Consider the following 72,089-nt stretch of genomic DNA (forward strand, 5'->3'; position numbering starts at 1 on the left):
TCTGTGTTAGCACGGTTATAGCGCTACGCGATTGACAGTCTAAGCCCAGTTGGGGACGTGCTATAAATGGAGGCTTAGGTTGTCCTTTCCGTGTGCCCTGCGGTTTGATGGACAACTGGCGATGAGCATCGTTGCCAGATATTTGCAAGAGAGATATAAGCAACCAGGTCTAGGAAAAAAAAGTCCAAAAGGAGCGACTAGGCCACACGAGCACTTTAAACCTATATGCATCGGATATTTGAAAATAGCTGATCTACAGGCTTGTAGATCTGCGATTTTCAAAGAAATCATGAAAAAATTGCAACATTTTGAGGATTTTTTAAAAACATTTTAACCACACAAATCTGGTACCGGGTCCCTGGCACAAAATATTTCCAGATTGGGGTGGGGGGGCGGGGTCCGTGAACAAATACATATTCATTTCAGGGTCCTTGATTTGAAAATGTTTCAGAACCACTGGTTTAAACCTAAGCCAATAATTTACACGCAACTTTACAGAAAATTAAGCCCAAAGTCGCTTATAATGAGCATACATGGCAGCACTGCGCGATGAGCGAGATCTGTTCCTGGAAATCGTAGCGCCGGTGGGGGGGGGGGGGGGGGGGGGGAGCTCCCCGCACGGCCTTTCACTCATCAAACTGACAACCTCCGCGGGATCGCCAGGGACTGGGGGTTGGGTTGGGGGGGGTGGAGTGGAGTGGAGGGAGGAAGGTGTGTGTGTGTGTGTGTGTGTGTGTGTGTGTGTGTGTGTGTGTGTGTGTGTGTGTGTGTGTGTGTGTGTGTGTGTGTGTGTGTGTGTGTGTGTGTGTGTGTGCGCGCGTGGAATCTGTGAAACGGGAGAAACGAGGTGCATCATGAGTCCGTGGATAGCAGGAGAGGGAGGAGGGGGAAAGCCGAGGGGTGTGAATGTTTATGAACGTGAGTCACGGCGTTTGACAAGAATGTACAGGATGTTCTGTTGCATGACATCCTGTGGGAGGGGAGGGTGAAGCTATATGAAGAGGACCAAACACGGTAGAGGATTATTATGTTGTGTATTCAACTAACAAGCTGACTACTTAAACCCTACTATATTTGATTGACCCGGTTGCCCCCAGCGGTTTTTCCCTCTACACCAGGGGCCTTCAACATTTGACCCCCGGCCCTTAGCAGAGAGAGAGAGGTGAAGCATGGACCCACCCCCCCCCCCCTCCCCCCTACACACACACACACACACACACACACACACACACACACACACACACACACACACACACACACACACACACACACACACACACACACACACACACACTCACACTCACACTCACACTCACACTCAAACACTACATATCAGAACTATCATTGTGTAGTGTGTGTTAAACCCTCAATACTTTTCCTCTGCACCAAATCTAAAAAAATAGACGATCTACGAGCTCTCAACGCCTCGCGGCGCGAGGCGTTGAGAGCTTGTCGATCTGCTATTTTCAGCTAATGTTACCCTCAGAATGCTACAGGGTTGAAGTGGTTAATGTAAAAAAAAAAAGTTCCTATCACACAAAGATTTGGTGCCCCCCCCCTGTAGTATCTCTGAACACCCCCTAGGGGTCCCGGACCCTCTGTTGAAGACACCTGCTCTACACCAAATATCTTTGCCGAAATAGCCGATCTACAAGCTCACAACTTGTCACGTTGAGACGCATTGGCTGCGGGTACATGGACCATCATGTATTCATTCAGAATGAATTCATTCAGAATGAACTCATTCCGAATAGAGGAATCTGATCCACTCACCTGTTTACATGGGACCTGAATAAAAGTATTCCTCGTTTACATGACCAAAGCATTCATTCGGAATATAACTTTTGACATGCGCAAAGTGGTTCCCGCCTACGCCCGGGCATGGACCAGGGGCCACTACCCGGAGCAGAGCTTCCCCTGGTGGGCATGGGAGGAGGCAATGAATCAATTCATTCATTCCGAATAGAAGTGTATTCATTCCGAATGAAACTGTCCATGTACCCGCAGCCATTGTGAGCTTGAAGATCTGCTGGTTTTAGCTGATTGTTCGGCTGCCCGTGCCCAGAATAGGGACGCTACAGTTCAAATGGTTGAGAGAATAACTCAAAATGTGTGGGCTCCCTTTTGAGCCGTTTTCACTTCCATTCTATACCCTTTAACCTGGACTGTAGCAGAGCTTTAGAATGGCACAGATCGGCAACCTCATTGTGAGAGGATGACGTCATGCCAAAACCAAGCAGTTGGTACACGACATCCTTAAATGACTTTTGTGCTTTTTAAAAAAAATTGTCATTCACATTCAGATATACAGTGTGCACCAGCACACACGTACGCACGCACACAGATGCTCACACACGCACGCACGCACGCGCGCGCGCACACACACACACACGCACACACACACAGAGTAAACTAATAACACTCCTCATTCATTCTGCATTCAGCACAGGAAACGGCTTCCAGTTCCAGGAAAACTGTCACAGAAATAAGTGGAGAGAGGGGAAATAATGTATTTTCAATCATTGTCGAGATCATAATGTCACTGGGGAGCTGGAGAAATGCGCAAACACCCCACTGTGCTCTATTTTCAATAGTTTTCCATAAACTAAGCCAGTCTGCCCTTCCCCCTATGTGCTTTAAAGGGGTTTTCAGAGTGTTTGTTTGAGAAGCATGTAATGTGTTATGAATCATAATGTCACTGCCTGCACAGTATGAGCAGCTGGCGCAATGTAAACTCATAGTTCCTGCTAATCTTTACAGTCAGTTGTGAGTCAAATTGCCTCTCTTCTATTGGTTTTGAGTTAAACTCTTAACCACACGCACCCTGGCGTCTCTATGCTATGGCCAACATTCAGCGAAAAAAAATGCTGATTTACAAGCTCACAACGCATCGCAATGTAACGTGTCGTGAGCTTGTTCGGCTAGAGTTTCTTATGTCATGAGTACATTCACATATATATTACACGGCGATAGAGCAACGTCATTTTTTTAGAGCGAATGCATTTTCATTATGGTTTATTTATTCATCCTTGTGTATAAAGAAGACCTTCTGCAGGCTTGGGCAGCTCACCTAGCCTGACAGCGTGTCGCGGGTTCAAATCCCGGTCCCGACGACCTTTGCTGCATGTCACTACCCATCTCTCTCTCCCCATTTCCTGTCAGTCTATCTATCAATAAAGGCAGAAAAAGCCAAAACAATATATAAAATAAAATAAAAAAATACCTGCAAAAAAGACCTGCAACCTCCCATCATGCCTGTGTCCGCAGTTTGTGAGCCTATGCCCAGTCAGTCGACAGCAGTGGTGTAAAGTAATTAAGTACATTTACTTACTTAAGTACAAGATTGAGGTTTATTTTTTACTTTAGTGGAATATTTCCAATTTCCAATACTTTTACTTCTACTCCACTACATATCAGAGGAAAATATTGTACTTTTACTCCACTACAATTATTTGAAAACTTTAGTTACTAGTTACTTTGCATATATAAATCATTACATTATAAAACATAACATTAACCATTTCAGCCCTACTTTATACCTACAGTAGGCTATTTGAAAAAAGCCGATCTACAAGCTCACAACGCGTGCATCGCGACGCGTTGTGAGCTTGTAGATCTGCTATTTTCAAACATTTTAGTACTTTTACTTTTGGTACTTTAAGTACATTTTTATACTAATACTTTTTGTACCTTTACTCAAGTAAATTTTTAATTCCTAAATTGTACTTGTAACAGATACCTCTACATTGCAGTATTGATACTTTTACTTGAGTAAAACATTTCAGGACTTTTTCCATCACTGCCTATGCCCGGTCAGTCGACAGTAGACAGTCGGCCTACATTTCAAACTTGAGAAGACCCTGAACTCCCACTGAACTGACTGACATGCACTCCTCACCACCGACCTGGCAGTAGGGGATGTGGAGGGCAATCCTCCACATGGTGGCTGAGATGTGCTGTACTATAGAGAAGAGGTTCTCAAACCTTTTTGTCTCAAAGACCCCCAAATGGATATGTATTTGGCTGCGGACCCTCATACTGTATGAATGTGTTTTGTGCCATGGACCCCCAGAAGAGAAGATTGGTTCAAAATCTTCCAAACACTTTCGATTTTTTTTGTATAGCCAACGTATAAATGGATAAATTGGTTAAAATGATTGGTCCCGCCCAAGGATCCCCATTTGATAGGATCTAAATCTCTGGGATCCCAATCTACTCCCACATTCTCAGTGTTAATTTAACTCTGAAGAGTGTCCACATGTAATTTGGACCCGTATGGCACCCTTACGGGTCCATTTGGTTCCATTTGTACGCTCTCAAAGTGTCCAATAGGCACCTAAATATGTATCATTTAGCTGGGGACCCCCTGGAACCCCCTCAAGGACCCTTGGGGGGCCCCGGGACGCCACGTTGAGAACCAGTGCCATAGAGCCACACAGTGAAAATGTGTTTATTCTTCTCTACAGGCTGTTTGACTGCCTTACTGGGTGTGAATGTGTGGCCTTGCAGTTGTTACGAGGGACCATATGGCACAATACCACGCAATATAGGTAAGAGCTCCCCTTTGCTCCAGTTGATTTATTTTCTGGTGTTCAGTACTGAAATATTTTGACCCAGATGATGCTGTTTCTAAATCTTTTACTAAGGTTTTTATTTATTTTTTTGCCAAGGTGCGCACAAACCACCCACAGGCCTTGGCAAGCTATTCACTATATACCGGAACAATGCAATGATCCAAAGCTATATGCTAGGATAAGAAACCACAGTCAGCCTATAAGTGGAAGAGAAAATTATTATTTTTTCCATATTTCCCAGAGGACTAAGTACTGTATGCAGCAGACGCGGGGAAATAGATGTTAGATTAATGCAGTATGCGTAGGGTAAACGATCAGCCAGTTCCTAGGAAACAGTCAAATTAATGTAAAAAAAACTAGCTTTCTCACACAGCAACCTGAACAGACCAATATTATAGAACAGAATAAAGACATCAGTGGGGGTACAGGTAACATTGTGTGATATACTGCAGGTTCTACGTCCTCTTTTTGATGGCTGAGAATCAAACGTCACGGCTATGAGGTCAGTTGTTTTCAATCTGTAGGGAAAACATGTATAGTAAGATCGATTCACTTCAAAATTACATCTGCTTGTACAAACCAAATTACATCTATGTTTTCTAAAAGACATAGATGTAACAGAAACAGCAATGAGCATGAAACACAACATATCTACAAGATAGGTACAAGGGGGTAGTTAGAGAGGTCAGAATAGGATTACAAATAAGAACAAAAATAGACTTTTAAAAATAAATGACTTACAGTGTGATCCTAGTCATCTGCACTTGTCTGACTGGGTTAACACAATGTATATTCTATCAATAGACATACAAGCATACAGTAAGTATAATGTACAATCTATCCCCAGTAAATATGAACGTATCTATCACCTGTGAATATAATACAGCAGAGACTATTGACAGTGGATAAGAGGCCGATACTGTATACAGCAAATACTGTGTCAACATATAGTGGGTATATGGATAGTACAGTATGTACATTATCGTTACTGTCGGGCTAATCTGTCAAGAACAGATTCTGCTCTGCGTTTGAATCTGTCGGGGGGGTTCGTCATATCGCGTACGCACTGGCCTACAAGTGGGCGTGCCTTCAGATCAGGAATCAGGCCGCGCTTTACCCAATCAAATGTAGTGGGCGGGATTTACGTGTCTGCCGATCCTTCCCCACTAGAAACAAACCGAAACTCATTTAACAATAGCGTCCTCGGAGCAGACAAAACCACAGAAAGATATTCACATTTTAACTTGCTCTTTCATCATAGAAACAAGTGGGCTTATAACCAAAACGATCCATGTTCTCTGGGAGAAGTGGTGTTAGTGTTCCGTGTAGAAATATTGGTAGTGGGAATGAAAACATAGTGGCACCATCGGAAGTGAAAGGCTGAAGGCAGACCAAAACCCCGGTTTCCTTGCGTACGTGTGCTACGTCGACTTCCTCCCAGAGCCAAGTGAGATAGTAAAAAACAGCAGAGGGCGCTGTTTTTCCTTTTCATTTGGCGATGGGTTCCCAGATTGCTGTCGGGCAGACACCGTTAATGCCCAAGTTCATCATACAAGAGTTCATCGATTTTTTTTTTGAAAATAGCAGATCTACAAGCTTGTAGATCTGCTATTTTCACTATTTCAAAATGTTTTTAAGATAATAATAATAAAGGAACAGTTTTGGACATACAGTACAATATTTCCACCCGACAGCAACGACTATCTATCAACAGTGAATATAATTACAACAATCTAGCTACAATGAGGTGGTTACACGGCAGTTCTAACAGGCATCTGTTATGGCATGTCCTCTTTTGTGCCCATATATGGAGCTGACTGATTTGTTTGCGGCCTGATGCCATGACGACACATTGAGGCGAGACAACACACTCCATATTTGGGCGTAGCTGCATTGGGCACTCCTATGGCTGAGTCAGAGTGACATGAGCGTGACGACGCGGTCCGCCGCGTCGTCACAACAGTATTCAACAGTATCCAACAGTATTCTGAAAAACTTGTGTTTCTACAGTATGTCAGTGGTGCTCAAACTTTTTCATGTCAAGGACCCCAATAATGATATGTATTTGGCCGCCGACCCCCATCTCAAAATATGTTGTTCCAGGGACCCCCCAGAAGCAAAGATTTTAGTTAAAAATGTTCGCTTTAAAACAATATATATTCAAAGATTTGCACACATTTTCCTAATTTTTCAAAAATAGCAGATCTACAAGCTCGGCTATGAGCTAGTATATCTGCTATTTTTGAATAGCCAAAGTGTAAAATAATGCTTTTTAGCTCAAATCAAAAAATTACACAGATGCGTTCCAGGTCTTGGGTTAAGACAATTTTAATATATGGTGGTCTCATTAATGAAAAGATTTATGATAAAGCAGGGTATGCTTTCGGGGCTTGTGATTGGGTTATACTAGTGACTAGTGAAAACCCACCCCTCGCTCCGAGTCCCTACCCACCAATAGTTGCGGTTGCACTCGCGGCCGTTTTTCCCTGCATTAGTGGCTTCAAAACGGGTCTGTAAAAACCAACGGGTGACGTCACAATCGTCTTATTCCGTATTACAGTCTGGGAAAAAACACACCCACCTGTTTCTCTTTATAAATCATAGCGTAAAGGTGAGATCAGTGTGGATGTGTGAGCATGTGAAGATGCTACGGTCCACTCCCACAGTTATGGGACAACATGGAGATCTTATCTATGCATTTAGCCTAATGGTTAGAAAAATGCCCCTAATTAACCTGTTTAACATTTCCAGGTTCATCTTCATTTAGGCGAAAAGATTGGAGACAATGGCTGAGAGAAAAGGAGCATGAAAAAGAATTGCAACTTCAGCAACTGTGAAATAGAAACCGGAACCAATTAAGCCCCTATATGACGTACTTAGTCGTACGACAAATAGCGACATAGCCACTCTGTAAGCTCATACCGTGTCATGTTGCGAGGCGTTGTGAGTTGTAAGTGTCAGAAGATCACTGCTAGAGTCAACACTGCAAGATCACTGCTGTGTATATTAGAACAGTGGTTCTCACAGTGTTTTTTTTAACCACTTTAAACCTGTATGCATGGGCTATTTGAAAATATGCGAACTACTTCTGAGCTTGTAGATCGGCTATTTTCGAAAAATCTTGAAAACATCATCCTATCATCATCCTATAATTCTACAAAGCTCTATGCGTCCGTCTGCGCCCAAAATCTCTTCTGCCCGGTTCTCCTCAGTGGCTGGAGCAATTGATCCGCATTTGCACACAGCCATTGACCATTACCATGTGCACGGAACACCGAAGCCTCTTTTTCGCTTTTCCCCAAATGTCAGCTGTTTATTAGCGTTTTTGTGTTCGCTGGCTCCCGGGTTGCCAAATCATGTGCGCGAAACAAGCGCCGGTGTTGCCACATCCGTGAAACAAGCAGACCATGACGCACGCGTGGTGCTCATATCCCCCGACGGGTATGGTCTAGTTTGAATAATCTTCAATATTTTTGACAACACAAATCTTGTAGGGGGGGGGGGGGGGGGTACCCTGCCACTATATATCTTCAGATAGGTGTCCGCTTTGGGGCGTCCTTCCTTGATATGAAAAAGTTTGAGAACCCACTGCATTTAAAGACAAATAAAAAGTTGTGTGACTTTTAGAGCGAGGAGGCCATAAAGTCAGTTGGCTGGAGAATTGGTGTCAAAGCCACTGGAGGAGGAGACGGGACCCCATCGCTCTCTCTCTCCACTCAGCCAGCGCAAGGCTGGCGTCCTTGGACCAAGAGTCAGCGCGGTCTGGAAAGTCATGCTCACGTCTGATTAGATTGTTCTCAGTGTCCTGCGGTGACCCCGATAGCCAAGTGGTTAGGGTGCTGTGGCGTAAAGTAACCACAAGTACATTTACTCAAGTACTGTACTTAAGTACAATGTTGAGGTATTTTTACTTTACTGGAGTATTTCCAGTTTTCAGTACTTTTACTTCTACTCCACTACGTCTCAGAGGGAAATATTGTACTTTTACTCCACTACAATTATTTGAAATCTTTAGTTACTAGTTACTTTGTAGATTTAGATTATTATTACAAAACATACATTAACCACTTCGGCCCTATATACATTTCGGCCATTTGAAAATAGCCGATCTACAAGCTCACAATGTGAGCATTGTGAGCTTGTAGATCTGCTATTTTCAAAAGATTTTAATACATTTTATACATTTTAAAACTTGTGAAATGGGACATTCTGCATAATGAGTACTTTCTACTTTTGGTACTTTAAGTACATTTTGATACCAATGCTTTTGTACTTTTACTCAACTACATTTTGAATTATGGACTTTTACTTGTAATGGAGTATTTCTACATTGCAGTATTGATACTTTTACTTAAGTAAAATACTTTTTTCCACCACTGTTAGGGTGCAATATTGTATCACATCAGTGAGTCCCAGTGGCTCGATTCCTGGCTGGCCAGAGAATTTGCTGAATGTCAACCCACCCTTACTTTCTCTCTCTCTCTCTCTCTCTCTCTCTCTCTCTCTCTCTCTCTCTCTCTCTCTCTCTCTCTCTCTCTCTCTCTCTCTCTCTCTCTCTCTCTCTCTCTCTCTCTCTCTCTCTCTCTCTCTCTCTCTCTCTCTCTCTCTGCATTTCCTGTCTCTCACTCTCTACTATCACTGTCGAAATAAAGGCTTATTCTCAGTGTCCTCACCAAAGGAGCCATTGTGCTTGGTAATACACATCATTACACACTCAAATATAGTGTGTGACCCAATTTTGTTAGGCTTGGACACATGCGTGCTTTAGATAATTAGGGGGAGCTGATATAACATTTCTGAGAGGTGAATCAGCAGAGTAATAAATAACATCTTGCACCAGCGGGGTAATAATCCATTCAACAGGCGATATCTTGGACAGATTACACCCATTGGAAAACACTAATGGCATTTTTTATGTCATCGTCAACTTTTTATTGGATTAAACATACTGTAAACCGACTATTACACTGAGAGGGAAAACAAAAAAAAATCATAATTCTTTATGCCTAATCTTTCCTCGTCACAATACATTCTCCCCAAAAATCTGTGCCTGCCTGCTGCACCTTCTCACGTCATGTTTGCTTATCATACTGTAAATACCGATCTTTGGGTAGAAAGTCACTCATCATCATTTGAATGCTAATCTCTCAAGAACAGATTCTGCTCTGCGTTTGAATCTGTCGGGGGGGTTCGTCATATCGCGTACGCACTGGCCTACAAGTAGGCGTGCCTTCAGATCAGGAAGCAGGCCGCGCTTTACCCAATCAAATGTAGTGGGCGGGATTTACGTGTCCACCGATCCTTCCCCACTCGAAACAAACCGAAACTCATTTAACAATAGCGTCCTCGGAGCAGACAAAACCACAGAAAGATATTCACATTTTAACTTGCTCTTTCATCATAGAAACAAGTGGGCTTATAACCAAAACGATCCATGTTCTCTGGGAGAAATGGTGTTAGTGTTCCGTGTATAAATATTGTTGGTGGGAATGAAAACATAGTCGCACCACCGGAAGTGAAAGGCTGAAGGCAGACCAAAACCCCGCTTTCCTTGCGCACGGGTGCTACGTCAACTTCCTCCCAGAGCCAACTGAGATAGTAAAAAACAGCAGAGGGCGCTGTTTTTCCTTTTCATTTGGCGATGGGTTCCCAGATTGTTTGAATACATACAGAACAGTACACACCCACACCCTTTCAGGCATATGGCCCAAGGTGAGTGAGAGTGACACAGTGACATGGTGATTGACAGTGAACATAGCCATCTGCAAGCTTTTTTTGGCTATTTTGCATACTGTACAGTACATACAGTACTGTGCAGGGCTTAACCCTTTAAGACAGCAATCTGTGTGTCAATTTTAGATTTCTTTGGGCTATTCAAAAATAGCAGATACAAGCTTTATTTGATCTGCAATTTTTTGAAAAATCATGAAAATATGAGCTAATATTTAATTTTTTCTTATTTTTTTGCGGACATTAGTAACTCAAATCTTTGCTTCTGGGGGTCCCAGGAACTAAATATTTTACAAATGTTCGCTTTAAGAAATAGTCCAAGATTTGCACACATTTTCACGATTTTTCAAAAATAGCAGATCTACAAGCTCATAGCGCAGCACTCGGTGCCGCGCTATGAGCTTGTATATCTGCTATTTTTGAATAGCCAAAAAGAAATCTAAAAATGACTCACAGATGCGTTCCCGCTATTAACGGGTTTAGTGACTTTCCACTCTCCCATACAAAATGCATTGTGCACCTCCCTGCATAGTAAATATCTGCTTTGTCGTTTGCTGCTGTAAGTTAATCACTATACTGCATGTAATTGCAGCGTAACCACGCATTTTCCCAACTGCCCATGATAATGGTCAAATAAAAGGAAAATAGGCTATGCAAATGAACTCTGGCTTGGAAATTAATATTGTAAATGTATCATTTTTCATAGAGACTTTTATTTTAGCAAGGAGGTGGAAGGCCTAATGGCCTATAGTGCGCGATGATGGCGGCTAATCCAGAAGGAGTGGCAAGGAAAATCTTTTGTACAGATCCCTTATAGATGGGCCTCTGTGGAGGTATTATTAGTATGATATTTACCGATGGACATAGCGGTGGGTTTCAATAGCACCGCGTCGTGTAATTTTAACAAAGCGATCAAAGGAGCTTTCATGGTTTTGAAAGCTTTGAAGCTTCAAGTTGCTTGAAGCATATGGAGGAGCACGGCGATATCTCCAACACAAAGGGATTCGATGCATTATTTAACAATCCTTTTGTTCTTAAAACGTAAGGCTTTGTGTCTTGTTTTGCCAGATTGGCAGCAGATGCACTTCATTTCCTATAGGTGAAGTACAGCACTGTATAGGGACGTCCTCACAGATGTGAGGCTGGATCAGTGCTCATTGAATGATTACCTCTAGCTTGTGGGCTTTTTTGGTTTCCTTTGACCGCCGATCCACCGTATGTGTAGTTTACAGCATAGTTAAAAAGGAGAGGCGTGGAGATATACTGCAGAGTGGTGCATCTGGCACCATTGTCGGACCTCAGCTGCAGCGCTAAGCGGAAATGTTAATGCTAAAGAGAAGACTAATGAAGAAAACATTGATGTAACCAGTGGTGTAAAGTAACTAAGTACATCTACTCAAGTACTGTACTTTTTTTTTGGTATTTTTTACTTTACTTGAGTATTTCCAATTATCAGTACTTTTACTTCTACTCCACTACATCTCAGAGGCAAATATTGTACTTTTCCACTATAATTATTTAAAAACTTTAGTTACTAGTTACTTTGCAGATATAAATTATTACGTTATAAAACATACATTAACTACTTCAGCCATACATTAACAACTTCACCCTATTTTATACCTAGGCTATTTGAAAATATCGATCTACAAGCTCACAACGCGCCGCGAGCTTGTAGATCTGCTATTTTCAAACATTTTAGTACTTTTACTAAATGTACTTTAAGTATATTTTGATACCAATACTTTTGTACTTTTACTCAAGTAACATTTTGAGCACGGGACTTTTACTTGTCACGGAGTATTTCTACATTGCAGTATTGATACTTTTACTTAAGTAAAACATTTGAGTACTTTTTCCACCACTGTGTATAACATCCACTGCTTTATATTGCCACGTATTTGACCATGCCACTTTAACCACTTTAACCATGCACGTGATTTTATACTGCTATCGGATATGGATATGATTTTATACCCGATGCTCTGTTTTTCAATTCCATGTCACTTTAACTATGCACATAAAACTGAAAATTTAAATACCTGCTACTATTTTTATATGCTAGATATATTTTCCTCCTGCACGAGAAGCATGTCTGCCTTCCGTAATGCCGTCTATCCATTGCTATTTGTTTTTATTCATTTATATATTGATTTGACTGTGCCTTCCTGTTACGTGTGTTCCTTTCCTTTCTAATCTCTCTTATCTTCCCCACTCTAACTCTTTCTGTAATTACAATAATGTAATGTAATTTACTCAGTCGTATGATGTGTCAAACGTCAAAATAGCCAATCTAAAGCTCACAATGCGACAAAGGATAAATCAGGCTGAACCACTTAAGCTCTATTTTATACTATAAAAAATTTCGCAAATCCCTCACTCTCCTCATGAGTAATTTAGTATACTGTACCAAGCCATATCGTTACAGATAACCCTAACCCTGTTTACGTATGTAAGCATGTTTTTTATGAATGAAAGCTAACCTGTAACCCTTCCTTGTCCCTTTGGCGGTGAAGGATGGCCCTCTGTAGCCTTCCCAGTCGGTATAGAAAGCGGGGGAGTATGTGAGTTAGAGACATACTTACAGTGTGTGACAGATGTGATTAATTTGGTATAATGCCCCTGATCCCAAGGGTTACAGTCATATGGTTACAGGTTCACTTTCATTTACATACGTAAACATTTGCTTTGTCTTAATATGGACTCACGCTATACAGACAGGAGAATGTGGGTTGGGTTGATGTTCCTCGAAATCAGATTCTCCGTGGTGGGTAGTAATAGGTGAAGATGGAATAATGACGTTTTAAGAACGCACAATTGAGGCTGATGCGATGGGCTAGTCCATTCATAAACGAGGGCGTGCTGCAGAATTAATATTGAGCACATGCTTCAGTAAACAGCTGAGCTTTGGAGCTGACAAGCAGTGACTAGAAGCTCTGTAAGCTTTCATGACGCCTGAGTTGGATGAAGATACCATAAGTTTAGTCTGCTGTGAGAGGGGAGTGTGATGATTCCTTTTTGACTGAACCAGATCTGACACACTTCCATCTCAATACAGCATAGTGAAGGCCGTCGCTTCTGTTGAATTTCTTATGAAAGCCACCATGTGTGGTTTCAATTAGCGCTCTCCTTTCATCCTTTGATTGTAAAAGGATGGTACCCCAATGGCTACACTTGCTGCACGTGTTTTTTTTGTTGCCTTTTGTATGCTTTATTTCAGATACTTTAGAGAGACGGGAGACCAAGGGCAGAGAGATTGGGGTTGGATTCAAACAGGGGCGTCTAGTGTTTTAAATTCAGTTCTTTTGTGCATATTTTCTCCAACTCTGAACATAATCTTTTACCAATTAATCTGATTTCAGATCGGTGCTGAGAGCATCTCAATCCACACCGGTCCATCTTCTACAGTACATGACATGTGACACACATGTTGTAGACACCTGTTGTCTTGTCTGCGAACCATACATACATTCACGTCCCTATTGTGGGCATGTCATTATAGGCAAATATTTTCAAACATTTCTTTCGACTTTCTTTCTTTTCAAAACTAGTGACAATAGCATATCTAGATCTGCTATTTTGGAAATATGGCTTAAGTGGTAACTTTTTTTTTTTTTGCCACCCTCTACTTTTTACTGAACTGTACATCTCTGTTTCGAACCTGGGTCTTCCATAATGGTGTGTGTGTGTGTGTGTGTGTGTGTGTGTGTGTGTGTGTGTGTGTGTGTGTGTGTGTGTGTGTGTGTGTGTGTGTGTGTGTGTGTGTGTGTGTGTGTGTGTGTGTGTGTGTGTGTTTGTGTGTGCACTAACTGGCTGATCCGCCAAGCATCCTTTCATTCTCTTATCTAACCCGAAGGGTTCCCAAACTTTTTCCTCTTTTATGATTTTTTTTTGCCAATTTGGTATTAACAAGGTCTTAAAAGTCCTTAAATTGTGACTTTAGAAATGTGCAGATACCCGTATAGTATACACTTACACTGTATGTTGGTTTGTTTACTGTTGAGTGAGAAAACACTGTTGCACATTAAGCTAATCCTCTGGGGACCCCCCCAAATCATTTGGGGACTCCCCTGGGGTTCCCGACCCCCAGTTTGGGAACCATCAATCTAACCCATCCTCCCTCAGTGTTTGTGTTTTCTGGGCATGTCGCAACCACACGCGAAGAGAGGGAGGGGGAGGCAGGTGCGACGGAAAGACAGGCGGAGAGACAGGTTGATCAAAAAAAAAAAAAAAAAAAGCGCGTAGGGAAATCTAATTTATTTTTCATACGCTTTCGAAATGGAATGCCATATATCATGCTATAAAGCAATTTCGTGGCAGTCCCCGGCTCACAAAAGATGAAAGAAATGGTGATCAAAGATACAGAGGGAAAAACTCTGCTGGCAGAGTTGCAGATGGCATCCGCTTTCTCGGAGAACAATATGTGCCAATGTTGAACTCGCCCTGTTGTACCACGCTGTCATCTGCTGTGGAACAACCCGGTGCAAACATGTGAGAGAGAATGATCTCCACCATTACTGTTCACCGCACTTTGTCAAAATAAGTTGGGATTTGAGCGTGGGATATGATATGATGTGAAATGACACACTGTACAATACACAACATTATGTTGGAATGGTGATATTGTGTTTTCTAGAACAGTAAGACACTGTTGTTCATTGATTGCATTGCCGCAAGTGGAAATCTCTAGGTTGTCAAGCAATATTGTCGGAAGGGAACTATACCGTTGGGGTTCGATTGAGCATGACACGTAACCCTTAAAGTAGGAGTTTTAGTGGAGCTCAGTGGAAGACTGGTTGTGCTATCCCAAAATATGAGTGGCAGCCCAGAAGAACTCCAAACTAAATGTGAAAGGCTCACACACAGGCGATAATGCTGTGCAGTAGCTCACACAATTGAACAACATGCCAGATCTATGCCAGTGTCACATTGGGATACTTTGGAGTACTCCTAGAGGTAGCCTAGTTAAAACATTTCTAACAAAAAGTATTTTGTCTGATTGGTTATGAATTTATCACACATCTGGAAATGATCATTTACATTTGGAAACTCTGTTATTTCAATACAACCAATCACCAACATGTACAGTATTTCAACCACCAGCCAATAACGTTTTTTTTACCTGGCCTGGGAGATTTTTGAATATTTAAAGGCAAAAAGAAAATGGATAAGTGGTTGAAATGTACAACTGAAAACAAGGACAAAAACTGAAAAACGCTAACAGAAACACCACAAACAAGAAAAAGTGCTCAGAGCACAGGTCTCCGCCAGGTCAGGTAGGTTAGTATGGGCCAGCAATGTTCGGAATTCACCGGACGCTGCGTTCATGATTTGCGTAATTTTGCTCAAAACGGGCCAGTCCTGCAAACTTTAGATGTCAATCTTAGCCAATCAGGATGGAATATGGAAAATCTAACAGATCCATCTTGATCACATGACTATAGAGATCATGTGTACCGATGTGCGCAAATTCTGGATACAATCTGAAAGAATAATATCCAAAATTGTGTTTTATATAAGTCGGCCGCCTGGTGGCGCTATAAAAGGCAGATGTGAAAAATGCAGGGCAGAGGGTTTTCCGGACGGACGGACAGGGTGCAAAACATACTCTCTCGCCATGCCTTTCGGCCTGGCGGAGACAATTAATCAATATCAGGAAGAATATTAAGGGGTACTCTGCTGAAAAAATATTATCGTTTGGATAGTAGCTAAAACATGTTTTGATTCACGCCATTTCTTACTTACTACTGTATCTTCCAAGCAGAGGAAAAAATACCAAGGGTGCACACGAGGGACCTACAATGTTATCTCACTCTCAATCTAACCAGTTAGCAACTGACAGACTTCATTACATGGGTCTATCTAACAAACAGCTTCTCCTTCATGTTGGTGAAAATGACACAAAACATTGATTTCACCGAGATGAAAGTACTGCCCGAAAGCCAGTTATATATTTAACCATACACAATAAACATTATACAACAGGTAGTTCCGACCAAGCAATCTGATTGGCTGAAATAGCTCTCTAGCCGTGCTTCAAACCAGCATCATAGCACGGGCCTAATCACATTAAATAAATCACTCCGCACTGCAGTCCGCACCTGATTAGACCATATATCGCACAGCTGTGCTGTGAAGTCACGCTGTCCCACGGTAGGAAAACAAACAGACAGTACCCACCGCCGCCACCGGAGAACAAACAGCTACGCAAAATGGACTATGTTGTTAATTTTGACTTATTTGGTGGACTTACGGTTGATCAATGGTTAGAAGAGAGCACACTAAATCGCCTAAAATCCTATAATAAAAGGAATAACTGGAAAAAAGTGTGCTTTATTTCAATGGTAACATCCATACTGTATAAATATCCTCCTGTGTTAAAGTAAAATTACTCCCATTTCGTTAACAGTCCAGTGTATGTTATACTCTATCGTACGAAGGTATCGCACGGCAAAAATAGCCGATCTACAAGTTCACAACGCATCGCCATCTTGACGCGTTGTGAGCTTGTAGATCAGTTATTTTGGCCACGTAACACGATCGTACGACGGAGCATATAGCCTACTGGAATCAGCTGTGTTGATGAGACGATGACTCGGAGTGCTGCGCTGTTACAGGGACTATTTTGTCTCAGTCAAACAAACTCTTCTCTTTACAGGGAAACGGATAAGCGAAATGTTTTTTATTATGAATTGCCCCACAATATGAATACATTTGGATGTGTTTTGTTGGTAACTGTTGTATAATCGCAATATTACACTCGAGGGTGTGCTTTACCTTACATTATTAGCACTTCTGTGATCGCGGCGGAACTCGGCTGACGCCTCGTTCCTGACCGCATCACAGGCGTGCTAATAATGACGGTAAAGCACACCCTCTCGTGTAATATTGCTTAATTATATACTGTTCCAAAAAAAAAACTGCGTTTTGCTGTATTACCGTAGATTTGTGTTGCTGTTGTTGTTGCTACTTTCATTGCTTTTACAATAGCCATTAAACCATGGAAGCTTTTGAGATGTATCAGAAGGTTTCCAATGCTTACTACTGTAGATGTATGAAGACATTATGAAGTTGGCCATGGATGCAAATAGGCTGCCTTCATTATCATTAACCCTTTCAGACCGAGAACGCATCGGTGTCATTTTAAGATTTCTTTGGGCTATTCAAAAATGGCAGATCTACAAGCTCGTAGATCTGCATTTTTTTTTTTTTTAATCGTGAAAATGTGTACAAATCTTTGAATGTCTCTTTTTTCTGTAGCGCACATTTTTAACTCTGTTGCAACTTCTGGGGGCTTCCTGGAACAAGATATTTTGAGATGGGGGTCCACGGCCAAAATTCATTCCATTTTTGGGGTCCTTGACATGAAAAGGTTTGAGAACCACTTATTATTATTTTTTAAACAAGGATTTAGAAGACATTTGTAGAACCCCCCCAGAAGCAAAGATTTGAGTTTAAAAAAAAAGCAGATCTACAATTGTATATCTGCTATTTTTGAATAGCCAAAGAAATCTAAAAAATACACATATTTTTTCCCGGTCTTAATGGGTCAAAGATGCCTTAAGTGATTTTTTGATACAAAAAGTTAAAGCTCTGTTCTGACAGTAATCATTGCGGTATGAGTGTTTGTTCAATGACACAGGTCTCCCCATCTCTCCAGCTCTTTAATAAACATGAAATACATTTTCAGCTGGGTCTTTGATGTCATCCAATCAGGAGAGAGAAACCCACAAAGATCATTCCTAGTTTCTCTGCTCGTTTTTTTGTTGTTTTGTTGCATCACTTCCAATTTCACTTGTTCATCCTGCATCCTGAGTTCTCTTTCCTGATTGAAGGAAATTGTATTTTCCGTTCACTAAAGAGATGGGGAGACCCTGTTTCTGAGCAATCACTATAGCAATGACTACTATGGGGATATAGAGCTGAGCTGTTTAACACTTGTTTTAACAAAGAAAATATCAAAGCACCTTTTTGAGCCTCTCTAGAAGCCTACAATCCAATTGTTCCACTGTGTGGGATTTTGAAATTATTGTAAGGTTTCTTTTTTGGTTTGTTTTCCTCCTGCTCCCTTTTAAGTATAGTGTCTCTAAAAGGCTCATATCAGTTCTCATTTGCATGCAGTATATCGACCCCCCCCCCCCCCCGCCACCCCCACCCTGCACTTTCACACATCCTGCAAAAATATCATGCAAGTTGCATAATACCGTTGGATCAAACATGAGCTGGAGCAATGCTCGAGAAGCCAGTCCTTGGTGCGGGAAAGTCCATTGATCACGCAAATAATGGCAGAGAACAAGCCTGGGCTTTTCCTTTCAATTACCACCAGATTTATTTCCTCATTGACGCGAGCTGGCATTGCTTGTCTACATCAATATGGCCCACTTCCAACTCACAGTTTTCTTTTTCTTTTATTACCCTGAGGTTTGTGCATGCCGGCTGTCTTCATTATAAACCCATAGGTCAAGCAATTATCTGCATCAGACACAGAATGTACGTATAACTCCACTCTCCTCTTAGCTACAGTTAAAATGATCCCTAGGAGGTAAAGTAATTGACAATGTTCTAACTCAGAGGTCGTCAGGGCAGGAGATTTGAAATATACGAGATGTAATCGTACATTATTTAATACAATTATAGATCCCATTATGAGAAGACATGACAAATAAACATTATCTACAGATTATTAGTCGTAACACTTGAATTGTTTTACCTTGCAGCTCTTTAGTATGGGATAATTGAGCTTAAGAGTTCAAGATTACAGTATATGTCTGTTCAACTTTTGGTAGAATGATTCGCTCAACGCTGTCACTTTTTACCCAGCCGTCCAATCACAGTGGAGGAGGGGTGGGACAAACACCACAAAAGACCAGCTACTGCTTCTTCCTGAAATGTTGCTTGAAATGCTTTGTATTTCACTATTTTCAGCACAACAAAAACAGTACTGTATGTAGTATAATAAAACATAATGTTACCTAATATAACTACATTGTATTTGCTATGTATACAGTACATAGTTAATGCGGGCCGCATGTTAAAGGGATACTTCACTTTCGGCGGGGGGAAACATTTAAAAAATATATTAAAAATAAATGAAAAAAGTAATGGAAAATTCATGGCCCCCTCACGCATTAGAGTGTCCTACTAATGTGTGAGGGGGCCTTTATTTTGCCATAACTTCTTTCATTTTTTTTTAATATTTTTTTTTAATGTTTATTAATTAATTAATATGTGAAAGTGAAGTATCCCTTTAATATCGGAATACTGATATATTATTGATTTCAGCTGTTCCCATTGCAAACATGACCCGCTTAAATATTTAGTTAACATAAGTATAACTAAATGCATTTGAAATTGAATAAAAATGTTACTTAACAGGATTCCAATTAAAAAAGAGCAAAAAAAAAAAATCAGGATTCCAATTAAAAAATAGCAGATCTACAACTCAAAACGCGTCGCAGTGCAATGCGTTTTGAGCTTGTAGGTCGGCTATTTTTGCTATTTCTGAACTGCCAGGCCATTCTATGTCACACAAAAATAGCAAAAATTGCAGATCTACAAGCTCAAAACGCGTCGCAGTGCGATGCGATGCGATGCGATGCGTGACAATGTGGCCATCTGGAGTGAGAATGGAAATATAGAGGCCCTCTCCATCATCAAAGTTGCCCACCCCTGCCCTATCTTCATATAATTGATCCCCACTAAGATGGCACCATTTCTGTCTCTTCGGTATGTGTCTCAAAGGAGGGCTGCGGACAGTTCAGAAACCTGCCTACTAGTGACATCATCGGTAGGCAGGTTTGGCCATTTCAAACAAGATTTCAAACTTTTTTATTTATACATTTTGTATTAATGCAATTTAGCTTCTATTTCAGCATGCTAACTTCCCAGGAAGAAAAAGGCTGTAGCTTCTATTAGCTTGGAATCCCAGTAGGCATTGGTTTCTGAACTGTCCATAGCCCACCAATGAGACAAAGCGTGAGTAGAAATTGTGGCTTATAATGAGCACTAGTGAGGATCAATTATATGAAGATATGGTTGAATCAGACTCAAGTATTCCTTCAATTACAGTATATTACCCATAATAAGTGAGTTGTGGTGCAGCGTTAGTTCCAGGTGGCTCAAGCCAGCAGCCGTGCCCAACAGGGGAGCTGATAGGCTGGTCAGGTGGTGCCCATCTATGGCAGATTGTCAGTAAAGGATCTATACTATGTTACGTGAGAAGTAGGCCGTGCAGTTGCTCAATCTTGATTCATCTCACATCTACGCCTGCTAGTTTAAAACGTTATCAATATTGAGTGCTTTTAGAGCTGTATTGAAGTCCATATGTGTCGATCTCAAGTGGTATACCGTGTAGGTGTCTCAGCTGAAATCGCGCTCCAGGATGGGCGTAGAAGAGCGCCTTGTGTTGTCAGCTGTGATAAAAAAGGAATCCTGAACACATAGTATCTTCAGTGACGTGTTACCACAAATGTTTCGAATTCAAAGGGAGCAAAGATACCTAAAAATCGTGAGTTAAAGTAATAAAACCAGGGTACCAATGCCTAAAAATAAACGTACTGATGCTTCACAGTGATGAACAGGGTTTCTGTGTGGATTTATGCAGCCTGAGAAACCTGAAGGCGTTAAAAACCACGGCGCAGTAACCGTACTGCAATCATGTTCCTCACACACTGCCCAAATCAGGGAGCTCGGCGTCCGTGGGGAGAGAGTGCAGAGAGGACATGATCCAGGCAGTCTGACAGCACTCCCACGCTCCAGTTTTGCGAGTTTTCATGGCATGAACCAATTTAGAGGAGCTTTACACTGCTGCCCACATCTTTGTCCTGAACTGAATTTCCCAGGCAGTCGAGTGGTCTGACAGCCCAGGTCTTCTTGTTTGTTTGTTTGTTTCGTGTATGCGCTGGTCCATCCGTCCCGTATAATCGCCACTCCCATGATGCAATTGTTCGATTAGGCCTATCCGCACGTACTTCACATTATTCCGCCTAAACAATTGTCACTGGGACCTTTAATCGTCTTAATAGAACAACGACAGGTAATAGTCATAAACGCGGCGCGGCGTAACCGCATTAAAGGACTGCAAAAGCATAACGTATGCAAATCACAATAATTCCGCTCTTAATTGATAATTACCCCGGGATTGCGCTTGTGTTTTTTGTCATCATTATTTCACATAATAATTAATCACTTCACAATCGGGTCCTGGGTGAAATTTCCTCCTCCTGAATAGGCCCCATCATCAGCTAAAGCGGCTTATGAAGCACTGTAAAGTAGGCCACCTCTGTTGCACACAATGCACAATTCCTCTGGAAGGGAATCTGTGCTAAAGCAGTGCAACTTTTCAATCCCCGGCCAATTCGGTGTGACAAAACCGCCGGAGCTGAACTAATGCCGGCAAAACTCCGCACGCAGCTTCCGTTGTGTTTTTGTTTGATGTTTCTGTTCATGAGTCAACACCTTATGCTTCGTCATACGGTGGTGCCGCCGATCTACAAGCTTCACAACGCGTGTGTGAGCTTGTGAGTCGGCTAATTTAGCTGCGCGACACCGGTAGTGCAACAAAGCGTGACACATGGAATGGCGTCAAAAGCAGAGGACAGCCACCCTTTGCAAAGTTAGATCTTGACTTTATTGTAGTGCGTGCCCAATCATTGTGCAAATATACCTGCATTATGTACATTCGTTCTACAGTACATACTGTAGATTTGCTGTTTCATTCTTATTTAACCATCGATGCAAAGTCGAAGTGTGAGGATTAGTGTGCCTGGGTGGATACGTTACATTTCACCCGCTTGCATCATCAACTCAAAATAATTTTTATATGTCTCGGTCTTTTCATGTCTGCGGTTTTGAGATGGATTCTGAATGCTAATGGTATTTTCTCTGCATTCTGATCACAGTGTGGCTTGGAGTGAGCTACAGTAAATCTCTCACTGGAAAGCCAAACAGTTTGCGAGCTGTATTTGGTGTTCCAAGGCTGTGTGCATGGTGGCATTGCTTGTACAGTAGTGTGTGCTTATAGTGGGCATATCAGAATTTAACCCATTAAGACCTGGAACGCAACTGTGTAACTTTTTCATTTGAAAAAAGCATAATTTTACACTTTGGCTATTCAAAAATAGCAGATGTACAAGCTCGTAGCGCGGTGCCGCGCTACGAGCTTTTAGATTTGATATTTTGAAAAATCGTGAAAATGTGTGCAAATATTTGAATATATATTGTTTAAAGCAAACATTTTTAACTCTATTCTTTGCTTCTGGGGGTCCCTGGAACTAAACAGTTTGAGATGGGGGTCGGTGGCCAAATACGTATAATTTTGAAAGTCCTTGACATAAAAATGTTTGAGCACCACTGAATTTTGATACAGAAACATATTTTTCAGAATACTGTTGGGATTTAGAAGACATTTGTAGAATCAGCTTCAGGTCTTAACACATTCCACACCAGAGTTTAATATCATAATGTAGGCCCACTCACCAGTGCCAGCGATTTATTGTTGTTTTTTAGTTTTTTTCACGTCGCCACAGACCTCGCTAAATACCTTAAAATCGCGCGTTCAACTGTTTGTAGACACACAGGGTAGCTGTGTGAGTGGCCCAGAGAAGACCGTTTCAATCGGCGATCGTCCATTTTGCAGTAGTCGCAGTTTCTATTAAACAGCGTTCACCGCAGAGAAAAACAACAACAGAGATAATGGCGGATTAGTGGAGGCTTTAGAGCGGCGGCGGATGGGAACGAAAATCTTCGATTGACATTTCCGTTTCCGGTGTGCTACAATGAAGTCACTGCGAGGGAGGCCTACAATGAAATGTGTCACTGCGAGAAAAAAAATACCACAGAACTACGCGACTGGCACGCTGCGCAAATATTTAGGTTCGCGTAGAACTACACGATTGGCACGCAATGTGTTAATGGGTTAAATGCAGAACGGGGATTGGGGCGAATGCTCAGTTTGAAAGCTTCCTCCACGATACACAAGCATCCATGTACCAAGAAAATACCAATGAAACTAGTGCCCTTGGCCTTTAGTTGTTTTGGGGGTATTTGTCATGGTACGTACTACATTTGCACATACCTGAAAAATTCCCTCTGCGTCTACCCATCGTAACTAGCCTCACATGCATCACCAGGAAAGCCTGGTTCTCGTTCCGAACTGGCTAGTGTGATCGGGTCTAGTCCACGCCTACTAAACACCCATATCCAGTTTGGCGCTGCAATGTTATTGTTCAGCACATGAATGCCGAGTTGAGTAGCCTAGTCTTGCAAGTCACTAGATTAAGTGGTTAGTTAGAATAAAACATGGACATTATATCAAACAAAGTATTCTAAGTAGTACTTGAATAAACGTGCTGGATTCATAAGATTACATAGGTTTATGGGTAGGCCCTACTACTTTGAGGCCCCCGGTTTCCGAGGGAATTATTTGTAGGAGCACAGGCTATGTGCCTGTGTCCGCTGACTTTCTCTAGACTGGATCAGAAAACTGCAAAATGAGTGGATCCCAGTCTAATCCTAACTAGAGGAGTGGGTGCCATTAATATGGCACCTGGATGAATTAAATACCCAGGACCACAATTGAATACGCAGGAGCACAATGGTACAAGCCCCTAGGGCTTTTTGTGTTATCCTTTTAACAATCATTGTAAAATTGTACCACTGTACTGTTTACAAACCGCTAATAGTATTCAATCAATCAAAAAAACCTGGCAGTTCCACTGTCACTGTCACCTGAGCATCCTTGGCTGTTGCGCCACTGACAAGAGGATAATTGGCAGATGACATTTTCAATAAGAACTTACAAGTTGAGCCGTGCATCGTACAGTACATGACGTGCATTGTAATAATGTTTTCACCAAGTCTTCATACTCTCTTCAACACTTTTCTTTCTCTTTTTTCATTTTGAGTGACAAGTGAAGCAGGAAGCACAGTAGCGTCAGTGTTGCCAGATTCTGTGAGAGAAACAAGCAACCAGGTCTAGGAAAACCAGCCCAAAAGAAGCGACTATGGGCCACATGAGCACTTTAACATATACATCAGCTATTTGAAAATAGCCGATCTACAAGCTCACAACGCGTCGCGATGCGACGTGTTGTGAGCTTGTAGATCGTCTATTTTCAAATAAAATCTTGAGGGGAAATTATAATAAGCAGATCTGGCAACCCTGAGTAGCGTTTCTTTTTACTCCACACAAATGGCCCCGTGGGTCCATTTGGTTACATTTGTACACTCTCACAGTTAAAAGAACACTGAGGATTGTACTGTGTATACTAAAACTAAATCGTTAAAAGCTATGGTATTTTTTGAGCAACACAAGATCAACGTGATGTGTTTTTTTCTCCCAGAGAAATCTTTCTGCGGGTCATACTCTTGTCAAAAGAGCCAGTGAGTAGCCAACAGGAATCAATGGATGGATTTCAGGAGCCAGTGGCCCCCGCCGGGGCCACCTTTGAAAGCATACATCCTCCTCCCACACAATCCCAGCTGTCTGTGTTGATGCCTCAATCAATGGACACCACTGACCCGCTTTCACTTGCTAGTATGACCATCTCCGTGACCTGAAAACCTCGCAGCTATACGCTTCAAGTGTTGCACACACCTGGCTGATCACACGGTTGACAGTGGTTTTTACATACTTCCACATGAAATGACTTGTTATTGCTGGTGCATTTGAATGCTTGCGTCACTATCAGCAACATTTCAAGAAGGAAAATGAATACATTTGAATATTATGATTACACCAACAACATTTAAACAAGGCATAATAAGCCCATAAACCTATAAGGTGCATACCTTATAGGTTTATGGGCTTATTATGCCTTGTTTAAATAACAAGTCATTTCATGTGGAAGTATGTAAAAACCACTGTCAACCGTGTGATCACCCAGGTGTGTGCAACACTTGAATCATCATAGTTGAGTCACTTTAACACCCTCTGGTGGACAGAGTGACATACTGTACACAGACGCAATCAACTGCCAGATTTATTTCATTACAATAGTGTTGCAGCTCAACTAATACATCGATATAAAACCATTTAAAAATAAAAGCTCTTAGTGTGGAGAATAGGAGAGAATTATGAAGAAAAGGGTGTGCGATAGCCTACATATGTGGGCTAATCTTGAGACAACATGACGGCACAAATAGTTGGGAAGTAATTCATATAAGGATGATGGGTAATGTTGCTCTGCAGTGTGGCCCAAACAAGCCCCCCAGAACCACGGTAGAACAGTGAAGCTGCCGTGGCCTGTTGGTCAAATCTGGGACTGCAGTACTTCCGCATTTAAAACGCCACTGCGCATGCCTCCACCGTTTGAAACCCAAAATTTGGTGCTCAAATGAAAAAAAATCTTCCTCCTAGTATAATCATAATACCTGATGATCATGTTTTAGGCGGGGGGAAATCACGGCACCACGTCTTAAACTCGAATCTTTACTCCACGGGGTCCCTGGAACAAAAACATTTGAGATGGGGGTCAAGGGGGGTCCTTGACATGAAAAAGATTGAGCACCACTGATATATAGCAACATAACTTTTTCAGAAAACTGTTAGGATTTAGAGGACATTTTTAGAATTGACCTCAGGTCTTAATGGGTGAGAAAGACCAGCATGTGTTTTGTGACACACAAAAGGCACCATGAAATGGACTGGAGTTATTCCACCATGCATTTTCCGTCAAAGAGACACATTTATTCTCTATCACTATTTTCTTCAAACAAACATATTGGGCATGACAATAATCCTATTTGTGCGATATCTAGCCTACTGAATGAGCATCATTCATGATTTGAATGTAGGAGTTCTAGAGAGAGAGAAGTTTATTTACCACACACCCACATAGAATGAAAGGGATATTTCACCCCCAAAAAAAGTGATTTATTTTTTTGTTGCATTCCTCATCCAATATTCCAATATTTAATGCATTGAAGTAAAGGAGGCCAAGACAAAACTATATAAAATATAATTTATAAACTCCAAAACAACTCTCAGTGTAATTACTGGGAGGACTACTACGGTGGTGCTTATAAGTAATTGTTTTAAATATTGTATTGCTCTTTAGTTAGGGAATTTTAGCAATATGTGTGGACCATCTGTGAAAAAATTTACTACCAATAGCTTTCTTCACCAATGTGTTCTTATAGGTGTCTAGAATCACCTCTCAATTAATATAAACCCAAATCCTCGTGGAAAATCCTGGAGAGCCAATCAAAGTTAAGGAGCCCAGAGGGCTTGGGTGAAAAATATTTAAGTCTAAAATGAACTTGTGAGGTGTCTAACTAGGGGTTTTCAGGGGTGCTGAATCCATTCCAACCATTATTTTTGAGTAAAAATGTCTCCCTGGCCATCTAATATTGGTATATTGGTTATTGTTAGTGTATAATCAGTGTATAATCAATGGTAGGGGATTGGGGTGTTGTTGAATTGATTCTATTCTGAAAAATAAAATAAGAAAATATTGCTAAACACTTGATAAGAGTGTACACGGGATACACTGTCTGCATGTGGGGAAGGAGCGGGAGTGTTGCATCCTGGCAAATATGTCTGGACGATTTTAAGGTACGGTAGTTTATCTACTTTTTGGCATTTATTTTCCTCTGCTGGCAAAACTTTTGATTACTGTGAATTTAGATGTCAATTTTCTCTAGCCTATTGCTTACATTGAACAACCATTAGTTAAACAATCATGACACTTGTCTTTTAGTAGACAACATGGAAGAGGATTCTGTAGCTTGTGGCTTAACCCATTAAGACCTGGAACTGTGTCATTTTTAGATTTGAGCTAAAAAGCATTACTTTACTCTTTGGGCTATTCAAAAATAGCAGATATACAAGCTCATAGCGCGGCACCGAGTGCCGCGCTACGAGCTTGTAGATCTGCTATTTTTGAAAAATCGTGAAAATGTGTGCAAATCTTTGAATATATATATTTTTAAAGCGAACATTTTTAACTCAAATCGTTGCTTCTGGGGGTCTCTGGAAGAAAATATTTTGATGGGGGTCGGCGGCCAAATACATATCATTTTGGGGGTCCTTGACATGAAAAAGTTTGAGAACCATTGATATAGAAATATACGTTTTTCAGAATACTGTTGAGATTTAGGAGACATGTAGAATCGGCTTCAGGTCTCAATGGGTTAAGGTGCTTCATCTGTGGTGGTCCTGAGACTGAGCTCTCAAAAGTCACCCAAAAAGGCTATGCATAGATTTTGTCTTATTCTGAGAGTGTGGATGATGCAGCATTAATCAGAAGACTTCATGAGGACTGGAAAAACTGAGATGACCCCAAACTAAGATACCATTTGGAATGCAAAACTGAGCTATACAGTTGTGCAAGAAGTATATCCACTGGAGGTTTTTTTTCATTGTGATGAAAGTTGCCACTTGCAGATTTCAATCCTATTCTATGTTGTGAGTGACATCATGATTTAATAAAAACTTTAAACATAATCTATTCTTTAGAGCAAGATGAGCAAGACCAACGGCCAGACAGGAAGAAAAGACGCAGGGCATTGTCTGGGTCAAGTAGTTCAAGTGCTAGCTGGCACACTTGATCTACCATAATACTTGCATCCTTTGCAATGAAGGTATCAATGTTGGCACATTGAAAAGAAACCCTGGTAAGTCTTTTGTATGTAAGATTCAAATGAATTTTTATAATTGTTTTTCTTGCTCCTCATTGTAGGCTTCCACTCAAAGTCAAATAATTTAATCATGCACATACTGTATGTGGCTACCTTTTATCCAGACAGAGCTTGGCAGTTGTATCGTGCACCTGATAATGTCTACCAGGACCGACTGAAAAGGAGTTTGATGCAGAGAACAAAGCGACGAGGTGATGACTGGGGACTTGAAGTCGCTGGTCGCCTGTCTGGTATTATAGATTTGGTGGCAGAAGAGGCAGTATATCATATTCGATGAAGAAGAGACTTTGAGAACCCTGTTACAAAGTCTGAGGTAACATTATATGGATACACAATACAGCTGTACAATACAACTCACATTTCTTATCCTTTATTAGTCCCCCTCATTCCTGGACCCATATCAATCTTGCAGAATAAATGATTTTGAAAATTATATTTCTTCCCTCAGGATAAGAAATGTGAGTTGCATTGTACAGCTGTATTGTGTATCCATATAATGTTACTTCAGACTTTGTAACAGGGTTCTCAAAGTCTCTTCTGCATCGAATATGATATACTGCCTCTTCTGCCACCAGGCGACCAGCGACTTCAAGTCCCCAGTCATCACCTCGTCGCTTTGCTCTCTGCATCAAACTCCTTTTCAGTCGGTCCTGGTAGACATTATCAGGTGCACGATACAACTGCCAAGCTCTGTCTGGATAAAAGGTAGCCACATACAGTATGTGCATGATTAAATTATTTGACTTTGAGTGGAAGCCTACAATGAGGAGCAAGAAAAACAATTATAAAAATTCATTTGAATCTTACATACAAAAGACTTACCAGGGTTTCTTTTCAATGTGCCAACATTGATACCTTCATTGCAAAGGATGCAAGTAGTATGGTAGATCAAGTGTGCCAGCTAGCACTTGAACTACTTGACCCAGACAATGCCCTGCGTCTTTTCTTCCTGTCTGGCCGTTGGTCTTGCTCATCTTGCTCTAAAGAATAGATTATGTTTAAAGTTTTTATTAAATCATGATGTCACTCACAACATAGAATAGGATTGAAATCTGCAAGTGGCAACTTTCATCACAATGAAAAAAAACTTCCAGTGGATATACTTCTTGCACAACTGTATAGCTCAGTTTTGCATTCCAAATGGTATCTTAGTTTGGGGTCATCTCAGTTTTTCCAGTCCTCATGAAGTCTTCTGATTAATGCTGCATCATCCACACTCTCAGAATAAGACAAAATCTATGCATAGCCTTTTTGGGTGACTTTTGAGAGCTCAGTCTCAGGACCACCACAGATGAAGCACCTTAAGCCACAAGCTACAGAATCCTCTTCCATGTTGTCTACTAAAAGACAAGTGTCATGATTGTTTAACTAATGGTTGTTCAATGTAAGCAATAGGCTAGAGAAAATTGACATCTAAATTCACAGTAATCAAAAGTTTTGCCAGCAGAGGAAAATAAATGCCAAAAAGTAGATAAACTACCGTACCTTAAAATCGTCCAGACATATTTGCCAGGATGCAACACTCCCGCTCCTGCCCCACATGCAGACAGTGTATCCCGTGTACACTCTTATCAAGTGTTTAGCAATATTTTCTTATTTTATTTTTCAGAATAGAATCAATTCAACAACACCCCAATCCCCTACCATTGATTATACACTGATTATACACTAACAATAACCAATATACCAATATTAGATGGCCAGGGAGACATTTTTACTCAAAAATAATGGTTGGAATGGATTCAGCACCCCTGAAAACCCCTAGTTAGACACCTCACAAGTTCATTTTAGACTTAAATATTTTTCACCCAAGCCCTCTGGGCTCCTTAACTTTGATTGGCTCTCCAGGATTTTCCACGAGGATTTGGGTTTATATTAATTGAGAGGTGATTCTAGACACCTATAAGAACACATTGGTGAAGAAAGCTATTGGTAGTAAATTTTTTCACAGATGGTCCACACATATTGCTAAAATTCCCTAACTACTTGTTAAGATTGGCCTCCTATTTACTTACAATTAAATACAAAAACAATCAAAACTCCATGAATTCAAGGTTTCAGGGGGTGAGAATGTTTTAGGAAAAAATGCAATATCTCTTGAAGCAGGTGGGCGTGTGCATGAAACGAGCACGAATGCGACAGTTTCATGGGAACGCGCCTGCTTGTCACTCTGCCTGCAAGATAAGCCCACGCCTCGTTACCTGCCCGCTCACCTCAACCTCTCATTGAAAACGAACACTAGGCAACATCTGTCGCTGCCCGTATCAAAAGCCCTATAGAGTAGTCCATATACAAGTGCTGTTTAGCGTGTGTATTTGTTGTTTAAGTCGAGTATAGCACTTGGAAAGAATTCTATTCTTGAAACAGCTCGCTGTACATTTAATGACACGTTCGTGTACACCCGATGGGAGCAAGGAGAGTGGTGTGTCAGTGCAGAGTCGTCTCAGGGGTCTTTTGCGAGAGTGGGTGACACGCAGCGAGCACTCTGGATCTGTATATCCTGCCTGAAGTCTGGATGATGCGCACGCTATTCTTCCAAGCAGCTATAACATTCTTGTGCAGTAATGTTAACAGTGCCATACTGTAAAGTTACTGTGTATGGCACTCTATAGTTCACAGAGTGGGGTCTGGGCCTGGGGACCCCTAGGTGTCCTTGAGGGGGTTCCAGGGGGCCCCCAGCTAAAATGAGGAACAGTTTAAACACAAGCTCTATTGTATTTTTGCTGTATTTTTAGAAAAATGTACAAATCTTGACAAAGTAATGTTGACAGAGATTCTCTTATGGGGGTCCTTGGCACAAAATATTTTCAAATGGGGGTCTGTGAGGGGGTCCAAAATTTGGGGGTCCTTGACATGAAAATGTTTGAGAACCACTTATCTATGGGCACCTTTATAAAAGCTACAGTATAATGTAGCACATTAGTATCCTGAGAAAAACACAAAATACGCTATTAACCCTTTTTGATGAGAACTGATTTTGTCAAACCAGATTATCTAGACCTATGCGGCTGGAAACCGGGTTTTTGTACATGCCCTCAGCCCTCCACTTCCGGTGGTGCGCCTATGTTTTCATTCCCACTAACAACATTTCTCCACGGAACACTAACACCACTTCTCCCAAAGAACATGGATCGTTTTGGTTATATATAAGCCCACTTGTTTCTATGATGGAAGAGCAAGTTAAAATGTTACCAACTTTCCGTGGTTTGGTCGGCTCCGAGGACGCTATTGTTAAACGAGTTTCGGTTCGTTTCCAGTGGGAAGCGAGCCGCACAGATGTAAAATCCCGCCCACTACATTTGATTGGGTAAAGCGCGGCCTGCTTCCTGATCTGAAGGCACGCCCACTTGTAAGCTAACGCGCACGCACCGTTCTGAACGGGGCTCCCGACAGATTCAGTAGCGCAGCTCTGAATCTGTTCTTGAGAGATTACACATCCTTTAATGGATGCGGTGTCAGGGCATTCCACTCCTCCTGTCCCCTCCTGGACTCCTGTCCCTGCGACACCCTGGCCAACACTCCAAGTGACCGAGACTCTTCTCTCTCCTCCGAGACGTGGAATGACCTCTGTCTCTAAGGACATTTACTTAAGTACTGTATTTGTACTGTACTTGAGTATTTCCAATTTCCAATAATTTTACTTCTACTCCACTACATCTCGGATCCAAATATTGTACTTTTACTCCACTACATTTATTTGAAAACTTTAGTTACTAGTTACTTTGTAGATTTTGATTATTATTACAAAACATACATTAACCACTTAAGCTCATATGCATTTCGGCCATTTGAAAATAGCCGATCTATAAGCCCACAATGCGTCTCGATGCGATGCATTGTGAGCTTGTAGATCGTCTATTTTCAAAAGATTTTTATCCATAGATTTTATACATTTGAAAACGTGTGAAATGGGACATTCTGCATAACTTTCTACTTTTGGTACTTTAAGTACATTTTGATACCAATACTTTTGTACTTTTACTCAAGCACATTTTTATTTCTGGACAGTATTGATACTTTTACTTAAGTAAAACATTTTAGTAATTGTTCCACCAATGCCCCTTAGCACTCCTCCGGTCAGTAGGCTACTGCAATTGTTGCCAATTTAGATACATAGATGCTATAGTTGCTACTGTAGATAGATGTATGATGTTTTGCTTGTCCACAGAGGCTATGTTGTTTAAACATAGGAATGTCTCACCACAGCACTCTGATTGGTGTTGTGCCTTTCAGGTGCCGTTTATCGCGGCGGCTCACTGTCCCTGTGGATATTTCTCTCCTTCAAACCGAGACTTGATAGTATGACAGTCATGTCATGACAACATGCTAGGTGTGATGTCGCCCTGCTTTCCTATTGCTTTGTACAGTAGCATATCATTGTTTCCATGGCACTTACTCACTGTACAATGTCATTGCAGTAATAAACCACTCAGGATAAGAGCATCTGGTAAATGCCTAATCGTAAAAAAGCAGACACATTGTGATTGAGATAAGGTTGAGATTATTAGAGAGTACTTGACATGCACCAGTCTATATAACTGTATAGCTGGCAGGGGGGTTGTCTTCACATAAATACAGTATGCCGCTCCCCTCAATAATATTTACACCAGGGGAAGCCTCAGAGCTAATATGCTGATTTAACAAACAGGCCAAAAGCAATGTCTCACCACAGCACTCTTGGTGTTTTGCCTTTCAGGTGCCGTTTATCGCGGTGGCTCACTGTCCCTGTGGATGTTTCTCTCCTTCAAACCGAGACTTGATAGTATGACAGTCAGCCATTTTGTGAGCTATATAGCATACAGTACCGGGTCCTATTTCAAAGCTGCTTGTCCCTCACTCACGGAGCTTAAGCTCTTTAACACCTGCAATATGAATTATATAACAGGCCCCATATGGACGGCCCGAGAGAGAGAGAGAGAGAGAGAGAGAGATTCTTCAGTGTAAACAAACACATCTTGTTTGCATAAGGCCTTGCTCTGAGTAAATGGAGACCAGTCACTTAGTGTCGTACATTGTATGTAGCTGAGAGCGTAGAGAGAGGCCATCTGGGAATTGGAAGGTCGCTTGGTCGACCCCCAGCTCGCCCAGACTAAAGTGTCCCTGAGAAAGATACAGCCGTTAACCGCTAACAACTGCGGTGCGTCGTATCAGTGGCATCCACTGCTACCCCTGTTTTCCTGTCTCTTTTTGTGATGATCAGTTCAAATTGTATTCATACTGTAAACAATTTGTGGCGCTCGTTTTACCCCTTGGGTAGTGTTTACAGCTTCAGGATAGTAGTGTAAACGTTGTCTACATGTGTGAAGTCCCCAGGACTTTTTTGTGTTATCCTTTTAGCCTAAATGTTTTACTGTACCTAGTCTGTGCTGTTTACATTTTCTTTTCTTTTTTTACTAATAAAGTATTCAATCAATCAATCAATCAATCAATCAATCAATCAATCAAAAGTCGGGATTTCAGACAAGGATGTCAAATTTGGATTGTGTTGAATATGGAAAAAGATGGTGATTTGACTCAAATACTGCCGTGTGAGTGTATAGATTTTCATCCATTTATTGAATGATATCTGAATAAAATAAATGCGTAATTATTATTAACAATCTTTACCCAGGTCACGTGATGGGAGGTTGTTTTGAACTTGAAATCTAGTGGCTTAAATCGTAAGGTTTTTATATCTGTGCAACGAGATGCTCTCCATTTTTTCCATTGTCCTGGTGGCTCAAGTGTGTACATTTATTTGACTTCATGGATTTCCAAGTTGTCGTGCATTTCTCGACTCTGTTTATTGACACTCGAAAAAACACTTGAAAACAATGAAATGAAATGACAACGGGTGGTGGTGGGTTTTCTTCATCGCTCTCAGTCAGTCTGACCGTTTCTCCCTCAAGCCTCTGCCTCTTTGAATTCTGTCCGATGCTGTGTGCACACGCTAGAGTGGATTTCATGGTGTTTGTTTGAGAGGGACGACTGGTGCTGGTAATCAGCTTCCACTGGGTGCCAACCATTGTGTGTGTGTGTGTGTGTGTGTGTGTGTGTGTGTGTGTGTGTGTGTGTGTGTGTGTGTGTGTGTGTGTGTGTGTGTGTGTGTGTGTGTGTGTGTGTGTGTGAGTGTGTGCGCGCGCAGCGCGCACTCATCTTCGAGCACGGCACCAGAAAGTGAAACTAAATTGAATTTCGGCGCTGTCACGCAGTTCACTTTCAGAATCCCGTCAAAACATAATCTCACGCGGCTTGATCAGACAGTGCATCTCACTCGGGTAAAAAAGGGGTCGTTGTTTTTCTTCCCCGCCTTCAACATGTAAAATAGACGGAGCATCCGCCCACGTTCAAAGACAGCCTCATGTGTACAGGCTCTCGTGCACAACGTGTGCGTGCACGCCTGGCTTCGCCTGTGGGCCCAGCGCCGTAACAAGGGTGATGGATGGAGCCTGCAACTCGGCAGCTGATTTGCATCTTCGTGCCTGATTTAGAGTTGGTTGCACATCATGTCGCGCACTGAAAACAGCCGATCTACAAGCTCGTGAGCTTGTAGATCGGCAGTTTTTGGTGCGCAAAACCGCCACGCAACTAAGTATAAATCCGGCCTTATACTGTCACCACAACACTGCCATGGGACTGCCACACATCACTGGTTCTCTATTTATTTTCTTTCCTCTTTTTTTAAATAAAAGGACCAGCTCACTTTCTGTCAAAACCCAACTAAAGTTGTCATGGGGACGGGGGGACGGGGGATTCTACTGTCTTTTGCCTATGGGGGGGGGGGAGAAAAAGGGTTTCGGTCTTTGACGCTATATACCGATCCACTCACTTCTCTGAGCCTCCCCGCTGCTCCTATCAACCGCTTCAGAATATTCTCTGGCTGTGCACCCCCCCCCCTCCACACTTTCTCTCTCTCTCTCTCTCTACACAATGTGAAAATGTCTTTGCATCGCTGTGCGCCTTCAGGCTCGGCGTGGGATGGCGGCGCTGTGGGCAAGGCATCTGGCAGCCTCTGATAAGAGAGCGAGCGACTGAGCCCACCGCTATACACTCCCCGTGAGACCTTTTTATAGTCGAGGTGTCGAGGGGGGGTAGGCCACCCCCCTGATGGGTCAGTGCTTTTCTACTGTGTCAGAGAGAGAGAGAGAGGAAAACCTCTGTTGGACAATTAGCTCGAGACCAGCTTGGACATGTTAAAATGGGTGCCCTCTCTATAGTAAAATCGGGCCTTTTCATGCTTGTCTCGTTAAGTTCGCTTATGTCGTGATCTTGTTAGAGACTCCTTTTTGTCTTTCGCAGCAGTTCGTGCCTCGTTCAATTCATGACGTGTGACAAAGAAAGGCAAAAAATAAATACATTTGAGCACCACTGATATAGAAACATACGTTTTTCAGAAAACTGTTGGGATTTAGAAGACATTTGTAGAATCGGCTTCAGGTCTTAATAGGTTAAATATAGATCTGCTGGATTCTGATGGCACCAGTGTGGAGCCTATATATGAGTACAACCGATGTAGTACTTGTACAGCCTTGTACGACCAGTCTGGTTAGAACACACTCCAGGCGAAGGCAGAAACATATTAACTAGATTATCTCACCCATGGCCGTCCTGTCACTTATCGGCGCAAAGATCTCTTTCAAGATTTGTTCTCTTTTTTTAAAGAGATAATTTCTCAGTGGAGGAATCGTTCAACTTCCTGTGACTGTGAGTTCCATGTCTAAATGATGTGATACTTTTACTTCTACTCCACTACATCTCGGATCCAAATATTGTACTTTTACTCCACTACATTTATTTGAAAACTTTAGTTACTAGTTACTTTGTAGATTTTGATTATTATTACAAAACCTACATAGCTCTGCATACATTTCGGCCATTTGAAAATAGCCGATCTACAAGCCCACAATGCGTCGAGCTTGTAGATCTGCTATTTTCAAAAGATTCTTATACATATGCAAACTTGAAATGGGACATTCTGCATAATGAGTACCTTTACTTTTGGTACTTTAAGTACATTTTGATGCCAATACTTTTGTACTTTTACTCAAGCAAATTTTGAATTCCGGACTTTTACTTGTAACAGAGTATTTCTACATTGCAGTATTGATACTTTTACTTAAGTAAAGCAATTGAGTACTTTTTACACCACCGTACCTTTTCTCAGAGCCTTATTTTGGGTTTGACTCGGGAGGGTTGCTGTGGGGGGGGGCTAAGGTTATTAGTCATTCAGTAATTAAATCCAAATGTAACTCGGGGGAAGGTGGCGAAGCACGCTGAGCCAGACATACCTAATTGCTGCTAATCATCTCCTCGTTGGGCCTCGCATGCGCCGTCGCGGGCCGCGGATGGCTGCTGTCTTTTTGGCTCGCAGAGGTGTTGGGAGGAGAGGAGCGCTGGGCTAGGTGGCTCAATCATCATAGGCAGTGGTGTGTAAAGTAACTAAGTACATTTACTCAAGTACTGTACTTAAGTACAATTTTGAGGTATTTTTTACCTAACTGGAGTATTTCCAATTTTCAGTACTTTTACTCCTACTCCATCTCAGAGGCAAGTATTGTACCTTTACTCCATTACAATTATTTGAAAACTTTAGTTACTTTGTAGATTTACAATTATTATTACAAAACAATACATTAACCCCTATATACATTTCGGCCATTTGAAAATAGCCGATTTACAAGCTCACAATGCGTCACGATGCGACGCATTGTGAGCTTGTAGATCTGCTATTTTCAAAAGATTTTTTCAAGACATTATACACATTCGAAAACTTGTGAAATGGGACATTCTGCATAATGAGTACTTCTACTTTCGGTACTTTAAGTATTATTTTAATGCTTTTGTGCAATACTTTGTTCAATACTTTTGTACTTTTAATACTCAAGTACATTTATAATTCCGAACGTTTACTTGTAATGTATCTCAACATTGCAGTATTGATACTTTTACTTAAGTACAAAATGTGAGTACTTTTTCCACCGCTGATCATATAGGGTGAGAGAGGGCTTTCCCCTGGATGAGCCGTAAATATGAGGTTTTTCCCCATGTGGGAGACCCGTATTTGAATTCAGGTCGCGCTACATGAGGGTCCATCTGTTTTACAATACAGCTCTTTTGCTCTAACTGTCAAGAGATGAGACATTAAAGCAGTGGAACAGCTAATGCCTGACTGTGTGGTACTGAACTGCGTCAGTGAGCTGTGACACTGGGTGTGGGCGGGCAGGCTCCACTCGTTCTTTTATATTCATTCAACCACAGTCAGAGTGTGAACTTTGATTGGTTCTCATATTTAAATGTGAAACACCCCCGTGCCTGCCAATCGATTAGCCACACGCCCACTAGAGATAGCGGGGGGGGGGGGAATTAAGGCCGATGAATAGATTGTGATTTGTTCGAATTCAAGATGGGGATATCCAATCAGCAGAGCGACCCCCAAGGCTCAGCCCTTTTATTATCTACGTAACATGCTGACAAGATCAAAGCAGCCTTCACCAGACTCTGGTTAGCCAGGCTAGCAGAACTGTACTTGATCTGAATATGGGGAGAGGAGAGGAGAGGAGAGGAGAGGAGAGGAGAGGAGAGGAGAGGAGAGGAGAGGAGAGGGGAGGGGAGGGGAGGGGAGGGGAGGGGAGGGGAGAGGAGAGGAGAGGAGAGGAGAGGAGAGGAGAGGGGAGGGGAGGGGAGGGGAGGGGAGGGGAGAGGAGAGGAGAGGAGAGGAGAGGAGAGGAGAGGAGAGGAGAGAAGAGAAGAGAAGAGAAGAGAAGAGAAGAGAAGAGAAGAGAAGAGAAGAGAAGAGAAGAGAAGAGAAGAGAAGAGAAGAGAAGAGAAGAGAAGAGAAGAAGAGAAGAGAAGAGAAGAGAAGAGAAGAGAAGAGAAGAGAAGAGAAGAGAAGAGAAGAGAAGAGAAGAGAGATTGTAAATGCGATTCATTAGCCTAGGGGGCTTTCTGTTTGGAAACGTAACACTCCTGTAGTCAGTAAAGCTATAAATTGGCTCTTGTAGATAAACATTCACTGTTAGAAACTCACACGCACAGAGGCATGTACACACACACGCACGCACGCACGCATGCACACACACACACACACGCACACACGCACAGGGTTTTCATGAACACCATCTCATGCTTCAAAAGCTCAGGTTTGGGCTAGAAAGCTCAGTGGTCTGAAGTGATGCGCGGTGCAGGGGAAAGAGGGAGCCAAAATATCAAATTAATAATCAGACACACATCAGTGACTTAGAGTGTGATAAAAGGGCAGACATTTCCAAGCATGGACATTGAGATGGCTATTACCCAGTCATTCAAAGTGTGTGGGTCACCGTTGTGGGTTTGTTACAGCAGTGGTTCTCAAACTTTTTCATGTCAAGGACCCCCAAATTGACACTTAATAGTCTGCGGACCCCCATTTGAAAAGATAGGCCAGGGACCCCCATAAGAGAAGATCTTTACGGCTCTAGCAGTGATTCTCAACCATTTTAATTTCAAGGACCCCAAGTTTGACATGCGTTAAGGTCCTTACACACCGGGGCGATTTTTTCATGCGAATAATACGTTTTTTTTTTAAACCTTATAAAGTCAATGCAAGCTTACATGGAGCGAAAAAGCGGAGCGAAAAAGCGTCTTTTAATTATTCGGAACAAGTCCGAATTTTGCGTATATACGCATATTCGCCGGTGTGTAACCGCCTTTAGGCTACGGACCCCCATTTAATGGCATTTCTATCTCTGGGACCCCAATTTATATTGTAAAGTCAATGTTAATTTAACTCTGAGAGTGTACAAATGGAACGGGTCCATTTGGTTCCATTTGTACACTCTCAGAGTTACAGACCCATAAGGGTCCATTTGGTTCCTAACTATCCATCATTTAGCTGGGGACCCCCTGGAACTCCCTTAAGGACCGCTGGGGGTCCCCGGACCCCACTTTGAGAACCAATTTGTTACAGGATGTGATGCAGGACATGAGGTGGTACTGGGAGACTTACAATATCTTGTGTGGGAGCTTTGGTTAGGTAAACACTGACATAGGGTATGGGATATAACTATAGACAAGTGAGTCACACAAACAGTTGTAGCCCTTGTACACAATATCTTTATCATGTTATCATTGATTTGTACAATGGCATGTGGATGTTACAGTGTGCAGTATCTAGAGGAGAGAGGCCTTTTCCCGTTGAAATGGTTGTTCATCTCACTCATCTCCCTCAATGAACGGTTTTTCATATTTCTTCATACAGGACTTCTGTGATGGAGTAGGCTACTGTAGATATGGGGGCCAGAAAAACATGGTTTAAAAATCGGAATATGTGATTATGTTGAGGTTCAATGAGCCCAGCTGTTTTTAGCCTTACGCTGTCTGTTCATGTCACTGGCTTCCATTGAAAATGAACCGTAGCCTGTCCCTTTGTCGCTGCTAGTGGGAACGCAGTATTACTCACTTCAGTTCCTGTTATGTAAAAAATGACTACAACTTAGATTACCTACTCAGTGGCCTTGTGGTTAAAGTGTCCGTCCTGAGACTGGGGGGTTAGGGTTGCGGTTTTATCCCCGGCCGGATCATACCAAAGACTATAAAAATGGTGCTCAGCATTGACGGTTGTACTGGGGGTGAGTCCCTGCGACATGCTACCTTCATGTCCAGGGGGTCCACTTGTATATTAAGTTGCCTCAAGCTACAGAAACAGAACAGACTCCTGCCCTACGGACCGCATGGCTCGACAAGGCTTACTTACTTACGTACCAATGTATGAACACATTTACTGTAACTGTACTAGATTTGTTTTATTTTTTTATTAAGTTATGGCGTTAGATTATCACCTAGCGCCATTACTTGAAAAACGAATAATAGTACAGTTACATTGTGAGTTATGGTAAATATTTACATCACCTTTGCTCAATGAATGACACTTTGATGTTATGTATTGTAATACCCACATCCCGCAGCTACGAGTAGACAATTGGTTTAATCTATTAACAGGACAATAGGTTCCATCTACTGATCAGTGTGATCATTGGTAACCTTCCGGTTACTTAATCTGAGAATAATTGGCGTACTTTTTATTCCCCTGTTATACAATGCAACCCTGTCAAAACCCTCAACCTGTAAAGTTCAGTGCATATGAGCTTTTGATGCATCTGCACGTTGTCAAATCTCCCTGAACTACTTGCACAACCCTCTGAAATGAGACGATTCAGGCTGTCTCCTCTGTGACACAGTGAGTTGTGGCTGAATAGCTGTCGCAGTATAGCAAGCATTCAGCCGCAGCGCTAATCTGGAATGCATTTTCCTATTCAAGTCATTATGAATGGCACGATAACAGGGGCCTGGCGTATCTTTCCACGGCACATTCTGTCACCTTATGCTTCTTATATACAATTTTTTACCCCTCCGGCTTCTATATAATTTCTCTCCTGAATTAATTTGTTTAACGTAATTGTATTTGTCAGAAGAGCAGAGCACTAAGTGCTGGCTGTCCTCTGGTCAGGTCTTAATTCATACTTAGTTGCAGGCCGGTATCGATTGCCATAAACAACCAATCTGCAAGCATCATGGTGCGACGCGTTGTCGAGTTTTGGCAAGCGACACACCGGGGGCACGACTATAAATCACGCTTTAGATCGGTCTGGGATCAGAGAAGCTTGATAAAAAATGGGACCGACTTGATTGCCAACTCATTTCCCCAGGAAATGGATTAGAGTTTCTGCAGAGAGGCAGGAGATTGGACGCATACAGGTACAAAAGACCAAAGAACCAGAGAACATTGCAAGCAGACAGACAAACCTAAGTCCCCACCAAAAATGTTAGTTAGCAAGACAATAAAAAGAGAGCAATTTCATTCTTCTCGTTCCAGCAGCATGAATTAATTTCATTCTTGTTGTGTACTGTTGAGACTCCCCTACTGTGCTGACATTCATTATTGTACAACGGAGCTTTCATCAAAGACCACGGAGGGCTGTGAAGGTTGGTCAGATTAATCATAGTATGTATTCATTAATCATAGTAGGGTCTGTATTTGTGCGTGCGTGCGTGCGTGCGTGCGTGCGTGCGTGCGTGCGTGCGTGCGTGCGTGCGTGCGTGCGTGCGTGCGTGCGTAGGTGTGAAGGTGATTAGCGCAAGGGAAAGGTAAACCAGAGGAACGGTGAGGGAGTGCACTCTTTAATAGATCTGACCTTTCCCACCACAGCGGCTTGTTAAGGAGCCAGTTGCCTCGGCTGATGTATGAAACGGTTCTGTGAGAAATAAACAAATGCTGTACGCTACAAAACAGTACTGTGCGACGCTCAGTTCGCTCACGTGCGCTTCCTGCTCAGTTCCCCCGGACAGTAACCGCCACACTCCCCTCTGTTGGTGAGACTGGTGCGGTAAATGCATGGTTCAAAGACCAGTAGTGGTTACTTAAGTAAAAGTATCAATACTGCAATGTAGAAATACTCTGTTACAAGTAAAAGTCTGGAATTAAAAATGTACTTGAGTAAAAGTACAAAAGTAATGGTATCAAAATGTACTTAAAGTACCAGAAGTAGAAGTACTCATTATGCAGAATGTCCCATTTCACACGTTTTCAAATGTATATAAATCTTTTGAAAATAGCAGATCTACAAGCTCACAATGCGTCGCATCGCAACGCAAACTTGTGAGCTTGTAGATCGGCTATTTTCAAATGGCCGAAATGTATATAGGGCTGAAGTGGTTTTGTAATAATAATCAAAATCTACAAAGTAACTAGTAACTAAAGTTTTCAAATAATTGTTGTGGAGTAAAAGTACGATATTTGGATCCGAGATCGGCGAGATGTAGTGGAGTAGAAGTAAAAGTATTGGAAATTGGAAAATACAAATAGAACAAGAAAGTACAAATACCTCAACATTTTACTTAAGTACAATTTTGAGGTACAGTACTTGAAGTACAGTACTTGAGTAAATGTACTTAGTTACTTCGCACCACTGTCAAAGACACTGTACATAGCGTAGCGCGGCTTACTAGCCTAAGTGGACGTTCATTACCGCCCTTTCCTCAGGAGAACAGACAACCTGCTACCGTTCGATGTTGTCCTGCCTGATTTAACTGACAACGGCCCAGCGGATTGACAGCAACATGTGTGTTTAATCGCTTCTTAGATGCGGGGGGCGCTGGTTGGTTGATACACGCCTCGGTTGCTGATTTTCATTACTGTGGGAAACGCAAGTCTATTTATGTATTCTCTTCTGCTCCGGCAGACAGAGAGGCTGCGTGTCTGTCTGTCTGTCTGTCTGTGCGCACGGGGGGGTGCATATATGTTTGCACGTGCACGTTTGATTGAGCAAAAAGATTACTTTGGTTATCGTTGAGAAAAGCGCTGCTTTCAGTCACAATGTGTTACTCCCATTTTCCATTCTGATAATCCCCGTCTTTTTTTCCCCGTAGATTGTCTGTGTCAGCAGCACAGGGGCGCTGGTTCAGCCCATAAAGCTCCCGGAGCAATTCTCCACTCCCAGTTATTGTCATAAAGTCATTTATTTTAACATGCAGTCTGAACTGTAGAATGGTGGTATTAAAGAATAAACATTATGTATTAGAATAAGTCACTCCTCCTTAATGGACTCAAACCTTGATTTAGGAATTGAGGAACATGGCAAATCTTTCTCTTTTTTTTGGGGGGGCTGGACCGCAATAGCGTTGCCAACCCTGACATCAGATGTCAAGTTGCAGACGCTGTATTGCTCTCTATTACATGCTTAGAAAGCTGTTTGACATGCGTTCTCCTATAGATCCACCCATGCACAAGAAAGCAGACGATTGCATAGGGAAAGATCTATCAAACCATTATTGGATTGAGTTGAGTATATTTAGATCATTATCGCCTGCTCAAAATGTTCATAATGAAGGTGCAATTGATATATATGCATGATGTACAGTATATGATAAGATATTCAGACTAGGCTACGGTTTTATTCCTTTAAAAAAATAAAGACAAAAAAGTGTTGAAATACAACAAACGTGTAATAGTCTGTAGGACTGAAACTTGCGACAACTAATACAAAAAACTGCTGAATGAATGATCGACTTAAACATTGATCACAGTTTTCCAGAGATACAGTATAGTGCATTTCAGTATCTATCTATAAGTTTTGTCAGGTGGGACACTTTCACTCAGATTGTTGTCCTTGACACAGATCCCATCCCCTGGACAGCCCATCGCAGAAGAAATTGAATTGGAATTTGGCTGTGACAGCAATTAACTAGCCTTGAGGAATTGTCCCTCCAGGCTATGGGATGTAGTTTATCCTTATCCTTATCATTTGACGCGGGGGCTGGTACTACATGGTCGAGCACATATTGTATTATCTCCAAACCTCGGTTCCAGTCAGCCTGGATGATCTGTTAAACTGGCACGGTCACCTCTATAGACATAACGCGGAAATATGAACATCGCTAACTGATGAATTCAGTGTGTCGCCGGTTCCTTTATCCATCGTTTCAAATTAAAAGCCCTCCAGCCTTTCATACTTGGTCCGTCCATATACTCGTTTTTGACCTAGTTCTGTTTTTTCCCCTGTATGAGAGACTTCTAAGGAAAGGTGGAGGGAAAAAGTATTTCAGTACATCTTAGGTGAGAGGGCAAGGACGAACCAACACAAAATGTTCATCAATCTTCCACTGGTGTGTGCGTGCATGCGTGTGTGTGTGTGTGTGTGTGTGTGTGTGTGTGTGTGCCAACACACACACACACACACACACACACACACACACACACACACACACACACACACACACACACACACACACACACACACACACACACACACACTAATGACGTGGCCTTTGATTGATAGGTGCTATAGATCGTGCGGTGCCAAGGGGGAGTTGAGGAGTTGAGAGCCATCAGAACCGTCCTCCCTCAAGACCCACCTGCTTTCTCCTTTTTTTGTGCGTAACAGATGGCTATACAGCTGTGCAGGTGCTCAAATCTGAAGGTTACCTTTGTCTACACAAACTTCCTCTCTGAAAATACACGTCACCTTTAGCTGCAAACTACCCCTTCTCTCTCTCTACCCCCTTCTCTCTCTCTCTCTCTCTCTCTGTCTGTCTGTCTGTCTGTCTGTCTGTCTGTCTGTCTGTCTGTCTGTCTGTCTGTCTGTCTGTCTGTCTGTCTGTCTGTCTGTCTGTCTGTCTGTCTGTCTGTCTGTCTGTCTGTCTGTCTGTCTGTCTGTCTGTCTGTCTCTCTCTCTATCTCTCTCTCTCTCTCTCTCTCTCTCTCTCTCTCTCTCTCTCTCTCTCTCTCTCTCTCTCTCTGTCTCGTACTCAAAATCTGTAAGATCTGTAAAAGTACTCAAAATCTTTACTTAAGTAAAAGTATAAATACTGCAATATAGAAATACTCTGTTACAAGTAAGTCCAGAATTCAAAATGTACTTGTGTAAATGTACTTAAAGTACCAAAAGTAAAAGTACTAAAATGTTTGAAAATAGAAGATCTACAAGCTCACAATGTGTCGCGATGCGATGCGTTGTGAGCTTGTAGATCGACTATTTTCAAATAGCCATGTATGAAATAGGGCTAAAGTGGTTAATATATGTTTCAAAATATCATAATTTATTTCTGAAAAGTAACTAGTAACTCAAGTGTTCAAATCATTGTAGTGGAGTAAAAGTAAAATATTTTCCTCTGAGATGTAGCGGAGTAGAAGTAAAAGTATTGGAAATTGGAAATACTCAAGTAAAGTACAAATACCTCAAAATTGTACTTAAGTACAGTACTTAAGTAAATGTACTTAGTTACTTTCTACCGCTGCTCTTTCTAACTTCCCAGTATCTTGCCCTCCTCCTAATGCCACTGTGACATTCCACTACACTAAACAGCCATTACCTCGTTGATGGCCCCCTTCAGGCGCTCATTATGTACTTGTAGTGTCTGTAATGAATACAGGCACACCGAATAGACCGGGGGGCCGTTATTTACAGTCCAGAAAGCAGCTGATGCTGGGCCAGTGGAAAAGACATGAACTTGACCTGTAAACCTCATCTGGTATAACCTTTAATGAGGACTGTGTGGAGACACCGGTGGCCTTGTGAGCAGATTTTCAACTAGTAGACGGCAGTGGTGGGAAAAAGTAATCAAATTCTTTACTTAAGTAAAAGTACCAATACTACAATGTAGAGGTACTCTGTTACAAGTGAAAGTCCAGAACTCAAAATTTACTTGAGTAAAAGTACAAAAGTATTGGCATCAGAATTTACTTAAAGTACTAAAAGTAAAAGTACTAAAATATTTGAAAATAGCCGATCTACAAGCTCACAGCGCTGCGACGCGTTGTGACCTTGTAGATCGGCTATTTTCAAATAGCCTATGTATTAAATAGGGCTAAAGTGGTTAATGTATGTTTCATAATATCATAATTTATATCTGCAAAGTAACTAGTAACTCAAGTGTTCAAATAATTGTAGTGGAGTAAAAGTACAATATTTCCTTCTGAGATGTAGTGGAGTAGAAGTAAAACAATTGGAAATTGGAAATACTCACGTAAAGTACAAATACCTCAAAATTGTACTTAAGTACAGTACTTAAGTAAATGTACTTAGTTACTTTCCACCACTGGTAGACGGTTAGGAAACTGACCCATGATCCTATCGTACAGTAGCTAATAACATGGATCAAAGAACTACGTGACTGCACGATGTCCCAAACCCCTTTATCCTCGTGAGATGACACATGACCTCTGAAGGACGAAACGTTGAATGTCTCATGTATTTGAGAGCATCTTTCATTTCACCATGGTCGTGTTCATTTGTGCTGGTTTCAATCAGGTTAAAGCTTCAGTTTTTTTTCTTCCTCTTCTTCTTTAGCGTCAGTGTTCCTAATATCCCAAATGGACGTTGTCGTGGTGTTGGAAGCTTTGTCTCTCTACAGGGACCGCAGTAAATCGAGAGAAACCCCAGGGAGCCCACCTTCATCCAAGGTTGTCAGCGTTCCGTGATTGGCACCCCATCTATCCCTTTCAAAAAAAGGTCACATCTGTTTGGCCCCATGCTGGCTCTCAAGCAGTACAACCACTTCAATCCTCCCAGGGAACCACTTTCCTGTTCTGCCACAGCCAGTTCTGTCCATCTGACGCGAGGCTGAAAATTATTCTCAACTTGTGTATTTTGTTTGTGTGTGTGTGTGTGCGTCCATGCGTGCGTGTCCGTTGCTTTCATTTGTTTCTTGTCCAATGGACCAACAAAAAGATTTTCCTAATTAATTCTCTCACTAGATGTTGTGCATTTCAATGAGTCTAACTGAGTCTTGCCCAATTTGTACTTGGTTTGCGCACCGCGTCGCACTCGGAAAATAGCCGATCTACAAGCTCACAACACGTCGCAGCACAATGCGCTGGGAGCTTGTAGATCTGCTATTGTCGGTGCGAGACACTGTTGTGCAGCTACGTATAAATCAGGCTTCTGTCGTCCCATCTCTCACTGGAAACCTTGTCATACCGTACAGGGGTCATTGGGGGGGGTACCAGGTGGTCCCGCGCTATGAGCTTGTAGATCTGCTATTTTTGAAAAATCTCGAAAATGTGTACAAATCTTTAAAAATAAAAGGCGAACATTTGTAACTCAAATCTTTGCTTCTGGGGGTTCCTGGAACAACATATTTTCAGGTGGGGGTCCGCGGCCGAATACATATCAATTTGGGGGTCCTTGGCATGGAAAAGTTTGAGAACCACTGCCGTACAGTAGGCTACATACGGTGTAACAGCTATTACCCGGGCTGATTGCTATGGTTTTCATAAAATCACTGCAAATTATAATAATAATAATTCGAGTGACACTGTCAGGGATTTGTACTATAGAGATTTTTTTTTAATGAAAAATGAAATTACCCGGCATTATCCATTTACACAATATGGCTGTGTGAATGTTTGCACCTCAGTTAAAGGAGTATTCAGAATAGGTGCATGGGTATGGGTGTTATAAACTTGTTCAAACAAGAGTATGTCATTGAATATGTTTTAGAATGTTAGCACGTATTGTATAGAATTAGTGGCGTGGCATGGCTTTCATTCAACACAATTGAAGCAACTGTCCACACTATGCATTTTATTCTTGACGAATGTAGATTCACCATAATGCACATTCTCATTCAGGCCCTGCCGTTTCGCTCCAATTATCTCTGTGTGACACGCGGCAGCACTATACAGTATAATTGCAAAACTGGTATTGGAAAAGAGTAGGCTTGTCATATATAACGTCGCCCATAATTATGAGTTATTGAAAAGCATGGTTTTACATATGATGGGGGTGTTGCAGGCAAGTCAAAGATAAGTAGGGCTCACGCTGCAGCCAGCATCTCAAACAGTGAATAATGGATGATGGTAATAACCTGTGCATTAAATCGTGCAAATTAAAACACAACTACACAGTACCTCTGTGGCAGCTCTTCTGGGAGGCAAGGCAGACGACCAGGCCGAGTTTGTCACTAATAAACGCTGCCTCATGGCGGACGATAAGGTGATTGGAATAGATTTTTAAGTTTTCAGTGTATTCGGAATTAATGGTACAAATGTCTGGGGGAATTACAGGCTTGCATGGAAGGAGAAAGTGTTGCCATCCATTTCGCAGTCGCCCAGGTACGAGGACTGTGCAGATGTCCTTAAAAGCATGTAGTCTGCAGCATCTAACACCTGCAGCTTTTCTTTTTCTTTTTTTCCACAATACATAATCTTTTAGCAAAAGATGAAGAGATGGTGCGAACAGCATGGAGATATACAGAGTAGAGATGGGAAAAACAGAGACAAACAGGGGCTGGACTGTGAAATAGAGCAATTCTGAGTAAGAAAGAGGATTAGTTACTTAGTTGTATAATGCAAAGCGCTGCCATGTGGCTAACATTTGCATGCTATTCCTCTTTTGAACTTCTAATGCCTGGCATGGAAGGATGAAGCTAAACGCATCTTAAAAGCGCATGATGAAACCCTAGGCTGATTTTGAAGTTTGTTTTCCGGTTCTGTAAAAACGGCAGAAAGGTACTACTGCGTCTGTCTATGCTTGTACATTTGCACACCTAAATCACAACAGCAAACACACCCATTATTGATTGTATTCGCTGCAGGTGTGCTGCTTGCTAGCATGCCGTGTTTTTACCCTTAAATCCAAATTGGCCAAGGGTTCCATGCCCCTTTACGTTAATATGTTTATGTCCGTATATCTTTAATGATACATATCAGTGTAATTAAAAATACCATTAGCTTCTTAGCACCTCATAATGCAGGGTTTGCAGCGAGCAGACCTCATGTGATATCCGTCATGTTCTCTGCATCGCCAAGTGGAAGCAGGTGAAAAATGCTATTATTAGTGAATCAGCTGGAACTTTGGCTGTGTGCCCGTTTAGTGCAAGATGATGAAAGAAGAATCTGTTATGGCTACCTACGCTACTGTATGCACACACACACACACACACACACACACACACACACACACACACACACACACACACACACACACACACACACACACACACACACACACACACACACACGCACACACACACTCCCAGCTGTTCAAATGTTTGCTCATTCGCTGTGACAAAATATGCATTTACAACATGGATTTGTCAGGATATTAGAATACTCACCGCTGTGTTAAGATGTCTTATTATTGGCTTTAACCTTAAGTCTTTTGAAAATCTTTTTTCGACTATAATGACACTCCCAAAATAGAGACGCCTGGTTGAAAGTGGTTGACCTGGAAATTATAAAAATGTCATAAAAGACGACCATCGTACAGTGTCTCATCTCTCCTCTCTGTTCTTCTTCCAGGTCCCTGCGTATGAACTACCATGGACAAAGTGGTCATCTGTCTCCTGTTTCTGGGAACCGCAGTTATGATGGTCCATGCATGTCCCAAATACTGTGTCTGTCAGAACCTTTCTGAATCCCTGGGCACCCTGTGTCCCTCCAAAGGCCTGCTGTTTGTCCCTGTGGACATCGACCGACGAACTGTCGAGCTCCGGCTGGGGGGCAACTTCATCCTCAAGGTCTCCGCGCATGACTTTGCCAACATGACGGGCCTAGTGGATCTCACCCTGTCCCGGAACACCATCAGCGCCATCCAGCCTTTTTCTTTCATTGACCTGGAGACCCTGAGGTCGTTGCACCTCGACAGTAACCGCCTGACGGAGCTGGGTGCCGACGACCTCCGGGGTCTGGTCAACCTCCAGCACCTGATCCTCAACAACAACCAGCTCAGTCGGATCAACAAAGCGGCCTTCGATGATCCGCTGCTGACCCTGGAGGACCTGGACCTATCGTACAACAACTTGCGCAGCGTGCCTTGGGATGCCATCCGTAAGATGGTCAACATCCACCAAATGAGTCTGGATCACAACCTCATTTCCTTTATCACCGAGGGGACCTTTACGGACCTGGACAAGTTGGCCCGCCTGGACCTCACGTCCAACAGGCTCCAGAAGCTCCCGCCGGACCCCATCTTTGCCCGCTCCCAAAACGGCGTGGTGTCGAGCACGCCGTACGCCCCTCAGCTGTCCCTGAGCTTCGGCGGGAACCCGCTCCACTGCAACTGCGAAGTGCTGTGGCTTCGACGGTTGGACAGAGAAGACGACATGGAGACGTGCGCTTCCCCCGGAAGTCTGAAGGGCCGTTACTTCTGGTCCGTGCGCGAAGAGGAATTTGTCTGCGAGCCGCCCCTGATAACCCAGCACACACACAAGTTGCTCGTGCTGGAAGGCCAAACGGCCAGCTTGCGCTGCAAGGCCGTGGGCGATCCGATGCCGGTCATACACTGGGTCACTCCCGACGACCGTTTGATCAGCAATTCGTCGCGAGCAACGGTGTACGACAACGGGACCCTGGACATTACGATCACCACGGCGAAGGATTACGGCGTCTTTACTTGCATAGCTGCCAACGCAGCGGGGGAATCCACCGCCTCCATAGAGCTGTCAATTATCCAGCTGCCTCACTTGAGTAACCCTCAGTCGAGTAACGCCACCAACCGCACCGCACAGCCTAAATCGGGGCTCTCCGACATCACCAGCTCCACCAAGATCAGTAAGGGGGAGCCCAAGCCGCTGCCCGAGAAGGTGGTGTCCGTGTCCGAGGTGACCTCTGTCTCTGCGGTGATTAAGTGGACCGTCAGCAAATCCACGCCGAAGGTCAAAATGTTCCAGCTTCAGTACAACTGTTCCGAGGACGAAGTGCTCATTTACAGGTAAGAGCAACTATACTGTCTACACCAGTGATTCTCAATCTCTCCAAATGTCAAGAACCCGGCAGTTTGATATGCATTAGGCCACAGATCCCCGCACTTTTCATCTCTGGGACCCCAATCTACACTGTAATATCCTTAGTGTTAAATGAACTCTGAGACTGTACAGATGTAACCAAATGGAGGGTCAATTTGTACACTCTCTGAGATACAGGCCTGCAAGGGTCTATTTGAATCATAACTCTCAATCATTTATAACCCCCTCAAGACCCCTGGGGTTCCCAGGATCTCACATTTAGAACCAGTGGCCTACACAAAATCCAGTGTTAACCTTACCTTATATGGCATATGGTGTTTGCTCATGGGGCACAATACCACCTTTTTAAGGTTATGCACGTGCAAATTAAATATGCATGTGCATGAGTAAGCAAAGAAATTTGTAAAAATATAAATTATGATATGAAACATGCATTAACCACTTCAGCCCTATTATATACATAGGCTATTTGAAAATAGCCGATCTACAAGCTCACAACGCGTCAACGCGTTGTGAGCTTGTAGATCTGCTATTTTCAAATATTTTAGTACTTTTACTTTTGGTACTTTAAGTACATTTTGATGCCACTACTTTTGTACTTTTACTCAAGTACATTTTGAATTCTGGACTTTTACTACTACGTAACAGAGTACTTCTACATTGCAGTATTGATACTTGTACTTAAGTAAAGCATGTGAGTACTTTTTCCACCACTGTCTGTTTGTGGTGGTTTTAAAACTTCCATGTGGTGCATGGCAGTGGTTTAGGCTGACTGAGTGTCCTCTCAGTCAGACTGACTCATTGAATAGGCCCCGGAGCCCCTTACTATTGAATTAATCACCATTATCTGGAGGAATTTGATGTATTATTGTTCATATGTTATCAGGGACCCCCCAAGCTACCACATAATGGGGTGAAACTCCCCCGAAATAAAAAGTAATGTCGCAGAAGGTTAATTTCACCCTAAAGTGTTAGAGATATAAACCTTGGATTCTTCATTATCTGGGTTTAAAAACTCAAAACCAATATGAAGCCTACGTGAAACTTGTCAGAAGCACTTTTTAATACTTTTCATTGGTTCAATATTTTTTTTACCAACACACAAACGTAAAGGATGTTCAATAGCACTGATTTATGGGGAAAAAAAGAGTTAGCTGGTTCCGGACTGCAACAATTATACTGTATGTATTTTATTTTATTTTATTTGTATTAATGTATAATTTGTTTTTGTTTTTATTGGTCACTCACAATTGATTGAACATTGATACACACAATTTGAATGGATGGCCTTTCGTTTTTATGCTCCCTGGGCCTGGAATGAGCTCCAAAATGAGGTTGTAATGCCTGCTTGAATGCTTTTTTGGCCAGGGCTCCCTTGCAAAAGAGATTTCTACCTCAATGGGACGTGGCCTGGTTAAACAAAGGTTAAATCAAATAGTAATGTTCAAGCTGTAGTGCTTGCAAAGGAATTACATTTTCTATTATTCCAAAATATCTACTTTATTGGCTAGATCCATGTTTAAGTCAATGATTGATTGACCCTAAAGATTTACACGCCATAACGGCGGTATCTCCTGCATCTGAATTGTGTAGGGATTGGTTCAGGGGCTGGAGGGACTATTGTGGAATGCAGTTACAGTAAGTTATGTGTCAGCCATAAACCTTCCCAAACACTCAAACTTGAATCCCAATGAACCCCTTTAGCTATACCTTATCCTATAAAGGCTAAGGCGCCATTGCCCAATGTGATTTACTCCTCCTGCATATTCCAGCTTGTGGGTTGTTTAATAAAGGATACGGTATACGCTATGGGCAGGCAGAAGCCCGGCTATTAGCTCAGATATTGGAATAGCGTGTTCTATCGGAAAGAGATATTACATTGTCTATGTCGTCTGAGTGGAACTCATCATCCCCGAGAGTACGGTAATAAGGTGTGTTTATTTGATTTTGAAGCTGACACTCTCCATGCTGTTTTTCATGCTGGAGAAAATAGAAGAATATGATTTTTTTTGTGCCAATTTAAATATATAAACATCGGCTGACTCAACTGCCGTTTTCAGAAAATATCTCTCATCTTAATTCAAGTGGACCAAATGCACTCAGTATACTCAAAATATAAATGCATTTCTGTTGAGCTCTGGAAATGCCAGTCCAACCATTCATAATGAGTAACGACAAAATATGCTGTTGATGTAGAATATCAATAGCATATTTTGTCACACTCTTTCATTTGCATCATCTGATTATTCACTCGGTATTGTTAATTGAACAGTTGCCATTAATACTGGTTCATTTTAATGACATTAGTTGAGTTTATGCCAGTGTAACGAATGCATTAAAACATCGTTAGAAAGAGGTTTAGATATGTATTGAACTGATCTCCAGGACATTACCAGCTCATTTGGTTAATAGCATCTTCCCTAAGGGAATATTAGCTAGGCAGAGGCATATTATTTTATATTTAACAGTATGTGTGAATTAAATTGAAAAATGTTTACAATTTAATATTAGGGCATAAAATCCTTACTGTAAGGTTGATAATGTAACCTAAACCCAAAGCAGTGAATTCTGTTATGTTCTACTGTATTATAATGGCTACATCCAGTGGTGGAAGAAGTACTCAGATATTTTACTTGAGTAAAAGTAGCAATACCACCATGCAGAAATACTCTGTTACAAGTAAAAGGCTTGTGTTCAAAATGTTACTTGAGTAAAAGTACAAAAGTACTGGCATCAAAATATACTTCAAGTACCCAAAGTAAAAGTACTAAAATCTTTGAAAATAGCCCATGTATAAAATAGGGCTGAAGTGGTTAATGTGTGTTTTATAATATAATAGTTGATATCTGCAAAGTAACTAGTAACAAAAATTTTCAAATAATTGTAGTGGAGTAAAAGTGATGCAATATTTGCCTCTGAGATGTAGTGGAGTAGAAGTAGAAGTATTGGAAATTGGAGCTACTTGGAAATTGGAACTACTCCAGTAAAGTAAAAGTACCTCAAAATTGTACTGAAGTACAGTACTTTGAGTAAATGTACTTTACATGTTACACCACTGCTTACATCCCCCTGGGGTTTGAATGTCAAAAGACAAACGAGATGATTTTAAATTGGAGTGGAGAAACGTAGAGAGCCCACAAAGAGGCCAAGTATAGCTCATACATAAACAATATTGCCACTGTACGATTTCTGTCTCCCAGGGCAGGCCATACTTTAGAACGTGAAAGAGCCAAAGAAGGGTCCCAGAGTGCTGGTCTCCCTCAAGCCAAATGCATGATTAAAAATCAATCAGAGGAGAATGGCAGGAGAATGATTGCATAAGCCCCCCCCCCCCCCCACGCTGTACATGTGAGGCAACGCGGCATCCTTCTGGTTGTGGGAAAGGCAATTAGCGATGAATAATAGAATGCATCGCCAATGGGTTTGCCTGGTGAAATACTGACGGTCTGTGTGATTAAGGTGGGGTCCCGCGCTCTGCAGGATCAAAGCTGTTAATGCATATCGGCATACAGCAGAGTGTCGGGTCTATGTATCAATGGCTACACCCTGGCAGAGAACTACTGTAGGAAGATGTTAGCAACAGTTAATTGAATGAATCGGTTAAATCGATTATTAAAATAATAACTGATCATTTCATTAAAATAATTGATTCATTACCGATCCCTATTTAAGGCATGGCATTATAGGAGAAAAGTTTCCAAAAGCACAAAATAAATGAATATTGAGAATAACCGATCTACAAGCTCACAGCACGTTGCATCGTGACACGTTATGGGCTTGTTGGTCGGTTATTTTCACAATGTTCGCCGTTGTGCAGCAAAGTACTTAATCAGTTGTTAATCAATTTGTTGATATACAAAAAATATAAATAAAAATGCGCTACTCGGACCTGGGTTCAAATCCGACCCCCATCTTGTCTTGCATGGCTCTCCTCTCTGTCTCTGCTAGGGTGACCAGATGAGAATATGTGAAATTTAGGATGGAGGAAAGTTAAAACTCATTTAGATGTGATTTTATCAAGTCAACTGTCTGACGTTAGGAAAAAGAAACACTATGTTGTTACAGTGTGTAATTATCCATTAATGTAAAATTAGTTTTATTTTATTCATAAATCAGTGTGTTGCCAGACACCTCTGTCTGTCATCTTCTCTGTGGCTGCCTGCCACCCTTATGACTACGTCTCCCACTGTCTTCATCTACACTCGAAAACTAAAAGAGGGAAAGAGTATAGCTATAGAATGGCTGATATCCCATACATTGCATGCATGAATGTATTCCATATTACATACAGCCACTTAATTTTTTATCTCCACGGCATTCTAATTTGTCACGCTGTGTGTACTCAACAAATACTTAATTGCTGTGTCTCTGGGTCAGCTCTTGTCATCAAATCCCTTTGAAAGTGGGGCAGAAAAATGTATATTTAGTGAAATATCTCCACTTTTTTCATGAGATTCACATGGACCGTTTAGATGGGATGGCATTCACAGCAGCACTAAACACATAATTAACCCATTAAGACCTGAAGCCGATTCTACAAATGTTTTCTAAATCCCAACAGTTTTCTGAAAAAAATTATGTTTCCATATCAGTGGTGCTCAAACCTTTTCATGTCAAGGACCCCCAAAATTGTGTTATGTATTATGTATTTGGCCGCCGACCCCATCTCAAAATATTTTTTTCCAGGGACCCCCAGAAGCAAAGATTTGAGTAAAAAATGTTCACTTTAAAACAATATATATTCAAAGATTTGCACACATTTTCACGATTTCTCGAAAATAGCAGATCTACAAGCTCGTAGCGCGGCACTCGGTGCCGCGCTATGAGCTTGTATATCTGCTATTTTTGAATAGCCAAAGTGTAAAATAATGCTTTTTTAGCTCAAATCAAGAAGTGACACAGATCTTAATGGATTAAGTAAACTTCTTTCAGTGAGTGCATAAGTAATCACAAATTGCCAGGTCTGATTTCTAATACTCTCACTCTCTACTAACCACAATGCACCTGTCAGAAGCATGATGTTGTTTATTTGCATCATTGTAATGTTATAAGACTTGGGGGGAAACATTGAGGGGAGGAATAGGCCATGCCGTTGCTCAATATTAATTAATTTCATATTTACCATAGTTAAAAGGTAGTTAAAAGTTTGTTGCGGGAGGGATTAGTCTCAATAAAGCACTAGAAAGGTGCATGTGCTGCAGTTGATCTTTTATCTCTACCATGCCATTTGAACCAATGACCTTGGGAACATCTAGAGAACGTCTTAAAATATACAGTCAGCCCCCAAAAAGCACATTTTTAGTTATTTCTTTCTTTTTATACAAAGGGTTGTTTTCTCTAATCGATATATCAGAGTAATGGATTGTCATTTCATGAATTTACAGTGATAATGGAATGTTTCGAAAGTTCAATTAAAGAATTCATTGAAAAGATGAAGATACCTCATCAAGCGGTCCACGTGTCAATCACATTAAATTCTCATGTGATCACTTACAACGCAGGTGTTCATGCGTTACAATCAGCCGCACAAAAGTAACTATTCCTGGAAAATCTCTATCTTTGGAAGATTTTCCTTCCCCAGAGACAGTGTTTCTTGTCTAATTACACGGTAGAATCCTGAGTGCAAGGGTCCATTTGTTTCCGCTTGTACACTCTGAGTTGAATTATCACTGACGATTTTACTGTGTACAAATTCACACGGGTAGGGTTTGTAGAGAGTGGAGGATAATCGCAGAGCACGCATTCAAGCACTGCAAGAACACAGCAGTTATCCAGTAGAGACGAACGGATTGTTTACATGCCGTGAGTTATTTTATGTCCCTTATTTAGACACTATGTTACCATTACTAATTCATGCACCAAGCTCTGTTGGTCTTGTCCTCCAGGCATGGCACAAGGTCAAGCTGAATAAGAATTACCTCATCGTAGCTTTCCAATCTCTGTCTAACCTTTGGGGATGTAATAAAAGAAAAAAAGAGAACAAAGATGATAATGTCAGACACATTTAAATCTCTCTGTGGTTTACGGCGTCTGCTCTGACATTTACAAATCAAATCTGACTCTGCAAACTATATTCTAGGATGGATGGGCTTGTTGGAAGAAGGCCTTTGCTCAGTGAGCCTACATGCTGGAGCACAAACAGTGGCTCTTTCAAAAATTTGACTGGACCGGTTGCACAGCTGGGGGATTAAAAACAACCTCTTAATTTCAGGCAAAGGGCACTGTAGCTATTTTCAGGGTCAGTATTTAATGGGAACAAGTTTGTATCAATTTACTGTAATCATTCTATCACCAAAACGAAATTGAAGCAACATCATAAAAATTTGTTGCACAAGTACCCAAAACATAGTCGGAGAGTGGCTGTTGAACTCGCAACTACTGTGTTGCTTCATGCATATCAAACTGTTCATATTGTGACCAATGGAGTCATCTTTCTAAATGACTCTGTGCATATAAATAGCTACTTAGTATGCTTCATTTGAACATTTCTTTTCTGATCTGCCCTGGTCCATAAGAACAATTTTGCTGGTGTTGTGCACTAAAGTGTTCTAACCTCATCTTGAACTCCCATATAGCTAAGCACAGCCATGTTGTTAATTTCATGCTTTTTTTGTGTGCTCTCTTTGTCTTCCTGTAGGATGATTCCCATGGCAAACAAAGCCTTCTTAGTCTCTAATCTGGTCCCAGGGATGCAGTATGACCTGTGCGTCTTGGCCATCTGGGAGGACACTGCCACCACGCTCACTGCCACCAACATCGTCGGCTGCGTCCAGTTTGTCACCCGGGACGACTACCCTCAATGCCAGTCCCTTCACAGTGGCTTTCTGGGCGGCACCATGATCCTGGTGATTGGAGGCGTTATTGTGGCCACGCTGCTCGTGTTCATCGTTATCCTCATGGTGCGATACAAGGTGACCAGTGGCATTCCAACCAGCAAGCTGCCCGCCGTCAGCAACACATACTCGCAGACCAACGGCGGGATGAACCGGCTCAACGGCGCGCCGCCGCAGGTCAAACCCACCGTGGTGGTCATGTGCGAGGAGATGGTGGAGTTCAAGTGCGGCTCGCTCCAGAGCAGCCTCTCCTCCTCCTCTTCCTCGAACTCTCTGGACAGCCACGCCCACAGGGGGGACGGCGAGCGCTACAGCATGCACGCGAGCGAGTGCAGCACGCTCCCCGGCAGCAAGTTCAGGAGGCACGGGCCGGGCACCAAAGCGAGGGCCAACCTGGACCACCTGCTCGGGGCCTTCACCTCGCTGGAGCTGCGGAGCGCCGCGAGGGACCACCCGGGGGCGCCCGGCACCTCCGCCATGTCCGGCGCCATGGTGGCGGTGGCGATGGCGCCCCCGTCGGATAAAGAGCCCCTGCTGGGACGCGCCGAGTCCACCACCATGCTGGGCCGGCTCCTAGGGCTGCCCCAGGAGGGCAAGCCCAAGAGGAGCCACTCGTTCGACATGGGCCACGCGGGGGCCACGCAATGCCTCAGCAACTACCCGCGCAGGATTAGCAACATCTGGACTAGGCGGAGCTTGTCTGTCAATGGCATGCTGCTGCAGTTCGATGAGGAGGGGAAACCCACGTTTGAGAGCACCGAGTGGGTGATGGAGAGTACAGTTTGAGTACTTACAGTCGAGCTGTGCGGCGTCGGGCCAAACTATGTATTCATTTCAGGAACTCGAGGGACCTCCGAGGGGGGGCATCTGCCATGCTGTACTGCATGAAGTTCATCCATGTGAATACTATCGTCTTTCTGTCCAAGTAAATAAGTGGAAAATACATTGAGATCGATGGTATGTTGGTGCCGGTGCACGGTTGGCCATGTTATCCATCCAACTGCGAATCGAAAAATAACGGCGTTTTCTTTTTTAAACAACACAGAGATTGTGCGGACGTGCACAAAAACCACAGGGATTATCTCCAGAGGAAACAGGGGGGGAAAGATAGACGAGACAAATTCAAAGTGGATTTACCGCCGTGTTTATCAAAAGAGTTTTAAATTCCAAGAGGATCTGCCCTGACTGTGGTAAAGTGTATGCATATCACAATGCTCTTGGACTCTCAGCATGAAACAGGACTACTGCAATGGTAGCAGGAGCATGAGAGGAAATTGTGAAATGAAAGTATTTTTTATTTTATTTTGGTTTTCGTATTATTTTTACTATTTATTATTAGTTTCACGTCGCCTGGAAGGGGAAAAGCTCTGTTGTGGATGTTGTCATTGTAAATGGTGGCTAAGACTCAAACACAAAGATATTCTCTACCCCCCCCCCCCCCCACACACACACACACACACACACACACACACACACACACACCTCCCTATAAAGACAAGTATTATTTCCTTATCATAATTCCTCTCAAATTGCAATTACATAAGAATGAACAAAATTATAACATTTTAGAGTTACAATATGGATAGCTCTAAGTAGTGCTAACGCTGACCCACAAGCCAGTCTACCTCAGGTCATGTATTATATGAGGTTATATACAGTACATACTGGAGAGAAAGAAACTACTACAAAACCCAAATGCACAAGTCGGTTTCACAGACACACTGGAGCAAAAGAGAATGTCCCTCACTTTTCTTTTTTTCCCCACATAAAACAGTCACTCAAATACCTTTCACAAAGTAAATTCCATTTGTTTCCGGCTCAGGTCAGAATTGTGCTGTGACAAAATTCCTGTCTGAAAGCCCTGACAATTTGTGACAACTGTCTCTGTTGGCGGCAAAGGCCAGCGATGCGAGCAGAATGCTTGTCTCGGGATATGGTGTCCTAATGCAGTGTTCCGCAGACAGGGGAGGAGTTCTTCCTGACCATTTTGTTTGCTTTAGCCCTTCTGGAGTGACAGCATGGATTTATAAGTGTGGTATAATTGACATTGACGAAGGTAAGAGAAGGTACCAGTTACAGATTTATCCACTTTAAAAGGGCGATTATGCTGCTTATAGGAAGAAGTTGAGAGGAAGAAGGACAACGTATCTCTACGGCTAAATTTAAGTTAGAAAGAACTGATTTCACATGTTTGCATAGCACAAAACCACAGGTTTGTGCATTGACTGGGTTGATTTACTGGAGTTACCGTTCATATTTAATTCTGTTTCATTCTCAATGGGAGTGTAGTAACATAATCACATGACAATAATTTGAATATAGAAATTATTTGAGATGGTGTTTTGTCTGTATTCAGATTACTGCCTTGAAACGACTGATCTGTCACTGTTTCTTACACACATGTTGATGCCTTCCTCAATATCCTGTCCATCTCTGCTGGGTTTCTTTTTCTTTCTTTCTTTTTTTTACTGGTTCCTTCTCTAGGTGTACCATTCTGTATATTGGCATTTTGTACAATAACCGGGTGAGAATGTAAAAGGGGAAACTGTGCAGTCGTACTTATTATTTTTTTGTTCAGCAAACAGTGAGAAGGTGCTTACTGTGTTGTACCAAACATTGGTGGTTTCTTAGCCGGCACAATGACAGGAGGCTCCGCTTGGCATGACTTGGGAGAGAGCCTTATCTGTCAATACCTTCACTCCTGTATGGCAGTGGACTCTGTGTACGGAACATGCTGTTTCTACTGCATGTTCATGTCAAGTCCCCTTTCATTTTGAGATCTAAGAGCATCATATAAGTGTGTACTTGACTTGACATGCACTGTATACAATCCTGAGCGTTAGCGTAACTCTGAGAGTGCACAAAATGGAACCGCATTGGGTTACATTTGTGCACCTTCGGAGAGTTACGGTGTCGCTGAGGAGGATTTTACTGTGTAGTCATGATTCTCACCTGGAGGTTGTAGGAACAAAGAAAAAAAAAAGAAGAAGAAAAAAAAATGTTTCTGTGTGAAAACATTTTGCTACAAAATGATATAAAATGTTGATAATTCCTACGAACCAAATTGGGTCTTTTGTGTTTGACTTTCTGGAACGTTACACATATTGCTCACGTTGTCACATTTAACAGGGTCGTTCTCACACTTAATTGTGGTAATTCTGTCAGTAGCATTGTGTAAAAAAAAAAGAAAAGAAAAGAGAAATAAATAATGTGCCTTTGGATTGTAGTTACATTCATCAATGTTGACAATAAAATATCCAAACCTTTTCAGAATGGTATACGCTGGCACACATTAAGTTCATCCTTTCGCAACCAGACAAGTCACGTCGCTGTCAACAGCAACAGAAGCTATACAATCAGGGGGAGTCGAATCCCCCCCCCCCCGCTTGCTGCTTGTGTGTTCCTTGAATGAGAGGGCCGCTTCTCTCCCGAAGGTCCAGATGCCGTAATCAGGGCAGTCATTGCCTGACTCACCTCAGCACTGTCCTTATTACAAATCACCAGTACAGGCAGCTCCTGGCCAGAGCCCATAATAAGACCTTAACTCTTTAAGACCGGGAACGCATCTGTGTGTCATTTTTAGAGCGTTTCGTTGGGCTATTCAAAAATAGCAAATATACAAGCTCATAGCGCGGCACCGAGTGCGAGCTTGTAGATCTGCTATTTTTGAAAAATCAAGAATTTTTTTGCAAATATTTGGAAAATTTTTTTTTGGACATTTATAACTCAAATCTTTGCTTCTGGGGGTTCCTGGAACTAAATATTTTACAAATGTTCGCTTTAGGCAAAATATATAATCCAAGATTTGAGCACGAATTTTCACGATTTTTCAAAAATAGCAGATCTACAAGCTCATAGCGCGGCACTCGGTGCCGCGCTATGAGCTTGTAGATCTGCTATTTTTGAATAGCCAAAGAAATAAAAAAAAATGACACACGGACGAGTTCCCGGTCTTAACGGGTTAATTCATATAATCTGTCAGGGAAGGTGCTTACGGCAGCATGAAGTAAATATAATCTGCGGAAAGGGCCAAGCGTTCGCTTTGATAAGCTGCCTGTGTGCACCTGCTCTATAGCCCCGGGGGGGAACACGGCCCCTGGTTGTCAAACAGCTTTCGAATGCAGAGAGGCTGTGTTATATCACGCTGGCTGTCATTATACGGAGGGATTTTCAAGTTCTATTTAGTCGCTGTCAGGTGGAAACCTTGCATGTCCAAAACCGTCACTTTCCCGGAAATGGGGGGGGAAAAAGAAGAAAGAACCTGTCTTCTAAAGGATCCCATGTACTTATTATTTAGTCACAAGCTCTTTCATTGGTTCAATATTTATAAAACACACACACACTTTTTTTTTCATAGCACAAGCTATTTTTTACTATACTTTTGTATGTAGTAGGGCATTAATTATGAAAAAATAAATAAACATGAGAAGTTGAAATATGGAGGTTTCTGCCCTTTAACCCTCACTGTAGAACATTTACCCAGTCCATTTTTTACATGCTGAGTGTTAAATGTGCAACTTTTATTTGTACCTCTTCAACCAACTGTGGTCCTTTTTATGAACTGTTGCAACTTCCGCAGGAGATGCTTTAAAGGCGAATTTCACTTAAAACACTTCTGGGGTCATTTTCACATCTTCTTTTGTCTGCACCTCAGACAGAAATGTGGCGTTAACTCTTACTCAACCCTGGGCCTGTTCCTCAAAAGGTGAATTAGAGCTAAAGCCTGGCTTTACCACCTGTCCTGGCTTAATTTAGCCAGGATTAGAGCTGAATCGGTTCCACAAAAGCTGAATTATCTTGAAGATTAGTTTAGCCAGTTCACCCGGGCCTGTTCCTCGAAAGGTGAATTAAATAAGCCTGGCCTTAAGCCAAATCCAGGCTTGACAAAGTCGGGTCCGAAAAGCCTCGTTTATTCCGTTCCTCGAACGCCAAGCCAGGCTGAAAAGGAGCGACTTTGTCGAGCTAGGCTATGTCAAGCCAGGCTGTGTCCAGCCAGGATAATGAAGCCAGGCTGAATGGGCGGCGATTCGCCGGCGACGTATTTCTATAAAAGACCATGAACTCGAGCGCAGATTCCTTGAACTTGACCAATCATGGCAGCGGGGAACAAAACTCGAGCAGCGTTTTTCTCTGTGGCCGAACAGCAGCAGCTCATGCAAGCATATGAGGAAGTGAAACATGTTATCAACAGAAAAGGAAACACGGCCGTTATTAATAAATCCAGGGAGAAAGCGTGGCAAAGTATTGCAAGCACACACAGAGTGTGTGTGTGTGTGTGTGTGTGTGTGTGTGTGTGTGTGTGTGTGTGTGTGTGTGTGTGTGTGTGTGTGCGCGCGCGTGTGTCGGTGTGTGTGTGTGTGTGTGTGTGTGTGTGTGTTTGCGACGGACAGGCAACAGGACGGACGGACGGGACGGGACGGGACGGGACGGGACGGGACGGGACGGGACGGGACGGGACGGGGACGGGACGGGGGGACGGCGGTGTACTGCGACGGGGGCCGCAACGGGACGCACGGGACGGGACGGGACGGGACGGGACGGGGCGGGACGGGACGGGACGGGGGGTTGACCGCGACGGGATGAGCGGGGGACGGGACGACACGCAATAACCCCACATTTGCAAGACCACTTTGGTAGAGGTTTGGGTTGTGTAGTTACCTTGCCATCATGATGTAACTCCAAAGGTGGACAAGAAATAAAAAACAATTTCTCCATTGACTAGAAATTGATAATTTAAAATATGCTCCTTATTGACTTACACAGAGGCTCCTTTAAACCCGTAACTAATAATTTATATATATATTTAAATATATATATATTATATTATATATATATATATATATATATATATATATATATATATATATATATATATATATATATATATATATATATATATATATATATATATATATATATATATAAGTGTATGTGTTAGACATTTTTTATAATATTAAAACATTTTGGTAATATATTATCAAACATCTAACAACAATATGAACTATAGTGTTAACAGAGTGACAATGACATATCACATGAGTCATTGTGAAACAATTATGATTCATGGTCACACACTATTTCAGTAATATAATTACATTGATTATATCTTATTGTATTGATTTCATTTTATTTGAATGCAGGGTCATTAAAATGAGTCCATATACAAACACATGTGTTGAATTAACTGTGGAAAAACTTGAGGAACAAGGCACTGGATTAAGTAAGCTTGGCTGTTAGCCTGCTCCTGACCAGGCTAACTTCACAGCTAAATTGCCATGGTAACTAAGCTAGGCTTGCTTCAATTCTCTTTTGTGGAATCGGATAAGGCTAAACTTAGCCAGGGTGAACTGGCTAAACTAATCTTCAAGATAATTCAGCTTTTGTGGAACCGATTCAGCTCTAATCCTGGCTAAATTAAGCCAGGATAGGTGGTAAAGCCAGGCTTTAGCTCTAATTCACCTTTTGAGGAACAGGCCCCTGGCACACATGTTTCACTTCCTCATATGCTTGCATGAGCTGCTGCTGTTCGGCCACAGAGAAAAACGCTGCTCGAGTTTTGTTCCCCGCTGCCATGATTGGTCAAGTTCAAGGAATCTGCGCTCGAGTTCATGGTCTTTTATAGAAATACGTCGCCGGCGAATCGCCGCCCATTCAGCCTGGCTTCATTATCCTGGCTGGACACAGCCTGGCTTGACATAGCCTAGCTCGACAAAGTCGCTCCTTTTCAGCCTGGCTTGGTGTTCGAGGAACGGAATAAACGAGGCTTTTCGGACCCGACTTTGTCAAGCCTGGATTTGGCTTAAGGCCAGGCTTATTTAATTCACCTTTCGAGGAACAGGCCCCCTGTCCAATAGGTGTCCACAGACATCCCTGCTACTCATGCCTGATATCGTCCTTCTAATGAATGTGTCTAGTATCCTATAGACACGACCAGTAAGTACTCTATAGACTCAATGACCAGTAACGTATAGACACAATGACCAGTACCATATACTGTAGACACAATGACCAGTAACATAGACACAATGACCATTTGATAGAGTGATTGATTGATGCTGGAGTGCTCTGACATTTTCAAGGCTAAAATTCAAAAGAACCCTTGAAACATACTAAGAGACACATGCTGAGAGGCATTGGGAGATAGTGTAGTCGTCTAAGGATCAGACTTTCAACGTAGAGATCCCATGTTCAAATCCCAGTCCTCCAATAGTTCATTGCTTTTGAGCTTTACCTAACTGAAGGCTCATATACAAAAAACGCTTTAACAATACAAGGAACATCTTCCTTGAGATGGTCTAGTGGTCTGATGGTCAGGCTCTCAGCACAGAGATTCCATGTTCAAATCCCAGGTCTCCTAGTTCAATGCTGGAGTACTTTGAAATGTTTTAAATATATATTTGTTTTTAGAAAAAGTGCATGAGCCAAGTGCCTTTAATTCATTTGGGGGAGTAACCCATCATGTTTATGTAATGTCAATGTACAAAACTGTGTATGCTTTGGTAGCTCAGTCGGACGAGCTCTTGACTTCAGACCACAAGGTCATGGGATCGAAACCAACACAAGATACTCAGCATCTGAGCAATCTGGCTCCCACAGACTTACTAACTCTTTTCTCCATTAAATGTCCATTGCCATTGACAATGCATTGGGTGCTATTGGAAGTAAAATATTTCAAAAACTACAAATTATTCATTTTCAGGCAAACATGTCCACTGGGACATGTAGGACATGGACTCTCTGTGCTGACATTGAGACTACCAAAACGTTCAGGTGGGTGTTTTTTTGTGTGCCATAACTCCCCAACTTTACTGTCTGGAACACACACACACACACACACACACACACACACACACACACACACACACACACACACACACACACACACACACACACACACACACACACACACACACACACACACACACACACACACACACACACACACACACACACACAACACACAGTTTACGTATCAATCAGCCCGCGCTGAATTGATCCCAGTATGCTGCTTTCAATCAACGTAATGAATTAATTTAACGAGCCTGGTTCCAGACTAATCTTCCAATTTTTGCCCTTGGCCCTCTGATTTCTCTCCCTCCGAAGTTGTGAGGGTCCAATCAGGGCCAAGTATGCAAATATGGGGCGGGTTTATCACCAGAGCCATTTTTTTTATTTGCCCCTCGGAAATACAGGTTCCAGACAAGAGATTCCAGACTAATATCCACACAGTGATATTAGTCTGCATGGCCATGCCAAAGTTTCAAAAACTACAAAACATTTAAAAGTAAAAGCTTCAAGCATGTGTGTCCACAGTAGGCTGAATTATAAAAAGTGTGAATGGAGTTTCTAGGTGAAAGTGTTTTATTGAGGTGCAAAAATCTGCCATAAACCTAATGTCTGAACTTTTAAAGGAGTACATTTTTAAAACTATGAAACATTTCAAAGATTCCTTTTCAGGCAAACATGTCCACATTAAGAAGAACATTTTAAATAGTGGTCCAAGCTGTATTTCAACCGGGAACCTTCGGGTTGTAAGCCCTGTATCTTAACCACTGCACCACAGTGATTCTTACTGACCTTGTTCACTTGCGTGTTCTTCACTAAAAGATTAGATAAAGGTGCAGGAGTCAGGTAAAAGATCGAAAGATGTCCTTGTTGGATTTGAACCTGCAACCTTCTGGTTATAAGCCCTGTATCTCAATCACTGCACCACTCCAATTCATCCTAATTCTGTTCACTTGCATGTTCTTCATTGAAAGGTTAGATAAAGGTGAAAGAGCCACGTAAAAGTTGGAATGTATTCCTTGTCGATTTGAACTCAGAACATTCTGTGTGCAAGGCCTGTATCTTATCCACTGCTCCACCATGGTTCATACTTTCTCTGGTCTCTTGCACGCTCTTCAATGAAAGATTAGATACAGACCACAAGTAAAAAAAAAAATCCTGGTTGCATTTGAACCGGGAACCTTCTGGTTGCAAGCCCTGTATCTAAACCACTGCACCACAGAGGTTCTTATTTATTCTGTTAACTTGCGTGGTATTCACTGAAAGATTAGATAAAGGTAAAAGCCCCAGGTAAATATTGGAAAGATGTCCTTGTTGGTTTTGAACTCAGGACCATCTGTGTGCAAGGCCTGTATCTTAGCCACTGCTCCACCATGGTTAATACTTTTCTTGGTCTCTTGCACGTTCTTCAGTGAAAGATTAGATAAAGGCGCAAGAGTCAGGTAAAAGTTGGAAAAATGTCATAGTTGGTTATGAACTGTGAACCTTCAGGTTACAAGCCCTGTATCTAAACCACAGTGGTTCTTACTCAATCTGTCCACTCGCGTGGTCTTCAATGAAAGATTAGATAAAAGTAAAAGCCAAAGTTTGTACTTTTTTCCCTCTAAATGTCCATTGCCATTGACAATGCATTGGGCGCTTAAAGTTAAATATTTAAAAAACTACAAATCATTTCAAAGTAAAACAACTCAAGGATGCATGTCCACAGTAAGGTGGAATTTTTGAACTGTGAATGGTTTCTAGGTGAAAGTATTTTTTTGAGGTCCCAAAATCTTCCATCGACCTCCATTATAAATCTCTGAACTTTTAAAGGAGTACAACAATTCTAAAACTATGAAACATTTCAAAGATCCCTTTTCAGGCAAACATGTCCACATTAGGATGAACATTTTAAAGTTTGAATGGGGTTTCTATTCTATATATGACATTTTGAATCATTACAGTCAGTTCACTTTCATTCTGCAGTTGTAGGCCTAGTGTAGAAACATGCACTATTGAAATAAAAGATCTACTAGTGCAGCAAGTAGTTTCTGGGGTATATGCTTGACATAAAATTGTGATGCCAATTGTATTGCAGAATTGTAAAAACACAGACCCATCACAAGCACATTCAAATTGGCCACGTTCATAAAATAACATAATAATGATACACCAAAACCACAACGCCACATCCTACAGTATGCTGTAGGATGGCTATATGGCTGAGGGAATGAATGAGTTCCTGATTCTGTTTGTTTTAACTTGCAGAAATCTTTATCTACATTCAGGGGATAACCTTGACCACGTAAACCCTATACTTTGTTGACCAGTGTTCCACAGGGATCTACTGTATAGCCTACAAGGCCCCCAACTTTTGATATCTTCTCTGAAAGACAAAAGAGATTGCAACATGTTTTGAGCTTGTAGATCGGGACCTTTTGCTGCATCATGTTCGCCCAGAGAATAGGGATGCTAGGGCTCATGTGGTTAAACTCCTGGTTCAGGGAATAGTAAGTATAGTAAGTGGGCAGGAGCCTATTTCCTGTCTCTGTAGCACGAGGCGGCTTGATGTACAAGTACATCCCACAGCCATGATGTAAAAGTACAACCCCTGGACTCTAGTATGTCGCAGGGACTTACCCCCAATAAAACATTTGATGCTGAGTGCCAAGCAGGGAGGCATTGGGTTTTGATTGATTTATTTGGAACGGATCACCAGTAGCCGCCGCCAGTGTTGCCAGATTCTGTGAGAGAAACAAGCAACCAGGTCTAGGAAAACCAGCCCAAAAGATGCGACTATGGGCCACATGAGCACTTTAACATATGCATCAGCTATTTGAAAATAGCAGATCTACAAGCTCGTAGATCAGAGCCTGTAGATCGGCTATTTTCAAATAAAATATCGCGTGGAAATTATAATAAGCAGATCTGGCAACCCTGGCTGCCGCCTGGGGTCTAAGAAAACAATATACATGAAAAATTCTATATACAACATACTGCATGTCCCATTTTATTATTTAGTACAGCTGCGGAATTGAACCCAAACCTCTCAAGGCGGACACTCTAACCACAAGGCCATAGAGCTAGTTCAGGATACGAGATTTTTTTGGGTGAAATTGTATAATCCAAGTATAGATTAGCTAGGTCACTCTGATGATGTGCGTGTGCGTGTGTGCGTGTGTGCGTGTGCGTGTGCGTGTGCGTGTGCGTGTGCGTGTGCGTGTGCGCACGGTGCTTGTGTGTATTTGTGTGATCATTAGTTTCAATATATATACAGACAGAGTATAATGTGGTATGACATCTTATGCAAAGCATCAAGTCTGTTTTATACTCACGTCTGCACTGAAAAAGTTGACGTGACTCAGGGTGACATTGTTTCAATTCGAAAATATGTCATTTTTGTTTGCCGACACTGTCGACAGACATTCAAGTCTTACTGTACGAGTATAAAAGAGTCTTTATGCACTTCAATAGCTGTACTCAGTTAACCCCGTCAAGCACGTCACCCAGTAAATAGGTAGTGTACATAACCGTGAACCATTTTTCTTAGTCGTTTGTTTTCTATTGCAACTGTATGCACCCTATGTCACCTGGTTGGCTTGGATGATGAATGGGATCAAATCCAAACGTGATCATCGTAGCCACAGCCAAACCAGGTACATGGCAACGGTGGTTGCAAATCCCATGCATAAAAATTACCTCTGTAATTGAGAAGAGGGATTTTTCTCTCCCAACAACAAGCGTTATGAATATTTTATGGCCCACTTTCAGGCCGCAAATGGTCCAGGAAATAGGCTCTGCCCAGAAATTGTATTAACTGAAATGATATTTTCCCATGCAAGCCTATATCTGCCAGGTGAGCAGTCATTGAGTTTTCCTTCGCTGGTCTGGAACGTGGGGCAGACATGTTTCAAATTTATTCAGGGATTTTCAGACACTATTTCCATCATGTATTATTATTATATTGTTTGCCTTGACTTTTTTCCCCTCTGTACTACTCTATTTCACACCAGACATTATTGTCTTACTACAGCACTACTCCATCACTGAAACTTGCAATAATTGATATTTTACTGAGTACCTTGGCATGGCACTCATTATAAATCTAGATACAATTTCAACTAATGGTGACAAAAGCTATTACATGGTTTATGCATCAGACAAACAGCTATTCCAATAGAAATAAGAACCAATGATCCATTTCTATGTTGTATGTAGCAACATGAGCTGTAATGAGAATCTCATAAGGCATATTTAACACATGTTGTGTTGGTGTGGCAAAGAAACAAAGACATAAGATAGTCTTCAGACACATGTGAACAGTTCCATATGGTCAACGTTGTGCATTAATTTTTTCTTAGTTTGTGTTTGCATCATTACCCCATGTCATTAAGCTACACTTTAGGCATCTGTAGAATAATGAGCTTCCACCCGTGCAAGAAGAACGTATAATTATTCTTATTCAAAACAGGATAGCTCATGAAAAAAGGACGCATCCCTTTTTGTTTGTCTGCCAATTACTACACAATATGATTCATTACTAGAGCGAGAGAGAGAGAGAGAGAGAGAGAGAGAGAGAGAGAGAGAGAGAGAGAGAGAGAGAGAGAGAGAGAGAGAGAGAGTTTAGTCACAGTTATCTTTGAACTTCCCCAGCTCAGAGGACTCTCAACTGAAAAGCCTCCAATTTTTCTTGGTAGCAGTGCAGAGTAAATATTTGAGGAGTCATGATACTTGCAGTAATGAGCATATCCTCTGGGTACAGACAGACAATACAAGAAAAAGGGGATCAAATATTAACAGTATCACACAACAGCACGGAATTGAAAGTATAACATTTAGTTGCAGGTAATTTTCCAAGACACTGGGTTCACAAGTCGAATTCTCCAGCACTAAAAATATCTCCCTCAGGTTGTAGCTGTGAAGAATAGTAGCACAGGGAATCTAAAACGTACAGCTGGTGCATAAAAACAACAAAGTGTTTTCTATACACAAAATCTACAAATTGCTTCCAATTTGTCCATTAGATGTCTAACATAAAATAAACAGAATTGCCCCCTCTCCACCTGCACATGCACGCACACACACGCGCGCGAGCGCACACAACCAAACGCACACACACACACACACACACACACACACACACACACACACACACACACACACACACACACACACACACACACACACACACACACACACACACACACACACACACACACACACACTTTTATTTATGTTATTTATGTATTATTATTTATTTGTTATAGAAGATGCAGAGCAGAATCTTGTCAGTGCCTTTGCAAACATCTGCAATGTGTGAACATTAGTCTTCTAAATATAAACCAGTAGACTACTTCTGGGAACTTCTTCTAAGTGGAAGTTAGTTGCAAGGACAGCGGCAGGAAAAGCCACTAACCACCGCGCTATCAGCCTGCCTGTCGTTGCCGCATTATTGCGTTGACAGCGGGTCGCATCGAGAATGTTCATTCCATATCGTTGCTGTCTAGCAGATCCGGAATCTCGGAACGCGGCGGAAATGACGCATTTTGAGCTTGTAGATCTGCTACTTTTGATACTTTTGAATTTGAATCCTGAAAAGTAACAGTTTTGGACATATGAGGTTTACACCCGACAGAGACGATATCAGGCCCGGCCTTTTTTTTTTTTTTTGATAAAAAATCGGTAAAATCAGGCAAAAATAAGAATTAAATAACATAAGCCTAACCTAACCCTAACCCTAACCCTAAACCCGAAATAAAGTTAAAAAAAACGCCCAAAAACGGCCACAATCCGCGCAATTAACCGCGCGAGCACGGGTCCCGTGACATGCACGTGCATGCTGCGCGAGCGTGCATGCTGCGCGACTGGTGTGCCCCCCCACAATTTTCAACTGCCCCCTCAGTCATTTCATCCTGGCGCCTGGCCTGGACGATATACAGTATGGGCATATATGCGAGGTCGCCACAGACAAACCGACAGACAGATGCTGCACGCCTGCCACTTTACTATTTGAACTTTACATTGTAGATCATAATATCACAATTTAGCTATTTACCACATATTAGATATTAACCACACGTTAACTCTGGCATCCCTATTTTGGGCACATTTTATGCGGCCTTCATATATAGTTTAAAGTGGTCTCCATATATGGGCATGTTATGTTTGTGACGCCCACTGTCCACCGTCCACCCACAAGGTAATTTTAATATAGGATTTTTAAAAAAAATGAAAAGGAAAACATAACATTTTGAATAAAAAGAATTGCATTGTGAGCTTGTAGATCAGCTACTGTATTTTTGTTATTTGTCGTACGATGAAGTACATCGTCTTTGTCGCGTTTTGAGCTTTTGTGTGACGCTGTAGTATGGTCAAGTAGGGCATTAATTTACGAGAAAACGTAAAAAGTTAGAATATGGAGTTAAGAGGTTTCTGCCCAGCAGCAACCACATAAGTGGGTAAGAATATGTCCCCTCTCTGTTTATAGCAGCTTGCTAGAACTGCTCTAGGAACACACTGAGGAATGTGGCCGTTTCCTTCCTTCATATGTATACCCTGCCAGGCAAAAGGGGCGTGGCTTTAGGGGAAATGAGCGTGGCTTTAAAAAACGCTAAAAAAGCCCAGGTTGCCATCTGGGCAAGAAATGATCTACAGATTTAAAATTTGCAACATACAAATCCATAGATCTCATAGAATGAAATTCGCTACGTCTCTGAAACAGTGAAGTTGCATAATGTTATTTAATACAGCAGTTTTTATTGTTTAGCTTGGCGCAAGCTGCTATAAATTATGACTGTGTAATTCTTTAATTTTTTTCTTTCTACAAATCGAACCCTGACTATATCCTCATCAACTGCAAAGTATTGAGTAATGTACTGAATGTGAGAACAGCAGGAAGACTAATTTACCATGTACTTTTAAAGCGGCCCAGTATTGTTTCTCTAAGGACTCTCAACTGAAATACCTAAATTTTATTCTCGGCAGCAGTGTAGAGCAAATATTTGAGAAATCATGATACTTGCCGTAATGAGCATATCCTTGGGGTGCAGACAGACAATAAAGGAAAACGAGAATCAAATATTAACACGGCACATAATTCAAAGTATAATATTTTGTTGCGGCCAGTAATTTTCCATAACATTGAGTTCACAAGTCGAATTCTCCAGCACTAAAAATGTCTCCCTCAGGTTGTAGCTGTGAAGAATATATTTGGTACAGGATCTGAACAATATATAGCTGGTGCACAAAAAACGAACAATTTCCCACACGAAATCCACAAATGACATAATCTAACTCCTTTACGCCATAGACCACACTTTACGCCCGCGCACACACACACACGCACACA

At 41.9% G+C, this 72,089-nt stretch overlaps 1 protein-coding gene across 1 annotated transcript; it reads left to right on the plus strand.

Moving 5' to 3' along the window:
• Nucleotides 1–4,466: 4,466 nt before the first annotated feature.
• On the plus strand, nucleotides 4,467–57,959 carry LOC308075218 (leucine-rich repeat and fibronectin type-III domain-containing protein 2). The gene is made up of 3 exons (XM_080414924.1): nucleotides 4,467–4,550; nucleotides 48,700–50,110; nucleotides 56,782–57,959. Exons 2-3 carry the CDS (start codon nucleotides 48,720–48,722, stop codon nucleotides 57,761–57,763), a joined length of 2,373 nt encoding a protein of 790 aa, XP_080271050.1. The 5' UTR covers nucleotides 4,467–4,550; nucleotides 48,700–48,719; the 3' UTR covers nucleotides 57,764–57,959.
• The last annotated feature ends 14,130 nt before the right edge of the window (nucleotides 57,960–72,089 follow it).

This window comes from Gymnoscopelus braueri, assembly GCF_963280865.1.
Source record: "Gymnoscopelus braueri genome assembly, chromosome: 19".
In the NCBI taxonomy this organism is placed as follows: domain Eukaryota; kingdom Metazoa; phylum Chordata; class Actinopteri; order Myctophiformes; family Myctophidae; genus Gymnoscopelus; species Gymnoscopelus braueri.

Excerpts from the sequence above, each read along its gene's own strand:
- LOC308075218 (XM_080414924.1), top strand. The coding sequence starts at position 48,720 with ATGGACAAAGTGGTCATCTGTCTCCTGTTTCTGGGAACCGCAGTTATG. Across the intron at positions 50,111-56,781 it reads GACGAAGTGCTCATTTACAG|GATGATTCCCATGGCAAACA; the intron begins GTAAGAGCAACT and ends GTCTTCCTGTAG.